This window comes from Cucumis sativus, chromosome 1, assembly GCF_000004075.3.
Source record: "Cucumis sativus cultivar 9930 chromosome 1, Cucumber_9930_V3, whole genome shotgun sequence".
Classification (NCBI taxonomy): Eukaryota; Viridiplantae; Streptophyta; class Magnoliopsida; order Cucurbitales; family Cucurbitaceae; genus Cucumis; species Cucumis sativus.
The window spans coordinates 14,916,445-14,988,533 of NC_026655.2; the positions used below are offsets into that span (position 1 = coordinate 14,916,445).

General features: G+C 31.2%; 4 protein-coding genes, 1 long non-coding RNA gene and 1 other non-coding gene across 7 annotated transcripts; 4 read left to right on the forward strand and 2 right to left on the reverse strand.

Moving 5' to 3' along the window:
* Positions 1-9,140: 9,140 nt before the first annotated feature.
* Positions 9,141-15,300, forward strand: LOC101203842 (uncharacterized vacuolar membrane protein YML018C). 2 transcript variants are annotated; one of them, XM_011657003.2, is made up of 10 exons: positions 9,141-10,073; positions 10,165-10,384; positions 10,778-11,164; positions 11,962-12,179; positions 12,325-12,395; positions 12,506-12,604; positions 13,095-13,212; positions 13,331-13,466; positions 14,521-14,635; positions 14,956-15,300. In XM_011657003.2, exons 2-9 carry the CDS (start codon positions 10,250-10,252, stop codon positions 14,632-14,634), a joined length of 1,278 nt encoding a protein of 425 aa, XP_011655305.1. In that variant the 5' UTR covers positions 9,141-10,073; positions 10,165-10,249; the 3' UTR covers position 14,635; positions 14,956-15,300. The 2 variants fall into 2 exon arrangements, with proteins under 2 accessions (XP_011655305.1, XP_004150512.1); XM_004150464.3 differs by having other exon boundaries at positions 9,141-10,384; positions 14,964-15,300.
* Positions 15,301-21,867: 6,567 nt separating this feature from the next.
* On the forward strand, positions 21,868-24,565 carry LOC101203598 (uncharacterized transporter C405.03c). Its single transcript, XM_011650168.2, has 9 exons — positions 21,868-21,948; positions 22,048-22,152; positions 22,396-22,488; positions 22,812-23,029; positions 23,124-23,194; positions 23,726-23,827; positions 23,935-24,052; positions 24,154-24,289; positions 24,401-24,565. The coding sequence occupies exons 1-9, from the start codon at positions 21,868-21,870 to the stop codon at positions 24,488-24,490; spliced, it is 1,014 nt and encodes a 337-aa protein (XP_011648470.2). The 3' UTR covers positions 24,491-24,565.
* A 6,522-nt stretch (positions 24,566-31,087) lies between these two features.
* Positions 31,088-34,181, forward strand: LOC116403184. The gene is made up of 4 exons (XR_004215793.1): positions 31,088-31,462; positions 32,209-32,278; positions 33,538-33,778; positions 33,903-34,181. It is a non-coding gene; the product is annotated as an uncharacterized LOC116403184 (long non-coding RNA).
* An 8,005-nt stretch (positions 34,182-42,186) lies between these two features.
* LOC116404135 (serine/threonine-protein phosphatase 7 long form homolog) lies at positions 42,187-43,197 on the forward strand. Its single transcript, XM_031886392.1, has 2 exons — positions 42,187-42,986; positions 43,080-43,197. Exons 1-2 carry the CDS (start codon positions 42,187-42,189, stop codon positions 43,195-43,197), a joined length of 918 nt encoding a protein of 305 aa, XP_031742252.1.
* Positions 43,198-52,527: 9,330 nt separating this feature from the next.
* Positions 52,528-52,601, reverse strand: TRNAR-UCG. Its single transcript has one exon. It is a non-coding gene; the product is annotated as a tRNA-Arg (tRNA).
* A 968-nt stretch (positions 52,602-53,569) lies between these two features.
* On the reverse strand, positions 53,570-56,450 carry LOC101222911. Its single transcript, XM_004150459.3, has 4 exons — positions 56,077-56,450; positions 55,424-55,467; positions 55,078-55,270; positions 53,570-54,385 (listed from the first exon to the last, which is right to left on the reverse strand). The coding sequence occupies exons 1-4, from the start codon at positions 56,135-56,137 to the stop codon at positions 54,069-54,071; spliced, it is 615 nt and encodes a 204-aa protein (XP_004150507.1). The 5' UTR covers positions 56,138-56,450; the 3' UTR covers positions 53,570-54,068.
* Between the last annotated feature and the right edge of the window lie 15,639 nt (positions 56,451-72,089).

Here is a 72,089-nt window from a genome sequence, read left to right on the forward strand (position 1 = left end):
TTATTTTCACAAACTAATAATAAAAAATCAAATATTTATTAATGGAGTCCAAAATTATTATAATTTCCCACTTTCTCATTTGGTAGTTGCAATTTGATTTCTTAAAAAATAAATTTAATCAATGCTTTTTCTTAGTTGCATTCAATAACTTTAGTTTAAAAAAAGTTAGTCCAATTGACCATTATATTGAAGATTAAGAATTTTGTGTGTGAAATTTACGTTTTATTGTACTAAAAGGATAAATTGTTTGTTTTTGAATTCAAACTAAATGATATTTGATTAATGATTAAACCTTTTATTTAATATTTTAAATCATCGCTTAATGGTCAATAAAAATTAATGGCTTTCATAAAATATTTGAGAAATATGTTTAAGATATATGTTAGCCACTTACTCCATATTCAAGTAAAAAATTAAGAAAAAGAAAACTATTTTGAATAAGTGTATTTTGTTAGTTATGTTAAGTTGAGATTATCACGGAGAAAGATGGATATTGTAAAAAGTTGTAAGAGGGAAAGAATTAGAAAGGTAAATTAGTTTATAAATGAAATAATTAGTGTTGAAAAGGATTTTTTGGAAGGCAACTCCAACGCCAACGCCAACCAATGTTTATTGTATTTTATTTTATTTTTCAATGAATTTGAAAATATATGATTAGAAACAAAAAGAAAATAGAAAGTCCAATTCCTCGGCTTCCTGAACTATTATTATAACTAAAATCATTCTTTTGCTACTTTTGTTTGTATGTAGAACCGAGAGCGCCACATCGTTCTCTCTCGAACAACCCCTGCTCCAGAATTCAAACTCCTTCCCCTCCCCCTCCCCCATGGATGATTCTTCCAAGAACGAAGATAGCCCACGAGTTGTTAGAGTTCTCGAAGCTCTCAAGCAAGCCTCTCATGAATTACAATCAAATCCAAATCCTCGTTCCCACGAGTTCAATTCTCCCGCCATTAAAGCTCTGCTTGAACTCGAGGTTGAATCCGACAAAAACCTTTCCACCGATCCAAATCTCTCCACTCTCTCTCACCATCTCGCCAACCTAAAATCCTTAGTGGACACGCTTCAGAAATCCAGAGGTTACAGTCCCAGGTCATTCTTAACCCGCCGTTTCGCCACGAATTCCGTATCGCAAGTCGCCGGTTCAATCGAATCGGAGATTCAAGCTTGGATTGACCGTAAAAGCTTGGACACTTTGGTTCGAGCTCTTAAAGAGCCTTCAATCGATGAGAACGAATTGATTAAGTTACTAACTCAGTTTGAGAATCGACTCGCTCAAGGTTTCAACCGTGAATTACAGGATCTCATGCTGAAATCGAAGGTGTTTTCGCTGCTTGAATCGATCGTTTGTAACCCTAATTTCTCGAAAACGATCCGAGAGCATTCCGCGTATGTGATTGGGGGAATGGTCCGTTTCAATAAAGATGTATTCGTCGGTCAAATATTAATGGGACCGACAATTCATGCCCTAGTTGAAATGGCTTCTTCTCACTCATTAAAAATCCTCTGCTCTTTAATCAGATTAATTAGGTCTCCGTTGGTGGAGGAAATCGAATCAAACGGCGATATACCAAAAATAATAAGCTTATTGAATTGTGCAGATCTGCAAATTAGGGTTTTAGCCATGGATTGCATTGTCGAAATTGGGTATTTTGGGCGTAAAGATACCGTAGATGCTATGCTGGAACAGGATTTGATAGACAGGCTTGTGGAGTTGCAGAGGTCGGAATTGGGCGGGGATTTGATCGGACTAGGAAAACACACGGCAGAGGAGAGTAGAGAGGTCACTGGGAGCGCCGGAGAGAAGAGGTTCTTGGAGAAGCATCCATTTGCGAGCTGTGTAGCGAAATTTGGAGTGCAATTGGAGGTTGGAGAAGGGTTGAGGAAGAGGGAAAAGAGGGCGATTAAGGGTGAAATTTTGAAGAGAGTTCGAAAAGCTTGTGTTTCGGATGCTGAAGCAGCCACCATAATTGCTGAGGTTTTGTGGGGTTCAAGTCCTTGATTGATAGGAAACTGTGAGGGGATTTTGGTTTGATTGTGTTCATGAATATGGTGGATCGAAGGAATCGATGAGGTGCGTAAGTTCCAAATTTTTGTTTCTGGGATGATGAACATTCATTCATCAATCCTTTGTCTCTGTTCATATGTTGGTGTCATAGTTATATGTTGGAATCAAAAATGTAAATCAAAGTAGTGTAATTAAAAAAAAGACAATATATTTTTTATAGTTGGAAAAAAAGTAGCTTAGATCCTTGATGATTCTGGGCAATACCTACAATGGGTTGAAATGAGCTTGTAAGAAAATAATAGTTTTTTTTTTCTTTTTTTTTAAAAAAATGAATGGTGTAAAATAATAATAATAAAAAGTTTCTGAATTTATTTTAAAATATTTTTTATTTATTTACCTCATGAAGTAAAATTTTGACATATGTACAGATGAGTTAGTTTCCTTTTACTATATTTGAAAACATAACTTTAATTAATTATTTAAAATTAAAATTTACACTCTTTAAGTATAATTAACCTATTATTAGAATTTATTATGAAGTATTAAATGTATTTTAAAAAATGATTTTAAACGTTTTAAAATCATTGGCATATACCTGGAATCCTTTGAGATGCTTTGAGAGAGTTTTCAAAATGAATGTAAATTATATTGCTCCAAGTTTGAAATGATCATGAAATCAATTATTATATTGTTGTTTTTCCTTTTTCTATTTTAATGTTAGAAGACGTGAAGAGAATTCAAAATTCAAAATCAATTAAACTAATACTTATTTTGCTTGTTAACTCAATTTCAATTTCAATTCAATTAATTGTTAAATACTTGATTGAATAGTACCTCTTTCCTTATTTTCATATATTTATAATTGATTTTTGGACTACTAGAAATAAGGTAATTGGGAAGAAAATAAACAAAAAAAAAAAAAAAAGGTTTCCACTTAATGGTAGAAATATGGTAACTATGGTGAAAATAAACAAAAGAAAGGTTTAAGTCGAAAGTACTTTTCCTTAATCTAATCGTAACCCAAGTAGCTGAAGACGCTGTATATCGAGTACATGACTTTTCTTTATAATATTTATTATTAAAATTAAAATGAAAACTTTCACTTTCACAATATTTATTATTAATATTATTGAAATTAAAATGAAAACTGCACTAATTTAATCATTATTCTAAAAAAATCTAGTTTAAAAATGTATAACTTACCATTTTAATCTTCAATTTTTATAAATAGTTCAAAATGCACTCATTAAATAAATTTTTATAAATTTTCAGTAAAATTCAATAAACAATACTAAATTTCTTAAAAATAAAATATATTATTATAAAGAAAATGAAGTTTATAAATTAGAAATGAAATTAAATAATTTCTTAAAAATAAAATATACTATCGTAAAAGAAAAAATGAAGTATATAAATTAGAAACGAAATTAAAAAAATTGTAAGTTGGTTCTTATACTACAATTTAATTTGCAATTTAAAAATGGAATTAAATGGAAATATTTTCTTTTTGAAAATGTAAATTTAAATTAGCTCAATGTATTTAAAAATATATAAAATAATAAAAACTGAAATAATTAATTTTGCTTCTTATTCGATATGATTAATACTAAAAAAATTAAGTTTGGTAAGAGAAAAAGTTCCAAAAATCAATCTCATACTAGTAAACTTAGAAAAATCTACCTTTTTCATTATTATTAGCGTAAAAAGTACGATAAATTGTCTTAGATAACGAGAAAGCAAATACGATAATTATATATAATTACATATGGTAAATTATTTTAGATATCGACATTGAAGTCATATACCGGATCCACAACTTTGTGCATGTCGAATAACATGGCAGTGTTGATGGCTACATTAGCAAGCCAGTCGCAGACGTGGCATTGAAGTCGTGTACCAATACGTGGCTTCCATGGTACACGACTTAATTTAATCGTGTACATGGTACATGACTTTGTCACCTATTTTTTACAATAATTATTTAAATAACATTATTTTAAAAAAAATCTTGATTCTATATCATTATGTTTGGTTTCACGAGTTAATTTAGAGTTATAATCTAATATTTACGATTGTATTTTCAATTTGAGAATACAATTATTTAACTAAATAATTTCGACAAAAATCTATTTCTGTTTATTTTATTGTTAAATTCTTATAATGCATGGTTGATATATGTTTATATATAGATATCGAAAGAAAGTCGAAAACAAATATAATTATAATAACTCAAACTATTATAATTTGCACTCGCAAACATAGACTATAACAACCCACAAACTATTATAACTCACCGACTATAATAACCACAAATTATAATAACTCACTCCACGCCTCAAACGCTCCATTTTGAAAGGTAGTGTCATCTTGTGTTACAATACTTTTTTAAAAAAATGATCTAATATTTTACACGAAAGTTGAATTATATACCAATTTTGGGATTGATTGACTGCAAATAACCGATTACTTAATTCATCTAAAATCAATTTGGAATGATTTTATCTTTTTCTAAAATCAATTTTCGTTCATACCAAACACTCTAATCTAAAGAAAAATGATTTTGATAAGAGAAAAAGAGATTTTGACTATCTCAAAATCACTCCCAACCACACTTAAATTTAAATTTTGCTGAGTAGAATTTTTACTTTTATTGCTTTAGTTAAGGAAATCTATTTCCATTTTTTTTCTTTGAGTAATTAGGGTCCCGTTTATTATGTCCTCTTTTTTGTTTTCTATTTCTCTAACGTTTAAATAGTTGCTACCAAAACTTTATCAAACGAGTCCTAACATTATCAACATTAAAATAGTCACTACCAAACATTGTAAACGTAGGTCTCCAATCCACTGTAGAGTGCTTCAACTTACTAAAAAATCACAAAATATTTGAGATGTGATACATGTATATCTTATAATTTTATTCTAGGGTGTAAAATGAGCTATAAAGGAAGAATTTTTATATTTTCATTTTTTTCTTGCTATACATAGTTTCCTAATTCACACTTTATTGTTCGTCACAACTGTTTAGGCGGAAGTGGTCACAATGGAAATAATACATTATTTTAGGTACGAGTGCGATGATCTAGATCATAAATAGTAAGCATTATGATCTTACGATAGAGACATCATTCAATAAACAATCGTGTCTTTTTTTTCGATACCAGTTATATATCCTTTTATGAATGAGTGTGATTAACTTATACCACAAATATGAAAAATAATAATCTAACAATTTGGAGATATGTTTATCGTGTTACAACTATTCAATTTTAAGTGGTATATATCTTATGCATGAATGATATTGATCATAGATATCTAACATCAAAATCTAACACCGAAGATATTTGGACATCATTTTCTTTCAAAATTTTCATATTTTTTCGAGTAATTAAAACTATACATGTAAAACACGAATCCTTTTTTACTTCTTTATGCAATAATAAAAACTATAAATCTCACATACATTAAGTTTTATTTAGTTTTTTTCATTCTATGTTTGATTTGAATCAATTAAACTATTTTGTTTATGAAATTTATATTGAATCACTTGCATACATGACATTTAAACAAAACAAAAAAGATAGAACATACAGCACAGAGATAAATAATTATATATATATAACAAAAATTAGTAAAAAGATTGAAAAACACAAGCAACCACTATTTTAGGCGTCTATTCTTGAGTTTCTCAAATTAAAAGCTACCATTGATAACAACTATAAGTTATAACTGCTGATAGTTGCTATCGTTTATTATTATTAATAGCTACTATCAATAATAACTTTTTATTTGCTATTACTGTGTGTGCTCAGGGTACAAGAATCAAAAGAGACCAAAATAGGCTTCAGGATGTTTCTTTTTCGTTTTCTCAAATTGAAAGTTATCATTAATAATAACTATCAATTGCTATCACTAATAGGTGTTATCGACGATAACTTTTAAATTGAAAAACGTGCTATTAGTTGTTATAATTGATAGCTAGTGACTACCAATGCTAACATCTATCAATAATATACACTAAATAACATACTAGTTGATGGGTCAATATTTACTATTTTTTAGATATACTTTTTAGTTTATTTTTTTTGTTATAATTTTCATTAATTGACATTTTGGCCCTCCATCAATTCTTCCATTAATAACCAACAAAAAGTTGTCCCACATTGATGTTCACTAAAATCATTTTGTTATTTGGAATTAATATTTTGTTATTTTTATAATTTTATATAGATAATAATTATGTGTATAACAACATTTACAAATAGACTTCTATTGATAATAGATTTGTAATAAACCACCACGATATTGTCTATCACTAACCGACCATGATGATCTATTAGAGATAGAAAGTTTATCATTGATAGACTATACTATATATTTATAATTTTTTTTTAAATATTGCTATTTATACTATATTTTAATTTTAATGGTTATATTTACAATTATTCCTATTCAATTTAAGATAATTTGAGTAGCAATTTTAGGAATAATTATTAATTATATGGTAATATTTTAAAAAAAAGTTGTAAATATAGCAAAGTCTATCGGTGATAGTTTTTTATCGCTGATAGACTCTTATAGTTTGTCATTGATAGATTAATATTTCCTATATTGTTTATCATTGAAAGATTAATATTTTCTACATTGTTTATCAATAATAGAAGTATATCACCAATAAAATTTGATATATATTGTTATATTTGTAATTTTTAAGATATTATTATATACTTCATTATTTTGAATCTAATTACTATATTTACTCCTATTCCTTCCAATTAAACACAATCTTCACTCATTTACTCGTGGATTATAGGCCGGATGCATATAAGTCAAATAGTTACCAACATCAACTTTCAAGATTTTCTATTTCTTTTCTCTCTTAATTTATATATTTTAAAAGAAAAACTTTATGTCTATGTTCATTTGGTTTATGATGTTTCAAAATGTAATCTTTTAATCCTTAATTCTTGATAAATGGGTTTTGTTAATACTTATGGGTCCTAAAAATTTTATTTTATTAGTTTTCGTGTAGAAAACTTTTCTTTTTGCTTTGGTTAGAGGTGTTTGAACGAGATTTTCGAATAAATTTGATTCGTGGAGGTAAACTTAAGTTGATGTTGTATTTTTTGTTGATTTGATGTGATGTAATTCGATCTCTAGAATTTGATCCTCTTATTTTCTCTTGGTTAAACGTCTACACTTGAATTTAAAAACCAGAGCACATGATGTTCTTGAAGTTGGAGTCTTGAAAAAAATCTTGTATCTTCAAATGAGCTTTAATCTTCGAGAGTCTTCTAACTCTTGGGAGAATTTTCTTGAGACATTTTGAAGTAAAAAACTTTTCACCTTTACAAATGAAGAGAATTTCTCTATTTATAAAGTTCTTGGTGGATTAATTTAGTTGATCTATAGACTCAACCACATGAATCTATGTCATATTTAGCCTTTGAGCTAAATTAAGCTTATTTTTAGGCTCAGTTGATCTTAGCTCAAGTAAATAATATTTAATTGGACTAAAATAATTAACTTGATCCAACCGTCATAATGAAAACAAGTGACATCATTAGAATTAGTTCAATCTTTTCAATTTTAATTTGGGACACTTGTCAATTTTTTTAATTAGTCCCAAATTTAATTATTTATATTTTTCATTACTAATTTAGTAAATGATTTGACAATTTGTGATTGGTCTTAGAATTTTCTATTCAACAATAGGGTGATTGTCTTAATGGCTTGTTGGTTATCTTTTCTTATTGGTTATGGTGCATTTATTTGGACGTGTATTTTTCTTTTGTGTTTCTACAAAGAAAAAGTTTTGACCTAGCACAGTTGTGTGGCTGCATAAATTTTGGTGTTCATGATCAAAGTTTTCGTATTTCGAAGATGGTTTGCTGTTATGTTCTATGAAGACTGGTTGTTGTTGACATGTTATTCAGTATTGATTAAGATGTCGAATGATGGTATCTAATTAAACATTTAATTTTTTTTTCTTTTTATATTTGTGAGTGTTCGGATCAGCTTACACACATCTCAATTAATGTCACGGGGACAACCCGCCTGACCCTATAACATTTGGGTGTGAAGAAAACTCGTAGAAAATTAGTTCTTAAGTAGGTGGTCAAACACTTAAATTCTTAATCATTAAAAGATTTATTTTTTCAATTTCATCGAAACTTGACTTTTATTTTAAAAAAAATACTTATAAAAAGTAGTAGACAAAAACAAAGAAGTCAAAGGCCAAAGTATTTACAAACATGATTGAGAGACAATAATTTGGTAAATAGTTTGAGGAAAATCTTAAAAAATAGAACATTTTACCAAATATTTACTCTTCACAAATGTCAAAATTTTCTATTTTTGAAAAAAAAAATCATGAATTTTAAGTAAATTTACTATTTAAAACAATTTTCCTAATCCAAAAATATATTTTCTAATTTTCAAATTTTACTTCCTAATTAAAAAGAGTGATAACATATCATAAAACTTATGAATTTGTGAGTGAAAATTTGTTAATCCGTTTAGTTCTAAAAAAAATCAAACTAATTTGAAACAAATTAAATGTTAAAATGTCACAAAACTATTCATAAATAATATTAAAAACAACTTTTTTTTGTTAATATATAAAATGTATAATAAAATTTTACTTTCTAAATATGACTATTCTATTATATCATTTATAAAAAATAAAATTGCTATATATATATATTAACAATTTTGTAATGAACACAATTTTCTTATTGAAAAGAATTTTTTTAAAGCAAAGGATGCAATATATTTAGTAGAATAATTAAAATGAAAGAAACTTACCACCACTTTAGTAAGAATGATCTAAAATAAAACATAATTTAAGCATTCAAAACATCCTTCCTATTTCCTCATTTTCTCTCCTTCACCCTTCTCTAATTTTGAATTTAAGTTTTTTTGCTCTCTCCTTCTTTATTTCATGCAAAGGTTTGAGAGCCCCACGTGTACACTCAAGTCATTTCTTTTACTATTATGCAATTAATAACACAACTAAAAGTTGAGTTATTTTTAAATTCTAAAGATGAACTACTATTTGCTTCTAAGTAAATATTTTTTAAAAATTTACAAATCCTCCCCTTACTTCTCAACTCATTTTCATTTCGCCCGCAATGATCAAACTAAGACGGAGGCCGGAATCGTTCCGGTTCAAGAATTGGAGCGGTGCCTGAAATGGCGGGAATAGAATGATTGAGAGAACTAAGCAATTTCACCAGTTTCACCAAATGTCTGAGTTGCAATCCAGGCATTCGTACCTGAATCTGGATGCATGCCCTGCCCTCCACTTCCAAGTTTCAACGACATCGTTGTAATTGTAGTCTTGTCTTCTCGTGTTCCTAGTCTCTCAATCTTTTTTTTTTTTTTTTTTGTCCCTTTTCCTTTTTAGATTCTTCTTTTTATTTTCAATAACTTTTCTATTCATGGCGCTTTTCCTAAGATATGTCATGATTGAGCTGGAATTCCCGTTTGAATTCCTGCATCGTGCACAAATGAATGAGGTCTTTGCTTTTGGGTTTGCTTTTCTTTATTAGACAGACACACTGATGAGATTTCCATTATGATCGTTTTTGATAGTGCTTATGCTTTACCAATTGTATTATCCACTTTAATGCTTCTTTTCCAATTATTAAAATTCTTTTTTCCGGTCCTACAAAAGGAACATGAACGCTTGGTTGGAGACTTGTCACTTTAATTTGTTGGCCTCTACTTTACTTTACGTTTCCTCTTTGAATGAGAACATGGCTCTCTTTTTCTGTTTAGTTTTACCTGTCGTGCAAGCTATTGAATGATGCCATGGTGCTATGTCCAGATTATATCTAATGCTTTTCCACCAATTTGGAAAGTACAAATTTATCTGTTAATGTTCCTCTCAGATGTTAGTTCTGGGTTTATGTCTACCTGCATAGTGTTCTCTGTTGATGTTTTTGGCATATGTGGGTTTAATAATATGCCAAAAGGTTGTTTGTTTTTGGTGAAACTAGCTGGTGCACTAGGTCAAAAGTGGAGAAAGAGTTTCTCCATTTAGAAGTGCACTAATGGTTTTTATGTAAGTATGAACCCCACAAATCATTTATTTAATCTGCCATCATCTTTCCAATTTGCTAATTCTGTGATGAATCGAGTGATGTTTACGATAGTTAGAAGTCCATGTTTTCCATAAATGGAGAGTGGCATGATTATGAGGCATTGAAGGAGGCCGCTCCGAGGATTGAAGGTATTTAGATGCAAAAAATAGCTCTGTCGGTAAAAGTTTTTCATCAATCAATTGTGATGAAAATGTGTTGGAGATACAAGCTTGGGTTGCTTCTCATTCTCAGTGTCGTGATCATGTGGGTTTCCTCTGCTGAAGTTACCCAGGTAAGTTTCTCTTCTTGCCTTCTCATGAACTGGCAATCGTTATCCTGGAGTTTATATTCTTGATAAATGTCCTGCATTGAGCAAAGCTTCTTCTATTTGATTAAAATTGAAAATTGGTAAGTAGTGAAGGTGGGTTCTACTATCAACTATGGATTTACATTGGTAGAGTTTTTTTAGATAATGAGATTCGTGTTCCTTCTTTATTCTGTTTGCCACAAGTTTACTATCATTCTTGACTTATGAGCCCTGCTATATAATTTATTGAGTTGATTGATGCATTTGGTATACGTTTTTTTTCCAACATGCAGTTCAATTTTTATCCACGGTGTGTTCAGTTTATTACTTCAATTCTCAATCCGACTCATGCAGCAACTGACTAGTACGTTTTGACAGAGTATTTTTGCAGATTATGAGCAACCATTTGCAATATCATATGTTACAACGTCACTTTGGATAGTTTATCTTCCAATAGCATTGCTTAAGGACTGGTTGCTGAGTTTTTTGCACCGCTACAATTCTAAACGTGGTGATCTGAGTGTGGTTGGCCAATCCTCTGTAGAATTGCAGAAAAATGAAGTGAATATTGCTTCCGAATTAGAACCTCAAGGAGAGTTGAGTTGTAAAAACTGTACCGTAGACGTATATAGTAAGGATGAGGGAACACCATTGGTGGCTGTACATATAGGTAAAGAAACCACATTGAAAAAGGATCGCAAATTCACTGCAAAGGAAGTTGCTGCTTTCGGCTTTTGTGTGGCTCCAATTTGGTTTTTAACAGAGGTGAGATACTGATTTCATGATTTCTAGTTTCTAAAACTAGTTCTCATGGGATAACACATTTCCTAAGGGGGTCAGATTTGACGTATATGGCTCCTTTTATTCATGATCTCTATAACATACAAGTTTCGGTGTTCCAAACTTTTTCTTATGAATTTATGGTTTCAAGCTTGATAATCTGAGATATAACTGCAGTATCCCCAAGTCATTGACTCATTGTTGTCATACCGTAAAACTAGAAATAAGATATTTATTTGCCCTACTTGTGTAAAACTTAGGCATTTGTTGATAAATAAACTCTAAGCAATGTGATGAGAATATATTGGAATATTAAGGTTATTTTTCTATATTAGAAGTAAATGCATTACCATGTGCCATTTTAGCTCATTGAGATTTTTGTTCTTATGTTTTATTTTCGTTAAAAATTATCTAGTGGGTTAGTGGAAGAGAAAAGAAAGAGAACATTGAGAGAGAATGGTTGATACAACTCAATGTCAATTATTAATAATTTTCAAATCACTGAAAGGGCCCTAACATGTTACAATTTACAATGAACCATTATTTATTGATAAATATTTTGATTATAGGAATACTAATAGAGCTTGATGAAGGACCAAGTAGACTAAAGTTGTATATATTTTTGGGTAGATCTCATTAGGATGTAAGACCAAGTAACATTGTTTTATATTATTGTCTTATTTTATTACTTCTTAAAAAGACGGTATAAGAAAGGAATCCCACATGGAAAACAAAGCTGAACCATGACTTAAGCCATTGAAAATATATTGTGATGTATGCAGTACTTAACAAATGCTGCACTTGCACGAACAAGCGTTGCGAGTACCACATTGCTATCCTCCACTTCAGGGTTGTTCACTCTTTTGATTGGTGCATTGCTGGGTGAAGACACAATAAATATAATTAAAGTTGTCTCTGTTGTTGTTAGCATGGCTGGTGTTGCGATGACAACATTTGGGAAGACTTCAGCTGCAGATGAATTACAGAAGAATGCAAATGGGTATGCCAGTTCTCTCCTCTACTCTGGTGAACTATTTGGACCATTCTCACAGGACACGTTCCAAAATAAATGGTGGCATTGTGAACTTTTTAAATCAAATTTTGGTTTTAATCTTGATAAAGTAAATGGCTACAACTGTCTTCAGAAATGAGAATCATGCACTTCTGGGGAATGTATTTTCAGTCCTCTCATCAGTCACTTATGGCCTTTTCACTGGTTAGATATCTGAACTTCTCTTGTGATGAGCAATTCACATCAACTGTTCTTATTCAAAGACATCTTTCCATATTTTGATTCATTTATTCATCCTTTCTTGGATGCTGCAGTGCTACTCAAAAAGTTTGCTGGAGGAGGACAAAATTTAGATCTGCAAAAACTGTTTGGCTGTATTGGACTTTTCACCTTCGTTGCTCTTTGGTGGCTAGGTAAGGGTAAAATCTTCTCTAGTTTTATGATCAAATGCTTAATTTATATATTTGTTATTATTATTTTGTTCAGTTTACATTTCTTTTTCTCAGTTTTACTTACTAATTTTTTTCGGAAAGAGAGGGACGGTGTGATATGGAAGGTTATTTCCAATCACAGTTTGGACAGCTGCTCCGTCCAAAAGGAAAAACGTTTTGCTTCAATATATACACATATATTATCAATTTATCATTAAAGAATATAAAAGGGGAGAGCTATATTCTCCGTAAGCTAAGGGTCTTTTACCCTGAAAAAAAAAATGTTGTTATTGGGTCCTATTGTTTAGCATGTTTCAGAATTAAGGTGCAATGTCAGGGAGGATATAATCCAAATATTTGACACTTATCTTGTATCTTTAGAAGGACCAAACTACACATTTGCTCATTCTATAGGAAGAAGAGAACTACTTAAATCGTATACTAAAATATACTTCCAAATTTTTCTCTTCAGTGTGGCCTCTGACTGCCATGGGCATTGAACCCAGATTCACGTTCCCCCACTCTGCGAATGTGGAAGAAGTTATACTTGTCAATGCTTTTGTTGGAAGTTTTTTGTCCGATTATTTCTGGTAATCACAGATAAAAGCCATTCATTTTCGATCCTCTGTTTTTTTTTTTTTCTTCAACGTTTAATTTAATTATTTCTATTTTTGTATCTCCTGAACTATGATTTTATGGTGCATGCAGGGCTTTGGCTGTTGTTTGGACTTCCCCTCTGGTAGCTGCTCTAGGTGTTTCCCTTACGATACCTATTGCAATGTTGGAGGATATGGTCATCCATGGCCGGCAATATTCTGTAATTTATATCATTGGATCAGCTCAAGTAAGTAATTTGATTCCTTCAAATAACTAAATTGGTGATTTTCTTATTTTTGTTCACATATTACTGGTTCTCCGAATATGATTTTAAGTTATGAACCATTGGATGGAATACATGTATACTTTTGTTGTCGATTATGACACTATAGTCCCGACTCCTGATATATTCTTTGCCCTGTTTCATATTGTATTCTCTGGATTCTTTGCGACCTCTACCTTAAATTTTAGTTCAAATTTGTTGCAATCAAATATCTTCAATCACTCATTAATTCAGAAGCTTGAGAACAAATTTAATCTTGAGAATACTAGACTGTAAGGAAAGAGCGGGAAGACAATAGTTAGAATATATAACTACACCCATGGAAGTTTAGAGAGAAGATTGAAGTGTAAAAAGCTCATTGTAAAAGAATTTAGTAGATCCCAATTCTTACCCACAACGTTTGGTAGCAAATATTCTTTAGAAAACAACAACAACAACAATAATTGAAGAGAGAGAAAGAGAAAGGGTTGGTAGAAAAATTAGATGATTGTGAGAGTAAAGACTCTATTTTCAAAAAGAGAAATGATAGAGTAAAGAACAGCGATTAAGTCCGAAACTTAAACAAGGTCGGGAGAATTTGTAAAAGTCCATTTGAATGGGATTAGAGAAATCCAATTATTACTATTACTCTTTTGATAAACTATTATTATGCTTATCGAGGAGAAATTATTTGAAAGTGTTGGGATAACTAGACTAATAGGGGGCTTAATTAGAAGGGAAGAAACATTTTTTTAAAAAAAATAAAACAACCCCTTTCTAATAAAACAACTGTCGGGTTGTCGGGCTGTCGGGTTGTGGGGATTGAACATCCTCCAACGTTTAAGATGGAACTCTACCATTGAGCTAAGTTCACTTCAACATAGTGAAGAAAACAATTGTTCATTACTTCATAGATCACGTAATATCGATTTTAATACATTAAGAAATAGAAAATTTTCTGTATTCTCGTTCATAAATTATATTATATGATATCAATTGTTTCTAACTAAACAATGAAGTTGGTTTCTTCTTGATATAGGTATTTTTGGGATTTGTAATAGCCAATCTTTCGGATTGGTTCTCTCAAAACTTAGCATCCAAAGTGTCAAGAACAACTTCCCAACTGCAATCACTCTCTTTTGGACCTCTATGATGTATGTTTCGTATGCTTCTTTGAAAAGTGAATTTTCCCTGGCTTTTGAGAATGCAATGTATCAATATATTTCATAATCCTAATCTGTAGAAAGAAATGGCAACAGACTCATTGTCGTTTCTGCCCACTTTGGTTGACAGTGTTACAAGATAATGTTTTGTTTATTAACTCCAGATCTTCTCATTTTAACTGGTCAAAAGCTTTGGGGGAGGAAAGTTAATTAATTTCTCTGTTGGATCAAAAGTTGAAGAATTTTGCAATGAATTGTGATCTTTTTTAACTTGTTTAGCTTCTGATGTTGCTTGCTGATTGGTGTGATAGTGAAACAGGTCTTGGACTGATACCATGAGACAAAATGCTTTTTGGCAACTTATAGTCAAGCTTAGAGAGCCATCTGACAAGACCTTATTCAATTCAAATAGGTTTCTTCTCTCCAAGTCTCCTCAGCAGACATTCACTCCTGAGAGAGAGAGAGAGAGAGGTATTCATGTAGTGATACAACTAAATTTATTGAATCTATTAGCTTAAACAGATTGAGGAGTTGAAATATAATATCAAAGGTAGGAGATCACATTCTCAAAATTATGCAATGTCAATTCATCTCCAATAAATATTGTTCCACTTTAACAATGGTATTAAAGTAGAAGGAGAGTTTATATGATTAAATTCACTATAATCCCCAACTCGAACTTCTTAGAAGAAAGAGAGAGGGAGTCTTTGATGTTGGAATGACAACCCAGAAACAAAAGTTCGAAAACGAGAATTAATAAAAACAAACTTATTTTTATTATTGAAAACGAGAATTAATGAAAACAAAATTATTTTTATTATTGAAAATGAGAATTAATGAAAACAAACTTATTTTTATTATATGTTTAGTAGTTAATTTAGAACTAAATTTCTATTTTAATCATTGTTTAAAATATGGTGTAATGGTAATTGATGCGACTTTTTCTTTTTGGAAGTTAAAGTTTTATCCCAAATAAACTAAATTTTAGGTTGAATATTCATTGTGTACTTTTTTTATTTAAAATAATTTATATAATTATTATTTGGAAATATCATATATATATAAATATATATATATAACTAATTAACTTGACAAAAAGTATATAAAACAAATATCATATATATATATATATATATATATAAATACATATATATAACTAATTACATAACACATATTTTAACTTGACAAAAAGTAATTGAGTTTATAACATACAATAATCTATATGGTTAATAGTTTTAATTTTTCTAATATAATTTTTTATTTTAAAATATAGAATTCAAAGTTTGGGTATATAAAACATTAATATATATATATATATATATATTATTTTTGAATGGTTAAAATCATAAAATGGAGAAATAATTTTTGAAAACCAAATTTAGATTGTTGACGAAATGTGTATTCACTCAACTCAATACCAATTATCTACTAAACAACCTCCATTTTCATTTTTCTTTGAATTAAACACAGTCATTCATCACAAATTTGCTAATCTTTTACATGTTTAATTTTAAAAAGAAGTTAGCTTGAAAAAAGTTGAAGCATTTGACACGTTCAAAATAAATTTTTGTAACACTTTTAAATTTAGTTTAAAATAATTCATTACTAAAAATATTTATAAAGGTAACAAAATGTCACTTATCAATGTTTACTCGTGATAGATGAAAATAGTTTATTAGTGTTTATCAATATCTATCTTTCATAAAATTATCTATTTGTAAAAAATTCGTTCATTTTAGTGTATATAACAAATTTATTTTACATTATTTGTGTTAGAAGAGTTTAAATAACCATTAGTTTTTTTGAAATATTTTTTTTGATCTCTAGCTAATCCAAACAAATCTATTTCCCGAAAACTTGAAAATCACACATTTTTGGCACGTTAGAACAAAACCCTATCAATGTAGGGATTAAAATTCATTCTCGAGTGGAGAACAAATGGGATGTCGGAACCACTTTTAGTTATGTCAATAAAAAATTATCCAATGAGGCTATCTCAATACAATTTTTTATAATTGTCTACCATTTGTAGATTTGAAATTTTGTATGTCTTCAATTAACTACTAAATTCAAATTCAAATGGTATTTCTACGGTTTCTCTCTCACGTCCAAGGGTGTAAAAATGACCATCAATAAAATCTCTCTTTTCCACTATTGGGGCACTTACAAAAATGGCAAAACAAATTATAATAAGTAAGTTCATAGCACACATACTTTATTATTTGTGAAAATGACAAAAACAAAACTCAGCACATGCATCAAAAGGTAAAATGTCACATATGTCATCGTTATTGATATACATTTGATATACCTCATACACGTCTGATACACCTAATACGCCTTGATACACTTCATACATTTGAAAGATACACTTGATAGACATAATACTCCTCATTACACTTGATTCTTCTTGATACGCTTGATACCCCTTACGCATTGATACACTGCTTCACTTATAAGTTTGATACACCACTAATAAACTTGTTATGCTTCATTAGTACACTCAAGAAATTTGATACATTTGATGTACATGATTTATTTGATACACCCGATGCACTGTGCAAATATACTTAATTAGTATTATTCACTTATACATTTGATTGATTAAATACACTTGATATACTTGAAGTCCTACTTATACACTTGATATACTATTGATATACACTTATAAACTTGATTCATATACTTGATAATGATTCACTTTACTGATATGTTTTAACAATATATTGTCGATATACCTAATAATGATACACTTAGTTATATCATTTATATACTTAATAATACTGTAATGAACTGCATAAAATTTGAAAAGAATGAAAACCACGTAGTAAGTATATCAACAACTGATATATATAATATAAGTATTTCACAACACTGATATACAAAATTGAGACAAAGTAAAACCAAAACAAAATCAATGTAAAAAATAAAACAAAATTATTTGAAATCAGATTCAAACTCAAAATACACATCGAATAATGTAAAAAAATCGCAAATAAAGTTAAATTACTATGATCAACAACAACATTATATTTTATATTACAATTATTGTATTATTGATATTCTAAAATCAAGATTAAAACAAAGAGAACAAATAATTTTTTTTCGTATAAGAATAAATAATTAAAACCTTAAAAAATGAGAATAAATAAATAATGAGTAGGACAATAAAAAGAGGAAGAGAAACAAGTCAAAGTCATTGAAAGTAGTTTATGAATAATAACAAATTTAAGATGATGAGTTTTTTTATAAGTAAAAATTTTGTCATATTTGCAAACTTTTTAAAACAATGTGTTATATTTGCTATATCATATTCTCAAAATGTTATCGATGCAATTTCTCAATTGAAAAAGTTAGGACACGTGGATGGAAAGGTTCTCCTCCTTGCAGCTTTTTTTGGTAATAAAAACGCCACCTTCTAATTCTCTAGCTTTTCACTTTGACCCAACTTGATCTCTTCATCTTTATTGCATCATTTTTTTCTTTCACTTGTTTTCCTTTCAGTAAAGATTAAAAACAAAACCTTTCGAACATCTAACTATATGTTCTTTTTAAACTATGTTAGAGGTGAAGGTTTGTATACGAAATATCTTTTGTTTTTTTTTTTCAATAACACATATAATCAACTAAACCCTTATTACTCCTGAGTTTTTATAAGTTAATAGATTTAAAACTTTTTATTACAATATTAGTTATGAAAACCGTATATTTGAAAGTTTTGTTTCATCGAATACACTGCCCTCTAAATGTATGTGATTTTGCATTGAATTGTGTTAACAATTTTTGTGTCTTTGTTTTTCTGTTTCCTCTTATTTGTCATTCATATTGTTTTTGTGACATCGTACTTGACATTGTGTTTTCTGTTATGTTATATTTACCTGTTGTTTTTTATTAAGCATTTTTTTTTATTAATCTGATGAGTGCATGTCTGAGTTAGGAGGATGTGTTAACTCGTAGGACGAAGCAAACAACATATATGATTTAATATCGAGATGGTGGAAAATTTACTTTTTAGGTAATGAATCTTTCATGTACGACACAACAAAACTTGGTTCAACGTTGTATACTTTTAATAATTTTATTTCTTTGCATGATACATGAGAAAATTTGAGGTGAAATATTAATTTTATAAACTTCTCCTAAAGACAGCTCGGTAGAGACAAACTCTATGATGTAGATGGCATATCATATCATCATATGGGTATCAGCTCTATTGCTCTTTCTTTGAGAAAGATGCTTTCATCTACAGTGTCTAAATTCTAAATGAAAATTAGGCAGAAAATTTTAATTTCACTTTTGTGGCCTCGATTATTAAGATATATATTAGATATAATTTGTTTAATAAGTATTAAATGTGTGTTAATTCTTAATTAAATAGATTATTTAAAACCATTTTTAAAGTCCAAATCATAACAAATCTTCAATAATTCTTCATATTAATTTGTCCCTTCTCTATCGTACTTTGAATACAAAAATATTCTTTTATTTATTAAATTCAAAGTTATTCAGTAATAAGAATTTTAATTATTATAATTTTTTGTCGGATAAAATCTCTACCATATCTCTATAACTAAATAAATGTATTTTAAATACATATTTATTCACTAAATTAAAACACATTTTAATTACTAGAGTTTAATTAGTGATTAATAAAATAAACTAAGTACTTCGTCTTTAATTGAACAATATTTGAAGCTAACAAACAGTATTAGAATAACAAGATTATGTAAAATTAAATTGTGATAATTAGCCGATTTACAAAATAATAAAATGAGACATATTTAAATAAATATATCGTAAAAAAAGTAGATTAAAATATATATACAAACAAAAAAAAAAAAGAAATGAAGTTTAATTTTATAATAGAGCATTTTCAAATATGGCAAAATAAGTCCAAATATATATAAAATATAATAAAAATTTTAGATTTTATTACTTATGGGCATTTACATATTTCTATATGTTGAAATAGCGTCTATTAATGTCTATCGATGTCTATTATTGATAGAATATATAATTTTGCTATATATTGTAAATATTTGGAGTATTTTTAAAAATAGCAAAATAAATTAAAATACTTATAAGTTATAGCAAAATTTTGGATTATATCACTGATAATCTTCTATCATTATAGCATATCAATGACTATTTTTTGTAAATTAAATGTGATTACAAATATACTTATAATTTATGTATATTTAATTGTTAACTCAATTCAATTAGTCCAAATATACTTATAAGTTATAGCAAAATTAAAATATATATGGTAAATATTTTGTTAAATCTACTATTTTTTAAAAAAAATTCATAACTATTTTGTTTTTAATTTTTAAAAATTAAGTAAATAAATACATCTTACACTTCTAAATCACTTATTTTGATATCTACTTTTTATTAATGTTTTTCTTAGAAAAACCAATTCAAAATTTTGAAATTTGACTCACTTTCTATGAACACAGTATTCTCATATTAGGGACTGTTTGGGGAAGGAAAAGAAAGGAAAGGACTATAGTCATTTCTTTGTTTGATCGGGAGGAAAAATATAATACAATTTTTTATTGGAAATATTTATGATACAAACTTAAAATATAAATTTCTTTTTGTATTCTATTTACGGTACAATTTGTAGAAACCTATTTTACATAAATGAAAAAAAAAATAATACAATTTTTTAGACAAATGCAAAAAAAAAAAAATAATACAATTTTTGTTTGTATTTGGTTTACGGAAAAGATTTCATAAACATTTCTTACACATTGAAAAAAATGTAATTCAATGTCTTTCTCGTATGAGATTGCGGTAGAAAAAAATAAATATTTGCCATAAATTTAAAAAAATATATTTTTAATGTATTGGATTTACGGATCAAATTGAACTACAAATTGAAGACAAATGAAAAATTAAATAATATAATTTATGTGTGAATTGAATTTACGATACAAATTTCATAAACATATTTTACCACAAAATTTTTTTTAATACATTTTACTTTGTGTACTTGATTTAATGTTAAAAAAGAAAGAAAAACTATGGTACAAATGAGAAAAAAAACTTTACTTTTCAAAGTATATTAGGTGTACGTTACAAGTAAAAAAATATTTATACAAAATCAATACAATTTTTTTTGTGAACGCTTGGATAATGGTACAATCTAACTAAAAAAATGAATTTGAATACAATTTTTTGTCGTAGAGGTTTTAAACAATTTACACAGTGCAAAAAATATTAGCACATTTTTCATTTTGTATTGGATTCGTGAAAAAAAAAAAACAATAATTTCATTTCCAAGTAAAAAATAATTATGTATTTTTTATCGTATTGGAGTTAACATACAAATAAAAAAAAATTACACAAATGAAAAAAAAAAATACAATTTTGTTGTCATAATCCTTCTCCCAAACAAAGGATTATAATAATCCCTTATAATCCTTTCACTTAATCCTTCCCCCAAACAAGGATTATAAGTAATCATTCCTATTCCTTTCACTTAATGCTTCCTCCAAACAAAGATTATAATAATCTTTTCCTCCACTTAATCCTCCATTTTTCTTATTCCTTTTCTTCCCCCAAACGGTCCGTTAAAGATCAAATCATGGTAAAGAAAATGGAAGAAAATAAGTTTATTTTTTTTAAAAAAAATGAAAATAATTACCATGCTCAAAAACAGAATGAAGTGAGATTACCTTTCAATATCAGGATGATAAAAGATATATGAATGAATGTGTTATATTATTATACTTTAGTGTTGAGGGTATAATTTAGTCAATAATTTGATGTAGAAAATTGATAGTAAATAGAAATATGTAGAAATAGAGAAAAAGAACATATTGGCTTCAACTACGACTATCCACAAATAAACACACAAACAAAGTAAAAATGAAGAAAACAAAAATTCCACTCTAATCACATTTATCCATTTTTTTTTTTTTTACAATAAACTCCATTTTAGACTTTTGGCAGCACCACACCTTCAATTCACCACAACATTACAAATTTAAAAAAATAATAATAAAGAAAGAAAGAAAGGAAAAAGCTACTTTTTTTTTTATAAACAAACAATAATTTCCACCTAACCAAAACATGCATGAAGTTGGTAATTATATAAAGAGAGTGATTTTAGAGGAAAGCTCTTAAACACAAAAGACCACTGAGTTTATTTCTCACCTCACTTAAATTGTATATTTTGGTTGTTTTCATTAAATTTCTTTTCTTCATTTCATTTCATGGCTTGGAAGTACAAAGTAGGTCTGATTCTTCTTGTTGCTGTTGTGGTTATATGGGTTACCTCTGCTGAAATCACACAGGTTTGTTCTTGTACTTCCACAGTTTTTAACTCAAAATTTTATGTCGATGAATTACATTCATGTTTGTAACGGTTGTGGTGTTTTTGGTGTTTGATATAGAGTATTTTTACGGACTACGAGCATCCGTTTGTGGTGACGTATGTTGGGACATCCATGTTGGTGGCTTATCTTGCAATTGCATTCATCAAAGAATGCATAATGAAGGTTTTTAGAAGCCATTTTCGAACAAAAGGAAATTGTAGAAAAGTTGCAGAGGTTCAGCCTCCATTGCCAGCATTAGAAGAAAAAACAAATGAATCTTCTAATAATAATAATATAACTTCAGATGAAGTGGAAAATAGAGATGTTCAATGTGTGGTGAACATTAATGATAATAATAATAATAGTAGTAGTAGTAATAATAATAATAATGGTGGATGTGAATTATATGAAGCTGATAATCTGGAGATGAGAATATTGAAAACAGAGAAAGCAAAATTTAGTACAAAGCAAATTGCTGTTTTGGCTCTCACAATCGGTCCCATTTGGTTTGTCTCTGAGGTTAGTAAATGCTTTTTCTTTTTGTCTCTCTTCTTTCCTTCCTTTTAAGGAAACTTTATTTTGTTTAGTTTAGATATTTTTTTCAACATGTTCATAGTTTAATTAATTTAGTCATGTATGATTGATAGAGAAGTTTATATCTTATAGGTTCTGTTTTTTTTAAAAAAAAACACGGTCATTTTAACTTCACATCTCATGAGAAAGTTTAATTAGATATATATATTAAGAATTCTTTCATGAGCTTTGAACACTTTACTTATCTAAAGGAAAATTTTGAAAGTGACCAAATTATGAACAAAACTTTATATGATTTCTTTTTGCAGTATTTTACAAATGCAGCATTGGCAAGAACAAGTGTAGCAACCACAACCATATTGTTCTCAACCTCAGGCTTATTCACACTCATACTCAACGCTTGCTTGGAACGACAATCTTTAACTATTGTCAATGTTGTTGCAGTCATCGTCAGCATGGCTGGGGTCGCCATGACTACTGTTGGCAAGACCTGGGCTCGAGACGAACCCCAATCCTCCTCTTCTGGGTATGTTCATAATTTAGATTTATAAGAGTAATACAAGACAAAGTAAAGACATCAACTCAAGAATAATATATATTTATATACGTCTTGCTTTTAGGCATGGAAAGCACTCGTTTGTTGGTGATGCTTTTGCTCTACTCTCTGCTCTAACCGATGGACTCTACTATGGTTAGTTTTTCGTCTTTTAAGTTTTCACTTCATTTTAAGTAACGGTTTATGCTATAAACTTTACGTGTAACAATTTATAAATCTTTGTGTATATTTAAATTTGTAATAATTTAGTAGTATAAAACTATTAACTCATTATTTATCATATAAAAAATTATATTAATTTATTTTAACAATGAAGTCTAAATTGATACTCTATACATCGTTACAAAGTTGCAAGTATATGACCTAAATTATTACAAATGAAGATATACGAACTAAAGTATATTGTTACTCGACGAATGTTTAAGAATTAAAAGTGTTTTTAACTCGTATTTTTAAATATTATTTTGCTACCTATACCATTTGCTATCCATTTAATTTGTATAAAGCAAACTCTTACAATAAAAACAAAAGGTATATTCATTATTTATCTAAATAATCTAAAATGTAAGTTGTAACAAAATGGGATTTAAATTAAACATGTCCTATCATTTGATGGTTTTATTATTAGATGGAAATCATAATATAAAAGATTATATATGGATGCAGTGCTCTTGAAGAGGTATGCAGGGGAAGAAGCTGAAAAGGTTGACATGCAGAAATTTTTGGGATATGTTGGATTATTCACTCTCACTACTCTTTGGTGGCTATGTAAGACCAATAATCATATCAATCAATCAATAAATAATCTCTTTTCTCATCTTTAAATTCTCAATTAATTTTGGGCTCTTTTTTTCTTCTTTTTATTCTTTTTGCAGTTTGGCCACTGAGAGCCATTGGAATAGAACCCAAATTTATGATACCTCAATCCACCAAAGTGGTTGAAGTCGTGCTTGCTAATTGCTTTGTGGCTAATTTTGTCTCAGATTACTTTTGGTAATTAACTATAAATTTGAGCTCAAAATTCATTTTTCTTAAAAAAAAAAAAAAGGGTTTTAGTTATTAATTAAGTTTAATTAATGATTAATTAATTTCAGGGCAATGGGTGTTGTTTGGACAAGTCCACTTGTAGCTGCTTTAGGTGCATCTCTAACTATACCACTTGCCATGGTAGGAGATATGGTCCTCCATGGTCGTCATTATTCTTTGGTTTACATTTTTGGATCCATTCAAGTGAGTAATAATATTTTTTTTTAGAGATCGATGTTTTCATTACTTATACACACTATCCTTATCAATTTAGTCAATTTATGAAGTGATAATATGTAATAATTGTGCTTTTAGGTATTTTTGGGATTTATAATTGCAAACCTTTCGGATTGGATATCTCCAAAGTTGAAGTTGAGGAAAAAGTTCTTGAATGAAGGGAAGTAAATACATGGTGAAGCTGATCTTATTATTAATTAATCATATATATGATATGATGGTATATATTATATATTTTGGTTGAGGATGTATCACTAACTTTAAGTTTATAAATCTTCACTAAGAAAAGAGATTGTACAATGACATACTTTTGAGTTTGAATAAAGGCCAAGTAAGTATACAACAAGTTCTTTCCTTTTGCTATTATATTATTACATGCAATAATATAATATTATTATTTTCTTCTATTTTCTCTCTTTCTTCCCTGATCTTTTTTTCTTTTTGATAATTTTTGTATCAAATATTAGATTTGGCTTGGAAAACTAGGTGAAAGTTTATAAAAGAAATGAGATGAACAATGATTGTTGGTAGTTCATTTTGTATATTATTGAAAAATATTCCATCCACTAACTTGAGATTTCATAATTAAGGAATTTGTATGTATGTTTGAGGATAAATATTTACAAAATAAAAGATAGAGTTCAAAGTTATCTAAGTACGTGTTTTGGTAGGTTTTATATAAAAGATTAATTACACATACTTTGACTAATTTAATGGGATTTATATACAAACAAAATTTGTAATATGATGTTAAGATAAGCACAGGTTATATGTGAAGAGTTGAGTAACAAGAGGAATATATGAAGAGATTTAAGAAATTATTGCAAGTGAGGACGAACATGCTTTTGGACATGTCTCGTGAGAGTCCTAGTTGCATGCTTGCTACTAGCCTCAGCTGCATGCTTACTACTCAATGCTTCCTTGTTCTTATTCAAAGGAAAATGTTGTTTAAAGTGTCTTTTATTACATATGGAACATTTTCTAGCTTCCCCTTTTAATTTAGTCTTGGAACTCTTCTCTTTTTCCTTTCTAGTTCTTTTTCCCACTTCTTCCTCTGGTCACGAGTGACTCTCCATCCTTACGTTCCTTCTTAATTTCAAGATTTCTAGCCTTCAAGGAATGCAACACTATATCCATGGTCAATGAATTTTGACCATATTTAATAATTGCCTTAACTTCTCGATATGTTTCAGATAATGCATGAATTTAAAAGAATCACTGTTGATTCTCATCCGACTGTTATTGAGATCAACTATAATCTTCTGAAATTCACTTAGATTCTCTTCTAAGCCTTTACATTAGTCCATCTTGTATCCAAATAATTTTTCTTTTAGATACAATTTATTTGGCAAAGACATTATCATTAAAGACTTTCTAGCTTTTGCCACAACTTGCATGTAGTAGTAGCCTCATCCATTAGCTTAAGCACTCCACCTGAGAGATACAGAAGGATCGTCGAATGGGCCAATTCATCCATATCCCTTTTCTCATCTTCTATAATAGTTTTCAAAAGGTTCTCTTCATTTAATATTTTTGCTACTTTCTTTTAACCAAAATAGCTCTAATCTTTTTCTTCCAAAGAGCAAAATTACTCTTCCCATCAAACTTAGCACCTCAAACTGTGTTAAAGTCATCTTTATAAAAGTGATTCAACTAAGAATATGCCAATTGCAAACTACTATACAAATCCAACTATTCTTTGGATCAAATGGAACTCTGATACCACTTGTTATAATTTGAACCAAGCTCTAATACCACATGTTAGGAAGTTTATCCAAGTTCTCTTACCACTTGTTAGAATTTACTCCAAGGTTTGAATCCACTTGATGTATAAATGGGCATGAATGGGCGTGAACGAACGAAGTCAAAGAGTGAATGTGGGGAGAAATCGAATTGAAGAGAGGAGCCCAATGAGGGTGTGGGGCGTGAAGGAATGAAAAAAAAAATCTGATAAAAATGAAAATGCCCATTTGGGGGGAAGCGTACGTGGCAAACCCTAAAAAAAAAGTAAATTTCTTCCCGCTTTTATTGTTTTCGTGTTTTTTCTTTCTTCTTTTGATAGGTATGTTACTAAAAATGTTAGGATTGGATGCTATTAAAAAGCATATTTGTTGTAGTGTATGTTTGATTCGTAAACATAATTTGATTGTTTTTTATCACGTTTACCTAAAGCTACAAATCTGTAACATTTGAATGTTATGGCTACCATTAGTCATGTTAATATTATCGTTACTATTACATAGATAGTTACTATAACAATATGAAAATTATGAATTTATAATATTTATTATTACGATAAAGGTGTAATTTGCCATAGAATTGTTACTATAAATAATGTTATGGTCTCATTCAATGTTTAGTTGTACGATTGAATACCTTTTATGCAAGATTTGATTACAAATTTCAAGGTGGTCATGTATTTTTATCATTACCCTTTCAGAAGGTAAGTGAACAACAACAAAACAAAAGTAATCAATTGTGGAGTCCACTTTTTTGCATTACCATTTATGGATTATTTTTCAATGTAATTATTGTTAATTTCTATAATATTATTGAATAATTGGATTCCATTATAATACACTAAATAGTAACAAAATAAATAGACTCCAACTAATAAAGGAAAGAAACATAAGAGGAAAAATGCAAATATAGAAAATCTTAAATAGGAATAAACTTAATAAACTAATTAATTTTATCACTCACACCCTCAAACTCAACTCAAGATGGTAGAAACAACTTGAGTTTATGAACGATGGATTGAAGCGACTTAATCACAAAAACAAAAGAAAACTCTGGAATCAAATCACGATTGATTTGAATTAGAAACTGAGGCCTCGAAGAACAAGAACATTGAGAACTTTTAGGTTAGAGAACTCACACAAATTTTGGGTTGGAAACAATGACTTACGTAAAGGTCCACCCACAAACTTCTGAGCTAAAACAAGGATCTTCATGAAAATATAATCAGGCTAGATAATTGAGAACATGCAAAGAACTAAAACATGGATAACTTCTAAGCGCGAGATTATAATTAATAACCACAAACTGTTGATTTGAAAACAAAACAGAGATACTGAATGCATAAATATTGAAAACATAACAAAGATTGACGAACTAAATTTAAAACTGATATGCATTAAAGAGGTGTATCTAGTCTGTTAATTTTGTAGACAATTGTAGACAAAAATGGTGACGAAGTCTAAATTTAAATAATACAAATTCGACATCATGATCAAACAAGTCCAACTAACCACAATAAGAATCAAAATTATAAGACTACTAATTACCTTTGGACAATTTAATTAAATGTTTTATAATAATGAAAATCAATATACTCATAATCATATCTTTATGTTTTATAATATTATATCATTCATTAGCATTACATAAATATGAGTATAATTGAGTTAAATTAAATTTGATATCTATTGAACTTACTAATTTGGCCACTTAGGTGACTAACAAATTATGCATAACATAGATATCATATTAAAATAATCACAAATAATTATTTTCTTAATTTGCAAAACAATATCAATCGAATATATATTTATAAGACTTACTACTTTGACCACTTAGATGATTAACAAATTACTCATAACATAGATATATTGCAACAAAACAATCGCATACCTTGATGATTGAACTAACGTAACTTTAATTTGATATTTATAAAACACTTAATAATTTGGTCACTTTGATGACTAACACATTATTTATACTATATATATCAAATAATCATAAATAAATACACGCTTTAAATTATGTGTGATTTAAACATAACACAAAATAACAATTAAACATAATTGATTGTATCAAACTTTATGGAATTTAAATATTAATAATTTAATATATTTTAAATTTAAGCAACTCATGAGAAAAATAGTAAATAGTTAAATATGGATAACTTTAAATCCAAGAAAAAAAATTGAATCTTGAAAAACCCTAACTTTTGATAGTGTGATTATATATCTATGGATAAATTATCTATTTTGATGATATCTTTAACTTCTCTTTCTTTATTTTATTTTTCTTTTTTATAATAATAAAATAAAATATTTTCTATGATAAGAAGATAAAAAAAAATCATTTTCATCAAAAGAAAATAAAAGATTTTTTTTCAATTTCTAAAACTTATTTGTTTTTCCGACCAATTTAAGTTTAATTTGATATCTATATAACATACTAATTTAGAAACTTTGGTGACTAACAAATTATTCTTAACATATGGATATCGAACAACATAATTTCCAAGTGATTTTAATCGCAAAATTTACAAAAATATTGATATTGCAAATAATTTTATCAAGACTCTTATTCAATCTAAACGACATAATTTAAAATCACTAGGATAAGTGAATACTTTAAATCATACTTTATATCATTATCATTATATATCCATAACACATAAAATACAATTGCTACGTAATTTATGTGATCATCCTATAAACAATTTCACATCATTTATATCACAATTTGCTTGCAATAATTTCATAAAATTTCATACAATCATATACTATTCTTCAAAATTTAATTATATAATTTAAATTTAAAAATAAACAGGTAACATATATTTATATATATAACACATAATCAATAAACTAAATATATACACAAAATATAGTAACTTTTTAAAAAAAGATCAAAATCTAAATTTTCATTCAATTTTAGAATGAATTAGATTTTCGACATCATCCTATCATATCCTTCATTAGATTTTAATTCTTTTAATTATGAATTAGAATATTGATTTAAATACGTTGACAGTCTTCTTAAAAAGAAAGATTGAAATTGAAAACTAAATAATGGAAGAAAAGAAAAACAATGGTTTCAATTAATAATTGAATGATGAAAGAAACTAAACATAATGGCCGACGGTGAGTTTTATGTGAGTGGCGGTGAGTTTTGTGGCCGGCGATGACATGCAAAATTTATTTCCTTTCTTGTGGCTTTCAATAAAATTCAAATATTGACCATCCATAGTTAAAGAATCTTTAATTCAGATCATAATTGATAATAAAAAAATCTAGTTTCCAACTTTAACCACCTAGCTTCCTCGACCTTTAGTCCAAACTTGACATCAACACATCTGATCCCTAGAAAAAAGAAAACTTAAAACGTAAGTCAAATACTTAGTGAGTGATAGCTTTGAAAACCTTTAGAAAACACAATACATAAATCATTTTCATTTTCGTATAACACACCCACAACACCTAATTTCATAAAACATAAACACACATTAGTCTTTCACTATTCCTTTCACCAAGAACATGAATCTCTCCCATGTATAGACTACTATGATGACAATATCATCATCAGCATCTTCTGAGATCTCATTGATTCACTTCTTATTGCTCATGCCACTAACACAACTGCATTGGTTAGTCTATCACCGCCATGCGGTCGACTCACACCATGATTTTTCTTGACTCATTATGTGCACATAATAGTTAGGTCATTGATAGGAATATGACTAATGATTTACTATCAAGCAAAGCATACAATACAATCAAACATATAGAATTCATCTTTAGAAACCATTCAAGCTTTTCTTAAGAAATCATTCTAATCATAGCCCTTAACATGTAAAACAACGCATTACAAACATCACGTATAAACTTTACTTTAACATAAAATATTTCTTTAGATCATGATCATCAATTCATAAACATTTACGTGTAAAATAGCATGACAAACCACATGAACTTTAGAAGGAAAATTTTAAAATAATTTAATTTTAGAAAATCACTCACTATACTCAGCTTCCTTTTTTTCTCAGAACACCTTGTAACCCTAATGCTTCTTCTCGACTATGATCCTTTAGTAGCACAAAATTCAAATATTTTCTCTGAATCCCCTTCTTTCTTGATCTCTTCTACTATTTTTATTAGTCTTAAAATATATTAGTAATTCATTGAGCTCTTAGTAACTCACCAGCTCCTGCTTCCTAAAATTCTAAGCATTTTCATGTCATGACACCTGGATTCTAACTCCACCGAACAGTTAAATTATAATGCTCTCAACCAGAATAGGCCGTCTGAGATTACCAATTAAACCCTTTTTTGTCTTCAATTTGGGATGACACAACCCCGAGATAGCATCGACATCCTTTAAACTTCCTTTTTTACCTTCAATCTCGATTGAACTAACTGAGTTCAAGATTGCACGAGAACTCTTTACATTTCTTTCTTTTCTTCAGACCTCGGCTAAACATAGTCCCGAGATCACTTTAGACTTGCTTCTCTACATCCAATCTTGGTCGAACAAGCATTAAGATTGCCCCAAGATTAACCTTTTGTCTTCAATCTTGGTCGAGATTCCATATGACTACCTGGAGATTCATCTTTTTCATGTCAAGTATAGTTAACATTTTTATTTTGTCAAGTATAAAAATATAAAAATACTTTTTATTTCCCTCTTTTAAATTTTTTTAGTTGGACTTCTACCAACGTTTATTTTAATTTATGGTCAAGTATCATGTGTGGATAAATATTTTAAACATTTGTCGACTTAATTTACGTGGCGAAAGATCCCACGCCTTTTAGACATATTTATGCCAACGTAATTTACGTGACGAAAGACCCTAAATTTTTTATATGCATTTATGACGACTCAAAATTTATACATATGACAACGAAAATAACATGAGCATATGTTTTTTTTAAAAAAAAATATATATAATTTCAGTTTTTTATGTTCTTTAAAAAAACATAATTTATTTTTTTCTTCTTCCTCATTTTTTACTTTTTCCCTCCAACATTTCCCTCCCACTTTTCTCTCTCCCATACAACATTTCCCCCCAATTTGCCGCCTCCTCTTCTCACAGAACGCAACCCAACCACTATCCTTCTAATTTCCCTCTTCCTCTTCTCACAACCTACCATCTGAACGCCGCCGCTACCCTTTCTCGATTTCCCTCTTCCTCTTATCGCAACCCACCATGCAAATGTCGCCGCTATCCTCCCCATTTCCCTCTTCCTCTTCTCGCAACCCACCATTCGAACGTCGCTGCTACTTGCTACCATCTGAATGTCGCCGAACGCCACTGCTATCTGCTAGCATCTGAACGTCGTTGGAGGCCGCCACTCCTTTGCTCACCAAACTCGTCGTAAGTGCTCCATTCGTTGCAGCTCACCCTAAGTAAGTTTAACTTTAGTTTATTTATCAAGATTTCAAAGCCTCCAACATTTTGCTTGATTGTATAAGATATTGATATAGATTAGTATATTGTTATTGTGTGTGAAACCAAGGTTAATGTATTCCTATAATTGAATTGTATTTTTTTTCAAGATTACTTTGCTATATGTTTTTTAAGATTACATTGTGTGCAAGAATATATCGATTTTGCAAAGCTATAGTTTTTCTAATTTTCTTTCTTCACTACTAATTGGAAACATTATTTGTATTCCCATACTTTGAAATTTTGAAGAACATAACTTGGTTATGATATTTGATGTCTAGCAAATTAGTGATTTGAAGCACAGAAGCCCTGAGTCGTGTCAGTTTGTTTTGTTTATTTGTTTTTCTTTTAAATTATATTCTTTATTCTTTTAGAAACCAAGCAACAATAAAGTCATAGTTTGCGACGAGAAATTGAAGAACATATTTGGAGGGAAAAATGAGGTTGGATTTTTGGAGATTGTAGGTTTGATAAGTACTCCACACTTTCTATAATTATTCAAAGTATGGAAGATAAACATAATATGGACCTTCTTTTTAGTCCATGAAGATTAACTTTTTGTTTTGTACAAGGGAAGAGTACTAACTATTGCTATCGGAAAATGTTTGCTTGATTCTAAAATCTTGGTTTGTTCCATTCAACGTGACTAACAATTTTTAATATGTAGGATGAATTTATTTTTCATGTATTTTGTTACATAACTTAGGTTCACTCGTGAGGGATTAATATCAAGCTAGTGGATGAATACTTATTGGATCTTGAAAGGAGATTTAAAGGTATAGATGTCTACATCTTTAACTAGCCCTTCTTTTTTTTCTTCTTTTTTTGTGCTTTTAACTACCCTTCTTAACAATGTTAATTGTTCCAAATTAAGCAATCGGTTATATTTCTCTCGTAAGTAAAAGACATTTAAAGTTGTTGTGTTAATTAGGGTCATGGCTTTTTAGATTTTCTTGGCAGATGATGCAAAAGCCTATAGAATACTAGAATTCACATCTTATATTTTATTGGTTGCTATTAGTTGGACTGGTCATTAATTGTTGCATAAGACAGATTTATCTTGTACAACCTTTCTAGATCTTGTACGAATTTTCTCAATTTGCTACACGAACTTTAGAATTTTTGTCGATTGGAGTTCTTTTGCTTGTTTGATTATTTGATCGACTAGTTATTTTGTTTTTCACATTTTGAATTGTTTTGTAGTGAAGGCAAAAAGGTGAATTAATAGTTTTGAGTAGATATGGTTTCCTTCAAAATGATTGACCGCAAGAGTGAGTTTAAATTTTCTCTTAAGGATATATTATTTTTTTATTTTGTTTAGTGGATCGGTTTCATATTTGAAATATTTAGTTATTGGTTTAGGGTTAAGCTACTTGGTTAGTACAATCTTATTGGTTTATTTTGTTTGTTTTTTGGTATTTAGAATGATTAGGACAGAGTGTTGTTCGTTTAAGGGGTTGAATATTGTGAATCGGGCTTTAGTCATTAATCGTTATGTAATTACGATGTTAATCTAGTATTTTTGCTTCTCATCTTTGCCTCGATACTTGGAGTTTCATTATGGTCATCAACTCATTCACTTAGTTTAGTGTGTAGTTATGTGAGCCCTAGGTTTCTTAGAGATTATGTGTTGCATATTTTGTTAGGATTTCTACGTCTACGCTTAGCAATGCTCATGCATAAAAGAGAGAAGGTACGTGATTTTTTCTAATCATTTTGTTTCTTATATGAATTGTTTTTGTAATGGCATTAATGATAAATTTGGCTTAAGACTACGAGGATTTGTGCTCATTTTTTGGTTTGTGCTCATTTTCAAATCCATAAAATAAGTGCATTAAGAATTTTTATAAATGGTTATATATATTATTTAACTAATTAAACTTGTTGATTTAGTGGTGATCCAATATTTGAGCCATGAAATTAATAGTGTTTAGACTAGATTTGTGTTCAAGTATGTGAATTATCATCACTTGTTGTGGCTGAGAGAAAAATGCAATGATCCTTTCTCTTGAATCTTGATTGTTGTATTGTGTAGGAAGAGAAGGCTATTGACCGTGGAATTCTTTCCTTGCTCCAACCTGCAACTTTGGTTCAAACTTTTGGACAAAGGAACCATGCTTGCTTGAACGAGGGTCCATCATTGTTCCTCCATACTGTCCTCCCTAGAAAATGAAAACCCACCTAATCTCCCTTGAAACTCATTGCTCTATCATCGTCTATTTTGGTGGATTGTTTTATGATGTTAACAATGACCCAGAAGGTGGTTATTACATAAGGTGCATGTTGGTTATGTCATTATTAGTTTTTTACATTCCTAGAATAGAACAGGGTTGAATACAACACTAATAGGGTATAGAAGTTCGACTTTGTTGTGTTTTGACAATTTAATTGAACCTACAGAGGTGCAAGAGCAGTTGTGTGGGAGAACTTGAAAAACAATCCTCTCTTTAATATCTTTACCGACCATCCAACGACGTATTATGAAGATATGCACAGGGAAATATTTTGTTTATGTCCTCTTGGACATCTCTATCGACCATCCAACGACATATTATGAAGATAGCTATTATTATTGATTTAGAACATGCCACATATAGTAAATTTTAGCTAACTATATTGGATTGAAATTGTGTAATTGTTGATGACATTGTTGAGATTAATGAAATTATTGTTGGTTTATTAATTATACTAAATTATTCATCATTTTTTTGTTGTAAATCTACTAGTTGAATAATTTATTTTGTTGATGGATCTGTTTTATTGAAATGAATGTACCTAATGCAAGAAATGAAAAATTGTGTATTAAATATATTAATAAATGATATACTTAACATTAAATACATGTCAAATATACTATTTCACTTGAATTAAATATAAAAATTTACTTGATGGATAAATAGTGTCAAGTATACTATCTTACTTGATGGGTAAATAGTGTCAAGTATATTATCTTATTTGACATGTAAATAGTGTCAAGTATATTATCTTATTTGACATGTAAATAGTGTCAAGTATATAATCTTACTTGACGTACAAAAACCGTCAATTATAGGACTTTATTTGACACGTAAAATGCGTCATTTATATGACCTTACTTGACACGTAATAAGCGTCAAATGCGATAGATTACTTGACGTTAATACAATGTCAAGTAAATGTATACTTAACATTTTTTTAGTGTCAAGTAATGCGACTATACTTGACAGTCGATTACTTGACGCTTTTAAAAACGTCAAGTATACGTTTACTTGACAATGTATTCACGTCAAGTAAACCAATTTTTGTAGTAGTGGTTTTTCATCTTGGTCTGCTACAGCCCCGAGATCAATCTTCTTTCTTCAAAATGCTTCTTCACAATCCCCTAAAAACTTTTAACTCAAATTTCTTTTTACCAAAATGATCCTTCTATTAGGCAATCTCACATAAACATTTAAAATCCACTTGTGTGAAAAGAAAAATATACTTTTATGTTTAATGAACTGGTCCTAATTTGCATAATTCTTAAAATTTACAAACTTTCAATTCATCTACGTTACTTCCATATGTTGTTGTGTGGTTGTTAGCAATGATAACCTAGTTGGGTGAAACTCTCCTACAACATTTTCTAACAATCTCTCTACTAACAATAACTTCAGCCACAACCACCTTATATGATCAACCAATGATTATTTTAAGTTGTTAGTAGTTACTTACACAAATATAACATTAATAAAAAAATATTTGTAGGATATAATTAAACAAATTTATATATAAAAATATTTTGAGATATAGTTGACAAATATATTAGTGTTTTTATTTGAAGTATTTGTTTTCAATTGTATTTTATCACCGTAATTAGGGTCATTTAGCAATAATCTATCATCGTAATTAGGGTCATTTAGCAATAATCTAAGAATACATTATTGTAATTAGAATATATTGATCCTTTCCTTACAGGTTGTCCAATTTAGTGTATATGTACCATTGTATTCATTATTTTATACAACAAATCAATAAGATCTAGAATATTCATCATGGTATCAGAGACAAAACCCTAGATCTACTGTACTCGCCGCCGTCGCCGCCGCCGGAAAAACTCTGCCGTGAAGCTCACACACCGCAACCCAGCCGCGAACACCAAATCTCCCCTCGGTCAATCTCCCTGCTGCAACCTCCTGCCGTGAAGACGCTTTCGCGAACGCCATAAAACCCCTCGGTCAATCTCCCTGCTGCAACCTCCTGCCGTGAAGACGCTTCCGCGAACGCCAGATCTCCCCTCGGTCAATCTCCCTGTCGCAACCTCCTGCCGTGAAGACGCTTCCGCGAACGCTAGATCTCCCCTCGGTCAATCTCCCTGCCGCAACCTCCTGCCGTGAAGACGCTTCACGACTCCTTGCCGCAGCCTCCTGCCGTGAAGACATTACCTTGTCGTGAAGTCGCTCACCTGCTGGCGACCCCCTGCCGTGAAGAAACAACCGCGCCGCGAACTCCAGCAAACTCCTTGCCGTGAAGACGCTTCACGACTCCTTGCCACAACCTTCTGCCATGAAGACCTCCTGCCGTGAAGACATCCTACCGTGAAGACGCTCACCTATTGGCGACCCCCTGTTGTGAAGTAACAAAATTCCAGTGAAACCCTAGTCGTGAAGACGACTCCCAGCCGAAATATCTGACGAATCCCAGCCGTGACTCCCAGCCGAAATATTTGACGAATCCCAGCCGCGAACTCCAGCCTCGAACCCCAGATCTAAAGAAACAACGATGAACCAGCAGCAAATCTTCGTCAACAACCAATATTCTGTGAACCAGCAGCAGCTAATTATCCTTAGATGGAGAAACATGAAGTTGCTCGTCCCATTAGCACCATTCTCGATGGAACTAATTATATTACTTGGGCCCACCAAATGAGAAGTTTTTTGATAGGTCGAAAGTTATGGCGTATCGTTACTGGAGATATCACTAAACCAGTCAAACCTACTCCTCCGATGGACACCACTGAAAATATTGATACAGACCCATCTGATGTCACTGTTCAAGAGACGACTGCAGAAACCGACAAATACATTGAACGTCTTGAGGATTGGGATAGCAAAAACCATCAGATCATCACTTGGTTGGGTAACACCTCTATTCCAGCAATTCACACACAATTTGATGCATTTGATACGGCAAAAGAACTCTGGGATTTTCTGTCCACACGTTTTCAGTCTATTGGACTTGCTCACTATTACCAATTGCACTCTCGACTTGTTAGTCTAAATCAGGAGGGAGGACAATCTGTGAACGAGTATCTTGCAACTCTTCAACCAATATGGACTCAGTTAGATCAGGCAAAAATCAAACCGGATCATATTCGCCTCATCAAAGTTCTTATGGGTCTTCGCCGAGAGTATGAATCAGTCTGTGCTGCATCGTTACATCATAACCCTCTGCCGACTCTTGATGCTGCCATTCAAGAAATCTTATTTGAGGAAAAACGCCTTGGCATTGTTTCCTCTCTGCCCTCTGATGTCGCTCTTGCAACCACCCATTCACGATCGGCTAATGAGTCTATTTTCTGCAAAAATTGCAAACTTCATGGTCATAAGTTCGCTAATTGTCCTACTATTGAGTGCAGGTATTGCCACAAACGAGGTCATATCTTGGACAACTGTCCCACTCGCCCACCCCGCCCTCCTGGTGCTCCATATAAACCCAAGTCCTCCACTAAATACAGTTCTCCACCTATTGTTGCTGCTGCTACCTCATCTGATATCACCACACCTCAGAATTTTCAGTTAAATGATCTTCATGACTTACTGAAACAGGTGATCTCTTCCAACTCTACTGCTCTTGCCGTCACTCCAGGTACATCTTGGCTCCTTGATTCAGCTTGTTGCAATCATATGACTGCTGACATTTCATTATTATCCTCACCTATTCATGTTCAATCTCTTCCCTCAATTCACTCTGTTGATGGTAATCATATGTCTATCTCTCACGTTGGTACTGTTAACACACCCACCATAAAACTGTCAAACACCTATCATGTTCCAAAACTCACATTCAACCTAGCTTCTGTTGGCCAACTTTGTGATCTCGGACTAACTGTTATCTTTTCTTCTCATGGGTGCCAGGTTCAGGATTCTCAAACGGGGCAAGTGATTGGTACGGGACGGAAGGTGGGATGATTATTTGAGCTTACATATCTTCAGCAATCTCCTGTGTTTCCACCTATCTCTGCACCAGTCACTGATACCACTATATATCAGTGGCACCTTCGTCTAGGTCATGCATCCTCTGATAAACTTCGTAATTTAGTTTCTACTGGTAATTTGAATAATGTCTCAAAATTCAGTCATTTTGATTGCTTAAATTGCAAACTTGCAAAACAACCTGCTTTATCATTTCCTAATTCCACCTCTCTATGTAATAAGCCTTTTGACCTTATTCATTCTGACATTTGGGGTCCTGCTCCTTGTACTACCGTTAATGGTTATCGATACTTTGTCTTATTTATTGATGACTATTCTCGTTTTACTTGGATTTACTTTCTTAAAATCGCTCTTCCTTATATCAAATATATGTTGATTTTGCAAATATGATTCACACACAATTCTCCAGCAAAATTAAAATCTTTCGAACTGATAATGCGATGGAATATAAGGACTCTCGCCTTCTTTCCTTTCTTGCCCAGCAAGGCACTCTGATTCAACGCTCCTGTCCTCACACCTCAGCAAAATGGAAGAGCTGAACGCAAACATCGTCACATTCTTGACTCTGTTCGCGCTCAACTTCTATCTGCTGCTTATCTAGAAAAAATCTGGGGCGAGGCTGCCCTCACCTCTGTCTATGTTATCAATCGTCTTCCTTCAAAAGTCACTAAAAATGTTTCTCCCTTTGAAAGACTATACGCTACTTCCCCTTCTTACTCCAATCTAAAAATTTTTGGTTGTGCATGTTTCGTATTATTACATCCTCATGAACATACCAAACTTGAACCACGTGCACGTCTATGTTGCTTCTTGGGTTATGGTACTGAACATAAAGGATTTCGTTGTTGGGACCCCATCTCTCAACGATTACGTATATCTCGTCATGTCACCTTTTGAGAACATCGTATGTTTTCTAGTCTTTCTTCATTCCATGAATCTCTTTCAAGTTCTCACCCATTTGTCACCGATCCTTCTATTGACCTTTTTCCCTCACTTGACTCTACACCTTGCCTGTTACCTATACCTGAGCCCACTCAATCGGACCATATTTCTGCACTCCCGGATCTTCCATCTGCCCCTCTTGAGGAACCTGAATCTGCACTGATCCGACGATCTACACGGGTAAGAGAAATTCCCTCTCATCTTAAAGATTACCATTGTTTCTCCACTATCATGTCTTTAGTTGAACCTTCCTCGTATAAGGAAGCCAGCACTAACCCATTATGGCAGCAAGCAATGAATGAAGAACTTCAAGCCTTAGAAAAGACTCATACTTGGGAGTATGTGGACTTACCTCCTGGAAAGAAACCTATTGGCTGTAAATGGATCTTTAAAATCAAAACGCACTCTGATGGCTCTATAGAACGATACAAAGCACGACTTGTAGCCAAAGGTTACTCTCAAGAATATGGCATTGATTATGAAGAAACGTTTGCTCCAGTAGCTCGAATGACGTCTGTTCGTAGTCTTTTAGCCATTGCAGCTGCAAAACAGTGGCCCCTCTTACAAATGGATGTTAAAAATGCATTTCTCAATGGAACTCTATCTGAAGAAGTCTATATGAAACCACCACCTGGTACTACTCCGCCACATCAGAAAGTATGTCTTCTTCGACGAGCTCTCTATGGTCTCAAACAGGCTCCTCGAGCCTGGTTTGCAACTTTTAGCTCCACTATTACTCAACTTGGGTTCACTTCCAGCCCTCATGATTCAGCCTTGTTCACCCGCCAGACACCTAATGGTATTGTACTCCTTCTTTTATATGTTGATGACATGATTATTACAGGTGATGACCCTCAAGCTATATCTGAATTGTAATGCTACCTGGGAAAGCACTTTGAGATGAAGGATTTAGGACCTCTCAGTTATTTCCTTGGCCTTGAGATCACCTCCGTGTATGATGGTTATTACTTATCTCAAGCTAAATATGCTTCTAACCTACTCAGTCGATCTGGTATTACTGATTCTACAACATCCTCAACACCTCTGGATCCAAATGTTCGACTTACTCCTTATGATGGTGTCCCCCTTGACGATCCTACTTTGTACCGGCAACTTGTTGGTAGCTTGATTTAATTAACTGTAACTCGCCCTGATATTGCGTTCGCAGTTCATATAGTTAGTCAATTCATGGTCGCTCCTCGTACTATTCATTTCACTGATGTCCTTCGGATTCTTCGCTACATTAGAGGCACTTTGGGTCATGGTCTCCACTTCTCCTCACAGTCTTCTCTGGTTCTCTCTGGATTCTCTGATGCTGATTGGGCAGGAGATCCTACTGATAGAAGATCCACCACTGGCTATTGTTTTTATTTAGGTGATGCTCTTATCTCCTAGCGCAGCAAGAAACAATATGTTGTTTCCAGGTCTAGCACTGAGTCTGAATATCGTGCTCTAGCTGATGCCACTTCAGAATTATTATGGCTTCGTTGGCTACTTACTGATATGGGAGCCCCACAGACATCATCTACTACTCTCCATTGTGTTAACCGCAGTGTCATTCAGATTGCACACAATGATGTATTTCATGAACGAACAAATCACATAGAGAACGATTGTCATTTTGTACGTCATCATCTTCAAAGCAACACTCTCCATCTTCAATCTATCTCTACCATCGATCAACCTGCAGATATCTTCATCAAAGCTCTCCATTCTCCTCGTTTCACTCTGTTACTTCACAAACTCAAGGTGGTTTCTACTCTACCAACTTGAGTTTGAGGGAGGGTATCACCGTAATTAGGGTCATTTAGCAATAATCTATCATCATAATTAGGGTCATTTAGCAATAATCTAAGAATACATTATTGTAATTAGAATATATTGATCATTTCCTTATAGGTTGTCCAATTTAGTGTATATGTACCATTGTATTCATTATTTTATACAACAAATCAATAAAATCTAGAATATTCCTCATAATATTCATCATATTTAAATAAAAAAGAATTTTTAAAGTAAGCCGAATTCTAACTGCACAAAGAATACTTATAATCACATCAGATGTGACATATACATCTAGGGATGAGACTCATGAGAGATATTCCACAATTAAGTTTCATAAACATTATTTAAATTAAAATTTTAATGTGGTAGGTTATAATTAATAATATTTTTACTAGTGAGAAGGTTATTGGATGATTGAAATTATGGGATTTTTTTAAAAAATATGTGTTTTATGAAAATATTTTGAAAAATAGGGTAGTTGGGAAAGTATTTTAAAAAATAGGTGACTGCAGTCGTGTACGCGGTACACGACTTCCACAAATCGAAATGGTGTCGTGGACCGGGCTTACGATATCCGAGTGGAGTCGTGGACCCGGCCCACGTTTTCTGACTGGAGTCGTGTACCGGGTACACGACTCCCGTACAGCTGGCACATTTTGTCGCGTATGGTGGAAGTCGTGTACCCCGTACACGACTTCCGTACAATGAGTCAACAGTGAGTCAACGGTAGGGTTCACGGGTGGACGTAGGGTTCAGATGGTGTGGACACGTGTCGCGCATGCAGGAAGTCGTGTAAAAAACCCTAGAATCCCTTCATTCTGCCTTCATTCCAAATCTTTTTTCCTTCCTCTCTTAATTTTTCCTCTTCCTCTTTTTCGTTCTTCCTTCCTCTTTCCTTTCATCTTCCTTCATCTTTCCTTTCCTCTTCCTTCATATTTCCTCTTCCTTCATCTAGTTTTTTCTCTCTTCATCTTTCTCTCTAACCCATTCTTCCTCCCAACTTCATCTTTCCTTTCCCCCTCTTCATCTTTTCTCTTCCTATTTCATTCTCCCTTCCAACTTCAAATTTTCTCTTCCCCTCTTCTCTTTTCCTCTCATCCATTTTTCCTTTCAAATTTTATCTTCCTCTCTTCACTTTTCCTCTTCTATTTCGTCATAAAGGTATGTTTTTCTAAAAATCGTGGACGGGTACACGATTTTGTTGTTCAAATTATTTTATTAATTATTTTATTTTATTATTATGTTGATAAAATAATTTATTTTTTGTTGTAGGCTTCTCCTATCCTCCATTGTCTCATTCATCTTCATAAGGTATGTTTATTCTAACCCTAATTTTAGTTAGATTTGTTATTTTATTTTCTTATTTTGTGGAAAAAAAATTGTTTGAATTTAGTTATGTTTTTTTAATTTAGTTATGTTTTTTGAATTTAGTTATATTTTTTTAATTTAGTTATATTTTTGAATTTAGTTATATTTTTTAATTTAGATATATTTTTGAATTTTGTTATATCTTTTTAATTTTGTTATATTCCTTGAATTTTGTTATATTTTTTTTTACTTTTGTTATTTTTTAACCTTATTAATAATAATAATAATAAAATTATTATTATTATTATTAAAAATAATAATAATAATAAAATTATTATTATTATTATTAAAAATAATAATTATTAATAAAAATCAAAACCTAACCTAATTAATGTTAAATGTACTTTTTTTTCTTTAATGGAATTTGGGTCAATTGATCCTCATAGTATTTCGATATTTTTTAGGTTATTTGCATAATGGAACCTGGACCGAGTGATCCTACACAGCTATATCTACAATCATCCCATCGTTCACAGTCTATATGGGAGGCTTCCTCCACAGTTGTTTTGAGTTGTCGACGAAGAGAGGCAGCATCTCAGCGTACGATCCCATTTGATCAGCGTATTGTACCATATTTAGAGGCTGCTGGATTTCTAGGGGCTTCCCAAATAGGATTTATGCAGTTGGACTGGCATTTGATTACTGCTCTGGTCGAGCGTTGGAGACCAGAGACCCACACATTTCATATGCCTTGTGGGGAATGCACGATCACTCTACAGGATGTTGCAGTTCAGTTAGGGTTACCTGTGGATGGTGAGTCTGTGGTAGGGTCGTTATTATATGACTGGAAGGTACTCTGTGAGGATTACTTGGGAGTTCGTCCACCTGAAATGAAAGGTCAACGATTGAGCCTTCCTTGGTTGGCAGAACAGTTCACAGAATTGCCACCGGATGCTGATGTAGTGAGCGTTCAAAGATACGCTCGTGCATACATTATGCAGTTAATTGGAGGCTTTCTATTTGCAGACAAATCAAACACTCTAGTCCACTGTATGTTCCTCCCGCTTTTAATTAATTTTGACCAGGCTGGTACGTATGCTTGGGGCGCTGCATGCCTCGAATGGTTGTATAGGGAATTGTGTCGAGCGAGTAATGCACGATCTTTAGAGATTGTTGGCCCATTAATATTGTTGCAAGTATGGGCGTATGACAAATTTCCTATTCTGGCACCACAAGTACCAGTTGAGGTGTTAGTTGGTCGACCTTTGAGTTTCAGGTATTTTATATATATATATATATATATATATATAATTTTCTAGTAAAATTTGCAGGGTTTATAACTTATTAATGATTTCATTTCTCACGTTAGATGGAGCGGCATTATACCATTGTCAGAACTGTCCGCAAATATGTTGATCACCTACCGAATGTTTTTTGATCAGCTGATCAACTCTCAGGTAGTAAAATATTATACCAATGTTGCGTAGGCATGTTTTTTGTTGTTTTCTTATGTTCGTTTTTTTAACAGATTAATTGGACACCATACACGTCCCACATTATGGCATTGCTTCCACATCAATGTCATAACGGTCAAGCGATGTGGACATATGTGGGTCCTATGATTTGCTTTCATCTCGTTGAGAAGCATCAAGCAGATCGTGTATTGCAACAGTTCCATATGCTACAAATGCCACCAGAGTTTTGCTCCACAGATCAGGGCCTACACCAAATTGATTTAATTGGCAAGCACGATCAAGATTGGAGTAGGATTCATGCATAGCATATAGCAATGTGGCATTCACGAAATAATTTTTTTGTCGAAGCAAAAGCAACACAGAAACCGACAGTATCAGATAACTACTTTTCCTGGTACACGTCGATTACCCGACGCTTCATGACACCTGATGGCGCTTACTGTTATCGCATGGTAATAGTTTTAATATGATTTATAAATTTAATACAAGCATGAACATTTTTTAATTATATTATTTACAATCGTTCAGAATAATTTTGTTGAAGACGTACGTCGAGTCTCCATGGAAAACAATTTTGAAATTTTTAGTCCAATGTGTGACGAAGTCATGGGAGATATAAACAGCCTTGTTCAGCGGACTCGACGTTTAAATGTTGCCGACAGAGATCGTAGACGCATTCGACGGCGACGACGGCGACAAGGCGATGATGTCGTAGAGGGAGATGGGGAAGCTTCTTAAGTTGTATAATTTAAGTATTTTTAAATTTTGCTAGAACTTATTATAGTTGTATAAATAAAAAGTTGAACTTTTTTAAATTAATTATAAATTAGAAGTTGCTAATACATTATTTAGATGTAGGAGTATTCTTAATAATATCAATATATAATATATATTTTTTAAAAGTAGAGAACCAAGTATTAAAAAAAACGTTCAAAATTCTTATAAGATATCACTAATGATATGTTTACCTTTGGTTTATTTTTTTAATTTGTTCATAATAAACATAAATTACAAAAAATTTGGCCATTTAAACAAAAACTAAAATTTTCACATATTTAAAGCTGAACATTTAAACAAAAACATAAATTTCCAATTACCCTAATTTTGAAAATACTTTTTAAAAACACATTATTTTTTAAAAAAATCCGTCTTTCACAAATGTTTTTACCCTAAAAATAGTTAATCTTTTAAAATATAATAATTTTAAAAACAATTATTTAGGAAGTCGTGTACCCCGTACACGACTTCCGTCCACGACTTCCGTCCACGTGGGTCAAACTCGTGCATACGTGGAGCGAAGTGGTCAAATGTGCTGACATGTGTATTTAGGAAGTCGTGTACGGGGTACACGACTTCGTTCAATTTCATTTGGAAGTCGTGTACCCCGTACACGACTTCCTTCAATTTAAAAAAAAACACCTATTTTTTAAAATAGTTTGGGAAACAACCTTATTCTTATAATTTCTTTCCCAACAACCCTATTTTTCAAAATATTTTCACAAAACATATTATTTTTAAAAAAAATCCGAAATTACGTCTAAAGAAATAAAAATAATAAGCGAAGAGATTGGTCAAATAGTTGATATAAAAAGCGATTATTGTTGTGAATCACTCTATCACAATGAAAATTTTTTGGAAAATTAATCTTATATTAATTGAACTGTTTGGAAAGTAGTAATTTAACTTGTTTCCAAATCCAATCTTCACTTAATACTTTAAAATCTTGAGTTGAGGGTTTAGGAAATAAGTTAGGGTTATATATGAGTTTTTTTTTCTCTTTTTAAAAAATTATCTTTCTTTTAGAAAATTAAATTATCTTTCTTTTGAAAAATCGTTGAAATTTAGGAAGAAATTTGATACCTTCCTTTTAGGAAATCATTAAAATTTAAGAAAAAATTTGATATTTAGGAAAAGAAAATTATTGATATTTGAAAAAAGAAATATATTGATGTTTTGAATAAAATCTATTTTGTAATAATTTAGGAAGAAATTTGATATTTGAGAAAAAAAATATTGATATTTGAAAGAAAAACTATTTCGAAAAAATAATTTTAGTACCTGAAATTAGAACTCACATCCAGAGGTTGTGCCTAGTAGAATTTAGATAAAATGAAGCTAAATTTAGTACATATTATAATCTAACACATCAAAATTAATATTAGGGAGTCACGTATCCATCCTTCATAAATCCGTCCTTCACCATATTGATTTGATTTGATTTATAAAATCCAAAAGATTTAATTGATTAGGTTAGGAGGGGTCATAAAGAAAAGTTACTAAGTTTGGTCGGGACTAGAAGGAAAAAAACGTTATTTTTTTTTTAATTATATGCCATTAAAAGAAAATATGGAGGTCATGTTATTGTCAAAATAAATAATTTTTTTAAAAAAAGTCACGTGATAAATGGACCTATAGGGCTCGGTGACATTCATAATTTCCAAACTTTGGTCCTACAATTTTTTTTTATAATATACTCTTTTCTAAACGTGTTAAAAATTAATGATGCTAATACGTAGGTCTTCCATTTTGTGATGAATAGTATATTCCTAATCAAATTTTATTGATAGATGAGCTACCATCATAAATATAATTACATTAATAGATTGTTTTAAATTATGTTTATTTAAAATTATGAATTTTGTTAGATTTTTTTTTGTTATTGATATAGTTATCTTTACCTCCATAGATTAAATTATAATAGTTTGGCAACGGTAGATGTGTCAAATTTTATAGTTTCTTCTCTGAAAAAGTAACCATTGATTCGTTTGTCAATTGCATTTTGTTTACAGATTTGGACGTGGATCTCATGTGTCAGTATAAATATAAAATAAGAGTAAACAACACCAAATGTAATCACATGAAATCCACCTTTTAAATTATCATTGATTCATTCACATAAAGCTAGAGCTAACGTAAACATGGCCTTAATCCAAGTAATAATTTTCAAAATATATGATTGTTTTTTAGATGTTAGCAATTTATGAAGATAAATAACAACCATTAATTACTTTTAAAAAAATAAAAAAGATGTTGAGATATTTTAAGTGTTTATTTACTTTTATAATATTTTTTCTTACATTTTCAAATATACAATATACGGTAAGTGTCAAATATACAGTAAGATAAAAAATATTTATAAAATATAGCAAAATTTAAACAATATAAATAATATATACTTAATCTGAATTTTTTATATTTATAAATATTTTTGGAAAAGTCTTTTAAGTACAACGTGGAAATTGAAACATTTAAATTCAAGATATTTTATCCTCGTAAACATACTTAACCAGTTGAGTTAAGTTGATGTTAGCCATAAATATTTTTAGTAGTTTTGTTATTTATCATAACTAATTAATGCATTACAACTACGCTACACTTTATTTTAGGAACTAAATTAACTTTCTATTGCCTTCTTTCCAAACACCCTTAAAAGTCTAAATAATTGGTCCTCTATATATTTCTTTGACCCCATTTATAATTAGACAATTATCATGCATACTTTTAATCGTATAATGTACCTTAGAAAGTGTATAATGTTTTATTGGTATAGGCCTTTATTTTCACATTTTATTTTTGTGAGTTCTGTGATACTAACATATTCTTCTTAGCATTTAGATTCTTACATGTTAACACAAGAGTGTCAGCTCAAATTTAACTAGATAATTAAAGGCATAAATTTAACAAAGAAAATAAACATAAAGTGATGGATCACAGTACCAACACAACGTATTAAACTAGTTCATCATCCTAGGGCATCAACAATAGTGTTTCAATATCCTTATGTCAATATATCTACACTCCCTAAGGTACACTCTTCATTCAATATAATCCAGTTTTTCTGAGGGGAATCTTGATTTCGACTCTCTCTCACCAACTGAAGTTGTCATAAATGTCCTAAGTATTTCAGAGTAAACTTTCGTTCATGAAATCTAAATCGTTTCTTGGTTATTTAATTAGAGTATGAAGTCCATTAAAAAATTGGAGTCCTCCAATAAAAGATGGATTATGGCACTATATATAGGCTTTAATATTAAAGATTAGGGTACTGTATACCGACTATAATTATTAAGGAGTGGAATAGATCTCAAAATTTGGCTCAATATTGGTACAATTTAACTCAATCTAGGACACGATGCGATTGATGGGAGCAAAGTTCAAGATCCTAAAAAGCATGGAAATGGGTTTATCTTAATTACTAAAAATGACACTTTTATCACAAAATATATATATATATTAACACCCATTATCTCAAAGTAACACAGCAGTCCCCACTTTTACTGACTTATTATCACATTGAGCATATAGTTTTCTCAATTAACACCTGAATCATACGAGAAATGATATTAAATACAAGGAAAAGATACATCATACCAAAAAATAGATCAACGGTCAAATTTGTTTTCATGTAAGAAATTTGTTTGAGTGACTGCAAGACAAAAGAGAGTAAGCACGAGTGTGGTATCTAACCACACACTCCGATGCCCAAGTCAATCCAGTGTTTCTAAGTAGCTAGACAGTAGAGAAAATAGTAAATAATCAAGCGTATTTGGACGTACTTTCGACCAGTGGCCTTGGTTATTTATATAAGATGGTGATGTGCATCCGATGCTTATATTATAATTGTGCCTCTTGAACTTCTACAATCGTTGAGATGATAATCAATGGATGATTTCGCTACCATTATGACAAACCAATGAATGCTCCTAACAACTCCTTTGTGACATTTTTGTTCGTTTGAAATCCAAATTATTTCACATTCAATGGCTCAGAGGTCTTCCTTCATGGGTCATTTGAACTCTCCTTAGCTAGTAGTCTAGGAGTACTTCCCTTGTGTGGGCCCTCTTCCTGATCTTAAGCGAAGTTAGGTTATCCCTAGTAGGGTTTCTCTTTTGTGAGCCTTCTGTTAGAGGCTAGACTGATCTCTCTGGTGGGTCCTCCTCCTGTAAGCTCCTCTTAAGGAGCTAGACTCTCCTTCGTGGGTCCTCCTCCTATGACTCTTCTAATGAGGAGGCTAGCTAGGTTCTCCTACTGAGTCCTCCTTTTATAAGCTCAAACTAGACTTGCTCGGGCTTATCTAATGGGTCCACCGAGCTCTTACTTAGGCTCGCTAAGAATCACTTTATGGGTCCACTAAGCTCTTACTAGGCTCTATTATTCTCGCCTCATGGGTCCACCAAACTCTCACAAGGCTCACTTAGGTTTACTTCATGAGTCCACCAAACTCTTATTAGGCTCACTCAGGCTCACCTTTCATAAGACCACCAAACTACTACTAACCTTGCTTTAGGTTTACTTCATGAGTTCACCGAACTCAAACTAGGCTCTCTTAGGCTCACTCCATTGGTTCTCACCTCATGGGTCCACCGCAAGCTCTCACTATACTCACTTAAACTCTCCCATGTACTCTCTTTCAATAGGCTAAAAATTCACCCACTACATAATTAAATTCCCACAATAATTTTTAAACTTAAAAAAATGCAAACATATGTCTACCAATTTTTTATGGGTCTAGAGTCTAAATTTTAGTATTTAGAGTATTGAATATAGAGTTCAAAACTTAAGGTTTAGGGTTTAATGCAATTAAATGCACTAACATTCATTTGAATATGAAGTACACAAAATTGTCAATTGTTGAAAAAGAACTTTCACCACAGCAAAAATTTTGACTTAAAAATAATATATTTTTTTCCATTGTTATTTTTTAAAACATTAAATTGTTAACTAATTATAAACAAAATTCACACCAATAGCATTTGAATATGAATTACTTGTTAAATTTAAAAGGAAAAAAAACCTTGTATATACCAATAACTTTAAGGATTGGAATTTGATTACCCACTCGACATATATATATTATAGTGAAAAAAGTAAATTAGAGATGGAGACAACACATATTTTAAGGATATATATATATAATTAATAGAAATTTAGATTTCAATATCATTGCAAAGATACTTGAATGTTGATCAAGTATATCCACACAATGATGTATGAATAATTTTGCTATTGTACCTTAGTCATGAGGAGATAACTTTAACCAATAATTTGACGTAGAAATTTGATAATAAATAGAGGTAGAGAAAAAGAACATACTGGGTTCAAAGTAAATATGAAAGGGGAAAAATCCAATGAAGAATCACTCACATAATGACATTTATTTCAGCAACTCTATATATTTTAGAAATTTGGAAGCTCCACCTTCCCCAAAACATTACAAAACTTCTGTTTGAACCTTCCCCACAACATTGCAAATCTTCCCTTTGAACCCAAAATAATATAATACTTTTAAAAATATTTTTCACCAAACTAGCATCGAAGAAAATGGTTATATAAAGGGTGATGTGAGAGGAAATCTTTTAAGCAAAAAACCATTGAATTCATTTCTCATAATACCATTATAGATCAGCTCATGATCCTTTCACCTCCAACCACATATTTTGTATATTTGGCGTTGGCTTCATAAAACAAAAGAGAGTTTTTTTTCCCTTTTCTTGAATCCTTTTTTATAACCCTTTTAATTACTTTATTTGTGTATAACACTATCTTGATTTCATGGCTTGAAAGTATAGAGTAGGACTAATTCTTCTGGTTGAAATCACACAAGTCCGTTTTTATACTTACACTGGTTAACATAAAAGTTTTAATCGAAAAGTTTAATTCATGTTCTTTTTTATAGGGTATTTTTACAAACTACGAGAATCCATTTGTGATGATGTACGTCGGGACGTCAATGTTGGTGGCTTAACTTGCAATTGCCTTCATCAAGGGATTCATAGGGAAGATGATCAGAAGCCATTTTTCAAATGGAAACTCTAGAGAAGTTACAGATCTTTTCCCCCCATTGTTGCAAGCTATAGAAGAAAGAACAAGCCAACCTTCTATAGATCATAATAATAATAATAACAATATAATTTGAGAGGTGGAAAATAATGATGTTCAATGTATGGTGAACATTATTCAATATGAAGATATGTGAGAAATAATAATAACAACGACAACAACAATGATGGGTGTGAAGGCGAAGCAAAAAATTTGGAGATGAGAGTATTGACAACAGAGGAGGCAAAATTTAGTACAAAGCAAATTGCTGTTTTGGCTCTCACAATTGGTCCCATTTGGTTTGTTTCTGAGGTTAGTAAATTAATTTTTGTTTATTTTGTTCCATTTTCTTTTTAAGGAAAGTTTGATTTTGTTTTCTTGGAAAGGCTTTCTAAATTTGTTTTTTTTTTTTTTTAAAATAGGTATATAGCTCTATTAATTTAGGTATACGTCATTTGGTTCAAACATGAAAAATCAACTTTTAAATTCAATTATTTCTTTCAACCCCACACCTCATCAAAACTTTAAACGACTAAGTACACAAAAGGTGGTTAATTTCAATTTCTTAATTTAGTGGCCTTTGGACGTATATTATTATTTTGATTTTGAATAAAATAAAAACAAGTGAATGATTCAAATATGTTAATATTATAAGACATAACCATATTTGGATATCGGTAAAGTTGATATGAATTTTATCACCAACTTGTCACAAGTTGGACTTGACGTGTGAAATAATAATATTAAAAAAAAGAAAACTTTGTTAGGACCCAATTGAGAATGACAAAAGATTTATGGATGAAATTAGGAATTAATTCAAACGTACGTTAAAGAATAACTTTTGTAAAATTATAGCACAAATTTTACCAACAAAAGCTATATTTTTGTACGATATTTTTAATACAAGCATGATTCTACTGCTAATAACATTTTACTTACCTCATTTACAAATTTCTTAATTTTTGCAGTATTTTACAAATGCAGCATTGGCAAGAACAAGGGTAGCAACCACCGCCATATTATTCTCAACATCAGGCCTATTCACACTCATACTCGACGCTTGCTTGGAACGACAATCTTTATCTATTGTCAATGTTGTTGCAGTCATCGTTAGCATGGTCGGCGTCGTCATGACTACCATCGGCAAGACTGGGGCTCAAGATGAAGCTCAATCCTCCTCTTCTATGTATGTTTTGTTTAGATTTATAAGTAGGAAAGAACGTCTTCATTGATACATTGCAAAGTAAAGACACCAACTCTCAAGAATAATTATATATCCTCCGTATTTAGGCACAGAAGTCACTCGTTTATTGGAGATGGATTTGCTCTACTCTCTTCTCTAACGGACGAACTCTACTATGGTTAGTTTTGCATCCTAACTTTTCACTTCACTCCAATAGAACTTATAAAGGATTTAAGACGTAAACTTTGACTTGTGACTATTTAGTCCATGTAAAATAAATTTAGTGCAAGCATATTTTAGAATTTTAACAATTTGATTCTTATTGAAATAACTCGTCAAAACTAAATTGGTTAATTAATTTTGATCATGTAACAACTTGGGTTCATAATTTATAAACAAATTTGATTCTTAATCTGTTTATTAATCTATTTATGTGTATGAAATTTCATTAAACCTTATTAATATCTTTTATAGCAAGGACTAATAAAATTGTTGCTGGATCATCCCAATCACACGTCCTAATTTGAAGGTTTTATCAGTTGGAATTAAGAATATAAAAGATTAATTTATGGATGCAGTGCTTTTGAAGAAGTATGCTGGGGAAGATTGCGAAAAAGTTGACATGCAGAAATTTTTGGGATATGTTGGGTTATTCACTCTCACTACTCTTTGGTGGCTAAGTAAGAATACCATTTTTCATTATTAATAATAATCATATCAATAATGATAATTAATAATAAAATCCCTTTTCCTATATATATACCTTTAAATTCTCCATTATTAAATTTAGGGTTTTTCTTTTCTTCAGTATGGCCATTGAGAGCCATTGGAATAGAGCCCAAATTTATGATATCTCAATCCAACAAAGTTGCTGAAGTTGTGCTTACCAATTGCTTTGTGGCTAATTTTGTCTCAAATTTCTTTTTTCTTTTAAATAATATGTTTTAATTATTAATTAAGCTCAGTTAACAATTAATTATTAATATCAGGACAATGGGTGTCGCTGTTTTAGATGCATCTCTAACTATACCACTTGCCATGATAGGAGACATGGTCCTTCACGGTCATCATTATTCTTTGGTTTATATTTTTGGATACATTCAAGTGAGTAATAAAAATAAATAGAGAACATTTTTGTCTTTATTTCTTTACTACTTCCTTTATCAATTTATTAATTATTGTTGTGATGTTACATTTATATTTAGGAGAGATTAACATTTTTCAGTTAAGACTTCATGCATGAAATCTTCACCAAGGATATATATATATAATAATATTTGTTATTTACCTTTATAACAATAAGACCATGGGTAAAGCCATCAACAAAAATGAAATGAAATCGACCACAGTGGGAGTCGAACCCACGACCTTTTGATCCGAAGTCAAACGCGCTAATCCACTGCGCTATGCGGTCATTTGTTGTTAAAAGTAAATATATTAAGTAGTGTCTTTATGTATTGTTTGTTTGGAAATAAAATCACTTTTTCATTTGTAGAGATTTAACATTCCTTAGGTCACTATCTAACCATAAATAATTTCAAATGCTTTTTATTTTCATTTGTAATTAATAACTAAAATTTCAACTTCTACCTATCTCAAAAAAAAGAAAAAGAAAAAGGATAACTATTTCTTAGTCTCCTAAAAGTTATTAAGGATTTGTTTGGAATGACTTAGTTAGAAAAAAAAAAAGTTTTTCAAATATGCATTTTATTTTTTAAACATTTTTTACCAAAAAAATTGAAATAAAGACATAGGTACGTTTGACTACTCATTCTCGATAATGTTTTCATTAAGTCATTATATATTAAAAATGTTATTTTTAAATTACTATAAAAGAATTTACCGACAGATATGATGATCGAAGTTGGCAAACGGTCTTTCGAGATGGTGGTCGAGGGTGAACCCACAGTGATTGTTGAAGATGGTGGCTATAGGTTGGCTCAATAGTGGTAAGCGGAAAATAATGACTATAGCAGAAGATGGTGACCGTCGAAGTTTTTCATACAAATTTTCGAAGTTTTTCATACAAATTAGAAAAGATTGACTATTAAACACTCAAGATTCATCGATCTAAAAGTATTTATTATAAACCAATTTATTTTATAAACTCTTCGTCTTTTCTTTTCAAAATCCGTTTTAGGCCATGTCATACATACCATTTTTTTCCAAAACAGCTTGGTTTTTTAATTTAATTCAAGGTCTTTCAAACACTCTTCGTTAGTAAGATTAAAATTAAAATTAACTCCAACGGAATACAAATACTAAAAAAAACAAAAGTATATCCATGGTAAACTTATGAAGCTCGTGTTGATTATACATTTCTTGAATCTCTCCTAATTTTCAATCACTGCTTCACCTACAGACTTTTATGTCAGTGCCAAATCAAACAAACACAACCTTTGAAATAGATTACTCATTACCATCATTTTTTCTACAAGGAAAACACAAAAATCTACTTCCATTATAACTTTGCTAACATCGATACTTTCTAAAATATACTATTTTAGACATTGATATAAAAAGTACAAAATACCATGAAGATGTCTCGACTAAAATCCTCTGCTGCTATGCAAGATAACAATGTTTCCATAAGGTACCAAAGGACTTCCATATGTCAATCTAGCTCTACACAAAAAGAAATCTAAGGAGGGCAAATCCTTGTTACCTTTCGACCCATTATCGCTATTTTCTGAATGGTTGTGATTCAAAGTTACTATTTTCTGTTTCTAAATCACAGCCATCCAGAGAAAACAGTGATTGATTAGTTTGGAAAATCAATCGAGGATGCAAAAACTCCACTTTTTGATATGCCCATTCAAGTCAGAACCAAGTTCTCTATTTCCTATGTTGGTGCTATGTGATAACATATGTACAACTCCACTCATTCTTGTTCTCCTCTTTTTGAATCATCGACTTCAGGAGGCGGTTTTGTGCACAATGGACAAGGTGGGTCGCTTCTATCTTCCACACTTGACCTGTTCTCCAGACATTCTGCATGATAGACATGGCCACAAACTAAAACCGCAGCAACGGGAAGTTCACTAGAAGAAAGTGTGTTCCCTAGAAAGCAAAGCTTTCGTCTCATCAGCTTCTGGCAAATACCACATATCATTCTCATTACATGAGATGAAAAAGCATCCTTCCCCAAGGAATTGTACCTTATCCTTTCTGGCTCCCTAAAGGTGCTCTCAATGCTCTCTAAAATTGAAGCAAAAATTTAGTTAATACAGAAGAACAACATTATCAATGTAGAAGAAGCAACTATCTTCACCCACTGGAGCGAGAGCTTCAAATGGTGTGGGATGACAGGCTAATATATTGTTATATACTTCATCTTCATTAATCATTTTGTAGATGATCATTAGGATTTAATTTGGCTCAGGTCTCTAATACCTAAGATGTGTTTATTTAGGACGTCTTCCTTCATAAAATAAGTGTTTCGTGCCAAACAATTGACTGTTCTTTATTCAAAATTCAAGAACCAAAATCACCAAAACTACAAATAAATGAGAGAAAAAAACAGGCAACTGATATCTAATATATTTACATAAAAAAGAATGTGAATTGCCCATGTGGAATGATTTTCTAAATGCTTAAAAGCACATTTTTTATAAGTCACAAGTCACTCCAAACACAGTCAAAACATATTTGAAAGCAAGGTGTCTGATCATCCAACTAGAAGAAACGTTGAAATTTAATTAACTTGAGATGTGGTGTACATTTACATAACACCTATGTCTAGCATTATTTAGGTTTTCAGGTCTTCTCATCTGATTAGAGAGAGGCACATAATAATATATAGGGTATGAATTTTCAAATATCTTTATAACATTTAAAGAACAAGTACTTAGCATGCCATCGTGAGAAGTACTCTCATTCAAAAAGGGTACCTATACGGTCTGGAAACTCTGAGTTGTAATGAGCAGCAAATTTAAAAGCGGGTCGTTCCTCAAGGACAGTTCTGACTCGGTTTTCACGGGACGCAGATGCATTTGCTTGACTGGTTGAACCTCGCCAACAATATTGATGGCTATGGTGATGACGTGAACGTTTCATGAATATTGGACGGGCAAGACTCGTATCCTGTTGATTCAATGCAGTGTAAGTTTAATAGAATGTGGTCCACTAGCAGGAAAAAGAAAGAAAAAAAAAAAACTGACTTCAATGCTCTCTACTAAGGGAAAACATTAAAATATTCTTTTGTCTACTCACTTAAGCAAACAAAAGAGTACAGACCTCTTCCGACCGCACATCCGTCTGATTAGAAAAAGGAACCATACCTACAACATACATACAAATCATGTTACATTTCATTATTCAAAATAAAGGATAATTGGAATTCCATCAACCCCACCTTGTGAAACCCCAACTACAAAACATACATAGAGTTCACTTAATTATCAGTTGTAAAGCGTAAAATTAACTCAACCCCACCTTGATATCTAGAACAACACATCTTGATCTTGATATAATCAAATGAAACACAACCCAAATGCATCCAGCCAAAGCTCATACCAAAAGGTAATGAAGTAGCCAAATGACTTAGATTAGTCATCAAACTACATCTCTAAATCAGAATGCATCCTTAAAGAGGCCCAAACCAACCCCAATATTACTTAAAAAGGGAAAGAAAAACTACCCTTCATTCTTTATTTCCCCCAGCCATCCAAAATTTTCATTCTTCAAAAGAAATCCAAAAATGCCAATTACTTAGAAAACCCATACACCCCATTGATTCTCAAAGCTCAAGAAAAATAAGATTCGCCGTATCGAGAGACACCCCACACAAGAAAAACCGTGTACGTATACAAATGAATCGTCCCTTTGAGACATTTTATCAAATAGAAAGCGGGCATGATTATATGATCGGAGAAAGAAAGAGCATATACCGGAGAGATGAAGAGGAGGATCGTGGTGGGTCTGATCAGAGCCTCGCTTGCGCTTCCCCATAGTAATTAAGATTGTAAATGAAGCGAAGAGAGTGATGATTGATATAATTTGGAGGTTAAATTTAGGCGATGATGCTTTGAAATGGATTGAAAGAATGGTTTCTTTGTTTTGTTTGGGGCCTTTTGGGAGCAGAAACAGAAAGGTGGATTTGATATAATTGTAATTGCTGGGGATTTACGGTTCAAGAAAATGAGTAAAGAAGAGATGAACAATTGATTTGTTGTATGTATGATTTATTCGACTTCTTCTAACCCTCTTCCTCTTCCTTTCATATTATTCCCTTTTCCTTTTTGACCGATGCCCTTCCTAAATCGAAATCCCAATTACTTTTGTTCTTTCTTTTTCTTTCTTTTTTCTCTTTTTTATTTTTTTTATTTTTTTATTTTAAAAAAAATATATAATTCTCTCTCAACAACACTAGTTGGTTCAGTCAAACACTCCGTCAGTAGTGATTATGAGCGACACGATACATGTAGATGCACGGCTTAATAGCCAAAATTAACAGACACCATAGTCTGAAACATGTAACAATCATTGTAAAGGTCCATAAGCATGTAATCATGTAATTTATAAAACATGTATAACGTTACATAACATTAGCTAACAACTATGTACTTTACCCACCACAAATGTTCAATAAATACATGCTGACTCTTAAATTTAGTGTCAAAGTTTCAATAGTAGAATCTCTCATCGGAGAGATTAGCTAAAAATCATTCCTTAGGTGATAGTAAAAATTTTACTATTGAAGAGTTCCTAAACTTTATTTAATAAAATTACAAAATGGCTATCATCCAAAAATTTTTCCAAATTAATTTACTAAACACTTAGATTGAAACCAACAACATTAATAGAAAAATTCAACAAACTAAATCCTCCAAAATTAGTTAAGAACATTCAAGAAAAAACTCAACCACAATTTAAATTATTTTCTAGCCCAAAATTATATATATATATATATAACACATACAAAATTGACCAAAAGTGGCTTAAAGAATAATAAAATCAATTTGGCTTGAGAGGAAAAAGACACGCTGAGCTATACACTCACGACTCGGATGGAAGGGGACACGGCTCACGGCTTGACAAATAGGAGCGTGGCTCACAGCTCAACAGATGGGAGCGTTGTGAAACCCTAATTTTCTTTAACTTTTGGAATTCGCTAAGACTAATCAAGGATAAAAAGAAAATGAAATTTATGGGGAAAAAAAAGGTAAAAGTGCTTGAATTTTGGATAAAACTTGAGGAAAAGAGAAAAGTTGAAAATTTTTTGGTTAAGTGTCAAAAGGTTGATTTTTGGATATTTGGAGGTTATATGGGCAGCCAAAAGGGCTTTATAACCTCTAATTATTGCTTGTTGGGTGGCCAAGGGAAGGGAAAGAACCTCTAGTGAGGTTTTCTTGCTTGGCGTTTGAGGATTGGCATTGGGTGGCCAAGGACCATGCGAGAAAGGCTTTGAGAGGTTAGTTGGGCGAGAGACATGGTCACGCAAGAAAGGCTTGTAGGCAGGAAGGTTGATGGCACGCGAGGGAAGCTTGCGGCAAGAATGCTTAAGAGGTTAGAAATCATGCTAGGTGAAGAAGTTTTCATGTGAGGAAGCTAGGTGGCTAAAGCTTGACAAGGTGAACATAAAGGTTAGCTAGGCGAGGAGAGGCTTTACAGCCATGGCTTGATGCGAGGAAGGCGAAGGAGGCATAAGAGTAGGACCAGTATGTGGCATGATGAGAGCTTTCGGTAAAAAGTAAGTCCATGTGTCTAATCCATGTCATCATGCATTTTAGTGACCAAGAAGGACGTGGAGGAGTTGTTAAGGTGTTAACAAGAGCTTAGGAGGTGAGTCTAATCAAGATTAAGTGTCACCTTAATCGCACGCAAAGGATTCTATAAATAGATCATCTTCAACAATCAATTTCTCACAACTTACTCATGAAAAACCACTTAAATTAGTCTTGAAAGTTCATAAATAAAGTCTATTTTATGTGAGATGGCTGCCAATCAATTTGGAATAAGGAAGGTTTGCCATTGGAACAAGATTAGGCGAGGAGGTAATTTTCTAGGAGATTCTGAGCAAGGTATACTTCTAGAGAGCTACAGGACTCAATACTTGAAATTTTGCTTTGAAAGTTTGAGATAAAATAGTTAAGACAATATAGAACAAATTTTCATAAGGAAGTTGTATCAAAATAGTTATTAATTTTAAGTTATAAGTTTTCTACGATGAGTCATGATTCGGGAAGTTAAATAGTTTCTGGGTAGTGGTCGTGAGTCATGCATTTGTGGGCGAGATGGATGTGCTTTTCCTTCATAGAGGTTATTTTGGGTTAGGTTGCGGCACATGATTAGGTCATGGCATAGCCGAACGGCAAGGCTTTATTGAACTTGAACTTCGAAGATAAAATTATGTTTTTTTTCGAGAAATTGGTAAATATAATCATGTAGAACAAACTAAAATACAAAATTACAAATTTCAAGGCTTTATTTAACTTGACTTCACAATTGACAATATATTGTATATCGTTTTCTTACTCTCTTACATTCAAAAATCAATATAGTTGTAATCATTTAGTACAAATAAATATTAAAAAAAAAAAGTAAGAGTATTATCAGACTTAATTTCACAAAAATTGACATTGCATCATTTTTTTTGTTCCACTACATGCATATCTTTGAGTCTTTCCTAACATTACAAAGTATTAACAATACTTGTAACTTAAAAATTAAGTAAGGTTAGAATGATGTTAAATTCAAACAATCATAGAAACTAGAAGGCTAAGAGTTAGTAATAAGAAGAAAATTTAAAAAAAAAAAAAAAAAGCCTAAGTAGAAGTGAATATTCAAATGTTTGCAAGAAAAATCGCTACAAGAATTTGGAGCAATCCCAACGTAGAAAAGAGCATCAACGAAAAAAACACTGAAAAAACGAGACTCCTCTGACAATATAAATTATGTGTCGGCCTCGATCACTAGTCTCAACGTCATGATTTAAAGCATCGGAAAAAGGGAAATTAGTATTTAAATTTTCTATTTTCCTCAATGCAATACACACAAATGTCGAGATGTGGTCCCCATTCCCAACGTCACCATGTCCACGTTGAGGAAAAAAGAAATTAATCTTTAATTGTTTTCATTTTTTGTGACGCAAGAAGGTACACAAACGTCGGACTGGGGACCACATTCTCGACGTCCACGTTGACCACATCGACGAAAACTAAACAATTAAATAAATATTATGTTTTGCCTGATGCCATGCATGTGACGTCGAGGGAGGTAATAACTATCCCCGATGTTTCACTTATGATGTCAGAAATAGGTTTCACCTCTCCCGACGTTAACATTTGCTACGTCAAGATATGAGGTGTCTCCCGACGTTTCTGGAGTACGTCGGGATTTCCCTATAAAAAAGGGTTTTGTGTTCTGTAATTCACACAAACAAAAGAGAGAAGGCCAAGAGAGTTGAGATAGAGATCGAGAAGGAGAGTTGATCCACGTTAAATTAAAGAATTGTTCTATAAAATATTCCACTGCCATAGGGCTTTTAGCCCTTCGCGCTTACATTTTCTTTAGTCATACTCGTCAGAAAATACTCGCAACTATGAACTTCAAGAAACACTTGAGGTTGATACATCGTCAGACAAACAACTCTCTCAACTTATTCAAAAGACATCTATGAGCATTTCCAGATTGGTTTAAAGATCAGGTATATAGAGTATATAAATCCATTTCGAATTGATATAGGCTTATTTCAAACTTATATTCATTAGCAAAACAATTTCAGGTCATCAAAATGTGTGCAAGGGACAACCTATCTGATGATTTCTTCTCACTTACGATGGTACCTTCCTTCACTTGATGTTCGATTGTACAGTGGATGCATCATGGCTGTGGTACGATTTCACACGATAGATCCTGATTTTTGATAGACATAATAAAATAGTAGAGTCATGGTAGTCAATGAAAATCGTGTTAGTGAAAGCGCCAAGAACAATTTTTACGTTGTATTAGATGAAGCTCTTTCTGTTCAATATTCAATGTGACGTCGTGTTTGGTTATTCAAGTGTAGATGGTTTAACACAGACAAAAACAAAAACCATGTATAAATCAATCAACACATCTCATTTTTAGTTTACTAAGGAACCAGTCATTCTGCCAATTCAGACACATCAAGTCTTTTACATCGACAACCCAAAAAATAGTGCCAATTGGAAGGTTTTTCAGATAGTCCAAAATAAACATATATGGCACGTGCCCGAATTGGATGATGTTAAAGATCAACAACTGAATGTTCTCGAAATAATTGTCGAACATTGTGTGGATGATCATATTGATGATGACAAATTGTGCAAACTCGACATTGATCCTACAATCGTGGAAAGACCAATTGTGTGTCATGTTGTTGATGACTTCATAAACGATGATAACTAACAATTATCTATTCAAAGAGGATCAATCGATGATGAATAATAATAATGACAAATCATGTATTCACAAATATCTTGTTTTTTATATATTCAGTTTCAAGTACTCTCATATGTTTAATTAATTTTGGTTTATTGTCCTCGAGTACTACTATGTCCAATTTCCCTTTTAGTTTGGATGAGAGTGATGCTTTTAGATTTTAACGAGGAGTTTAATAACGTAGGAGGCACGTTATCGGTGGGCGACATGTCAAGCTAGTCATCGTTACATAAAATTAATTGCATATGCCTGGATTTTTGTTTCTGAAATTATAACGTTTCCATAGATGGCTCTCAAATAGCTCGAACTCCTAGAAAACATGAGCACTCGAGGAACCTGAAGTTGGAATGATATGTTGCACAAAATTGGAAAATCCTCATTTTGATCGCTCCAGAACAAGTCAATCTCACCAAACATTGTTTGCTTCAACTGTACCATTGACATGATAATGTGGGATACTTTTCCAGTTCACTTTCTTAGGTGGACCGACGTTACACTTAGTACATCAACCTCGTGAATGGCTTTTACAGGTAAGTTTTAAAATCACATGTACATATATGTTAGTTACTTACGTATATATATAGAATCCTAATTTGTGTGTCTTTTTCTTTTGTAGCAATTTTTCGTGTTGGATTTCACAAATACAACACTTACTCAATTCGTTGAGCATCAAATGCTCACCAGCTATTGAAGGAGTTTCGAGGGCAGAACCACCGCCATTTTAATAAGAAGTTCAATGATTCTGAACAGGCACGTGTCAACCCACCCCAGATTGAGGAATCGTATCGAAGATTGACACTTTCTATGCGACAACTACCTTACTCGACAAAATTTCAGGTGATTTAGAACTTCTAATGTTCTTAAACGGTAGTTCATTTTTTTTTTTTTTTTTTTTGTTTTGTATATAACATGTTGATTGTTTGCATGTAGGAGCAATCAACGATGAACAGGACTGCTAGAGCGAGCAGCCCTACAACCATAGTAGCGGCGTCAAGTCATTTCCACAATGAGCCCACGAGCTCACTAAAAAACAAGATCATCCAACCACGACTGCATGGAGTTGTTTAAAGAAATACACGCTCAAGATGGTCAGCCAGTTCATTTTGCCAACGGCTGCAGATGCTCATGTAAGTTTCTATTATGTTTTTGTCTTATTTTGTACGTACATTTTATATTTACACATTTTACTTAATTAATAAAAAATTTATTGCAGAACCAAATGTTGGAACTTCAGTTCTAGCCTACCTTAGAGGGTTCTGAACCACTCTTTGGAGACGAGATATGTTAGACAGTTTTGGGTAGACGATCAGGCTACTCAAAAGATCTTAATTGGGGCTCCAAGCCAAAGTCCTCACACGGTGCTAACAGTTCTTCATCTACATCCAACAAGCGAGAGATGCACGCCAGGGAAATTACCGAGCTAAAAACTCATCTTCAGCTAGTAGAAGAAAAAAGTCAACGGAGGCACGAATAAAATGTTTGGCAGATGGCAGAAAATGCTCGACAGATGGAGGAAATGAAGAGGATGATAGAAGACCACACTCGAACAACGAGAGGACCTTGATTTCTTCATTTAATGTATGTAATTTTCAACTTTTACGTACATTCATTCATTTATTAGTGAGGTGATATATATTTAAATTTAATTTCCTTCCATTGTAGGTTCGAAGGAATATGGGGACTGCATCTACACCTCTTACATTGTTTTTAGTTTTTCTTTTTTGTTTTTAGTTTAGGTTATTCATGTAACTTTTTGAACTACAAACGTGTACTTTTTTTATATTTGAATTAATTTTAATATATTTTTTTATTTGATAGTTTATTAATTTTATGTTATATGTTTTTCTATTTTAGAATTTCAATCAATTTAAATCGAATTTGATCCCAATCGAAACAAAATAAACAAATAATAAAAAAACTGTAAAAAGGTTTTTTCGACGCACAAAAGGCATCAAGAATGGTGGCCTCTAACGGTGTAGCGTCGTTGCACATTATGTCGACGCGGCGTTGACATTTCGTTTAAGCCGACGTACTAAACGATAAAGCCAGTACAGTATTGTCGACGGGTTGACCAAAAAATAACATGACTATTAAAGTACATGAATAGACATAATGTAGTAATTACAAACTCCAAAGGTAAAAATTGGAATATGATTAGTTTTGAGCGATTAAAATTGGTTTTTCAAAGATTATTTGAGCTAATAATGGTGAAGAGTAAGAAATGTCCACTACCTACATCCCTTAAGCTTCATTTATTGTTAGAGGCTCGAAGTTCATACAATTATATTGCAAAATCAAAGGTCAAATTTTATCAGTGTCCACTCGTATGCTAAAGAATATAACTTATTATATCCTTATTTATAATAGTTATAGGCCAAAGAAGGAATTAAGGAATGTAACATTGTTGTTGTTGTAATTTCAAAGTATATATAAAAGTTTGTAAACTGTATAAATAATGGTACACCTTTAAAAGTATACAACAAAATACACTGTATAGAATACATTCATTCCCTACCCTACTTTGTACTAATTGTCATAATCCTCAATATATATATATTCTTTGAAATATTTAAAATTCAAAGTTGAATGATGGAGGGTATTTTAATGCCTTATGTTTGTGATACATATGGTTTGATAGGTCAATATACCTTACCTTGTTTAGGAAAACCCTATCACTACTATAACAAGAATAAGTAACAAAATGACCGAAAATAAATAAAATAACAAAATGAAAAAATTAACATCCAAAAACTTCAAACCCAAGAAAAAACCACAAACTATAAAATTTCACCTTCCAAAATCTACCTTTTTCGTCACATGTCATAAACCTTGGCTTGAATTTATGGTTTAACTTCTACCTTTTGAATTCACCAAACCAACAAAACTTCCATCTCACTCTTTGCATAGCAGCCAATCCAATGTTTGTGTACAAACTCGGTGGAATCACTAAAACCATATCCTCTATCAAAATAAAGCAAACATACTATGAGGATGAATAGCAGTGTCTTTCTTCGTAAAAATGAATCACAATCATGTTGGGATAGAGACGACATTAGCATCCAACTCAAAGCTTTTTGGACGAACATGCTCTATTTGAATAATAATTCATTTTCATGTATTTAGATTATACACATTCTCGACGTCCCTTTCTCTACATGAGCTCTTTCTTCTTATTCCAATTGTTATCCACCAGTACTAAAATCATATCATTTGATGTACGTCTTTCAGTCTCAATCTTCGTTCCTTTGACAACTTTTACTAGTGTCCCTAGCAAAATCTTAAAGTTTTCTTCTCGTACATAAAGACTAACTTCGTGTGTGATTATAAGGAGGAAGTGACAAAAGTAGGAGTACCTTATCTTCATAATTGATCTTCACCCTGATAATCTCCAACTTAAATTTTCATTCCTAATTCCACTATGTGAAACTACTCCTTCAAGTATAGTTGACTTGGGATGTTATTTGCCTGATGCATTGTTTTAAGCTTCTCCAAAAGATCTTTCACCATTAAATTTCTATGCACCATTCACAAGACTATTACTAGTCAAATGTAACATGATTACACACAAACCTCAAATTCATATCCTCATCACTCATGTTGGACTTTTGAGAACCTTTACTGGAATTGTAGTTGGACTCCCATAAACCAGCTGGATCATTGTTTTAACTCCCCAAAGTACCAATCCTTATTCTTCCCTTCATGCTCTTGTTTGTATCAACATATATCCTTGACTTGAACTTGCCACAGGTCAAAGTTAATTCTTCCACCATGTTTCCCTGCATGAAATTTTATGGAACTCATAAGACTTTACATATTTGCTTTATTCCTACCAAATCTGCAAATAGTGAACAACACATACCATACACACTACCTAAAGTTGAAAATCATGTATGACCAAGACTTTTGGTTTATTTTTAATTATATTTTAGTTTATTTAGTAAATCATACAAAAATTATTTTCAATAACAAGTCTGTTAAAAACATTTACAACGTATAGCAAAATTTTATCAATTATAGACTTCTATTGATAATGTAGAAGTATATAAGTGTCTATCGATATCTATGCATGATCGATAGAATTTGAAATATCGATATACTTTTATTAATAGTTTGATTCGTGGAGTCTTATCTTACTGAAATGAAATGATAGATCAAAATTGGGCTTTAAGAATTGGTTTTTTTCTAATTACAAAAATGTCTAAGAGAGATACCATTTTTTTCAGCATATTCCTGCTACCCTAAGTTCTGTCTTATGAAATAAACCTTTGGAATTTGGTTTAATTGATAAAGATGTGATATTCTTTATATCCTCGTAGAAATAAGAATCCAATAAATCTATTGGGCCGGACCTACAATTTGGGACTAAATTAATATGAGGCCCATTCTTTTGCCTTAAATTAAAATTAAAATTATCTTTTAGGTTTAGGTTTAAAGAACAAATCTCTTTTTCTACATACCCTAAAAATATTTTTTTTAAGTATTAGAGTTTAGTGTAAAAATAGGATTATTTTGGAAAACATTTGCAACAAAAGAACAAAAAAAAAAGCAAGTGGTTAAAAAGCTATTTGCAAAAATAGTGTGAATTTTTTGTTTTATTAGACTGAAATAAAATTATTTTTTTCTTTTTTTCTTTTATACTTTTATTATTTTATTACAACTCAATAAAATTATATATACATTAAAAAAAATCCTTTTATTTTCATTTCATTTCTTTTAATTATTTTTTAAACTTTATTTTCATTTTTATAAGTGCACTATTTAGAATCAAATAACTTTTTCTATTTTATATGTGATATTCAAACTATATTTTATCATTATAGTATATCAATCACCATGAATAATAGAATTTATTATAGGTGGTAAATATTTTATAAAATTTATTGTTTTTGAAAATTCCTAATTTAAATCATATCATTAAAATGTCGTTCATACAATTAATCATAACATCATCTTTGGAAAACACATTTACTTCAGGTTTATGTTTTATAATTAATATTATAAATTTATATTTAAGTGAGTGATTCAAATACCTTTTAAATTTCTAAAATTGTTCAATCCTAAATTTTGTAAAGTAATAAATATTTTTAATATTTAACATAAAGTTTAAAAAATTAATCTAACATTTTATTGTTAATTTCAATGTTAAAGATAGTTTCTATGTTCTACATATGAAATAGAAAATATTATTTAATTCTTAAAAATGGACTTATAAAAATGAAATTAAGGTTCAAAATAAATATAAACAAAGAAAAGAGAACAAATGAAAATAAAAGGAAAAATATTCAATGTATATATTAGATTTTATTGAGTTGCAATAAACATAATAAAAATATAACATAAAAATCAATGTTTTAGTCTTTTTTAAAGACTAAACTTAAAATATATATTTCTATTTCAGTCTTTTCTAAAGGTTGAACTTAATCAAACAAAACAACAAAAACCATACTATTTTTGCAAATAGTTTTCATACAACTTGTTTTTTTGCAATTTTTTTTCAAAATCTCGCCTATTTTAACACTCTAACTTACAAAATTATTGGGTTGTATTAATCTAACCATCTTAATCATTGAGTCGTTCTTAATCGAATCTTATTTTCAAATATAATAAATTATTAAAAATATTGTAAAATTTATTTTCTATAAATAATAATCTACAATGTCAGATAGTGATCTATAAGTTTATATCACTAAAATCATAAAAGTTTAATGAGGTTTATCAACAACAACTAACTTTGTGGTTGAAAACATAAATATGTTTCATTAATCACTAAACTTCAGATTATGATAAACTCTAAAAAAATATAAAATAAAAATTGAGATTAAGATCATAGGTGGAGACGTTTGTTCAGTCTGCGGCTTTGACCTAGTCAACCAAATTAGAATACAAATATCTGTGGTGTATTTGTTCATTTCTTATCTCTTTCATTTTTAATTTTCAATTATTCTAATCTTACACGCAACATATATTAATTTCTGAAATGTGATTTGTTCATCTCAAGATATTTTGTATATTTTTATGTAAAATACTAATTGGGTCTTTTGTTTCATTTAATAAATTGCTAAAATTAGTTACTTTCTTTTTTTTCTTAAACCATATAGTTTTAAATTTCAAAACTTTAAAAATCGTAAAAATGCATTCACATTATATATAGTCCTATACGAAAGGATAGCATGTATACACATTATTAATTAAGTGTACATAGATTAAAATTATGCATTAAATTATAAAACCAACTTTAAAAAGAGTGTAAAACCAAAATATGGTATTGATGTTTGTTGTAGTTTATTTGAAAAAGGAAATTTGGTGGGGGTTGTTGTATTCCACTTTATTGTTTGATTTGATTAAATGAAAAGGATTTAGGGTATGTGAATTATTTTGTTAATACATCGTTTTCTAGGTGTGAATTATTGAATGTCACGTGTTAACCTCTTCCCTCCCTCAAATCTCACATTATTATTTTATTCCAACTTCATTAATTATAATAAATAATCACATCTATTACTGCTCAAAACTCAAACTTAATTATGTTTTAAAATAACACTACCATTATATTTTATTTACTTAAAACATCCCCATTACGCGACCCTATACTTAGGAGTGATTATAATCACTTTATTTATTTTCACATGCATTTAATCATTTAAAAAATTAATTTGGTGATAAAAAGCAAATTACATTTTGAAGTTAATAGTTATAGGTTTAACTATTTTTAAATCACGAGACAGACTAATTTTAAATTATCAAATTCACTTTTGATTTAACCATTTCTTTTTTAATGAATACTTGGAGTAAATTTTACTTTTTTTTTTTTTTTTAATTGGATAAACCCCACGTTAATTTCTCTTATTTCACCTCTAAAAGTCTAAAGAAAAGGGGTATCATTACAATAATAATGACGTGATATTGAAGGGAATATAAATTTAAGCAATAATGCATTAATTAGCATATGCTGATTAGTTAATTACAGAATATAAATAAATTCGGAAAATTAGTTTCTTTTGCTCAAATTCATTCACACGTTTTCTTACTTTATTCTAGTAAATAATTTATTTAGAGGTATTTAAATTTAAATACATTACTTTCTCTATCCGAAAGAAAAGGTTTGTTTAGTTTAATTTTACGAATATGAATCACTCTTGAGATTAAAGTCCGTAACTTGTTCCGTAGGGTGGTTTAAATATTGGAGGACCTTTTTGAATTATAATTCGTAACATTTTGAACGAAGGAAATAAGAAATATGAATTTTTTGTTTTCAAAGTGTAGTTTAAAAAGTAAATCGTTTTTATGACATATTCAAGATCAAATATCTTGAAAGCAAAATTTGATGCTATTTTGGTGCTTGCAATGGTTGCTCTCCAAGATTTGTACAACCTTTTGAGACTCTCAAACATGTATCCGTTGAAAAAGGAAATGGATTCAAGAATAAATTTCACTTCTAAACTATTAAAAAATGACACAGAAAAGATGAAAGTCATAAAAGTCGATGTTTAAATTGTGAGAGGACGCATGTGAAAGAAGAAACTACTTAATCAAATCCAAAATTAATAAAATGTTTTGACAGAGTAATAAAAATTTAAAGGAAAAGATAAGTAAAAGAAATACTTTTGTTTCAAACTGACTTATCCAAATCAATGATAAGTGTTTCATGCATCTGTGGAGAAAGCACATTTACTTCCACCACAACAACAATTTGAAAGCTCTTTGTATCATGTAAAATCGTTTGGCATACCAAAATTTTTCAATAATGTTGAACAACTTACTAATTATCCCTCAAAATGCAATATATTTTTTTTGCTACGGCCAAAAGCCCAAGCCATTCTCTATATTATGGGAGAACTTTTAGTTAAATGGTAGAAGCGGCATAACTAATGCACCAAGAAAATGATAATAAGATGGACTATAGTGCAAACACAAGCAACTAGCTTGACAAAATAAGATGCACTAAAAGAAAATGGATAATTTGGTTTTAAGCTAAAATAGCTCGATTGACCTTAATCTTGACTAAGGATGAGACTAATGTTGACCCTTTTTGTTTGGTGCATAGAGTGTTATACGACCTGTTTGAGCCTTGAGAATATGATAGTTTGGGTAAAAAACTCAAACCACCTTCTCAGCCAAGGATGAATTTAATGAATTGGACATGTCAAATGCACGTCATGACCCATTTGGTTTAAGAGATAACCTAATTTGACTCAAAAACTCTAATAAGAGTAGTTTGGGTATGTATCTCAATATAAATATATCACTATGACCTTAGAGGATGACAGTACTCTTTCCTTACTACACACATGCACTTTCTAACTCAACTATCAAAGTTTGTACAACAAACATCACACCAACGTATAAATCTTTTGATCTTGCATATCACGTTTTTTTTTTCTGAACTACAAAATTATTGTTGTTGAAATAGTAAATTAAGTTAGGTATGTTTTTCTCTGTCAAAATCCAATATGATAAAATTATTTTCTATATTTTTTTCTAATCAAAATATCATTCTAGTCTCTATATTTTTCAAAGTATGTTCCATTTTAGTGGACTTATTTTTAAAAAAATAATCTTAAATTTGGTCTCCACTATTGTTTTCTATTAGAAAAATGTCACTAACAATTTTCAAACCTATCTCTACATGTCCTATTTACTTACAATAAAATTACTTTTATTATTTAATTAACTAATTTTAATAATTAAAAAAAAAAACTTAAGTGATTAAATTTAAAATCATTAAAATATCAAGACTAAAATTCAATATGTTAATTTCGTTTCACAAAATTTGTAATTGATGATCATTTTAGGAATAGCAACATTTTAAAAAAATTGCAATTATATCAAAACTATCGATGATATACTTATATCGCTAATAGACTCGTATGGTATATCAGTGATTAGACCAATATTTGCAACATAGTCTATCAATGATAGACTTATATGATGGATAGAATTTGACAAATTTTGCTATGTTTGCAATTTTTAAAAAATATTTTTATACACTTAATTATTTTGAATTTAATTACTAAATTTGCAACTTTTTTTTTTTTTATTTGAAAATTATTGAAATTGCTTTTTGCCGGTTAATACTTTGGTATGTGACTAAAATTAAACTTTAAACTATAGAGAATATAGATCATTTAAATCATGTTTACTCTCTACAGTGTAATTGTAATGGATAGCCATTTGAGGAATAATAATTAAGGATAGTTAAAAAAAATTGCAAATATAGCAAAACTATCATTGATAGACTTGTATGGTTGATAGACTCGTTATGGTCTATCAGTGATAAATCAATATTTACAACATGGTCTATCGGTGATAGATTTCTATCAATAATAGAATTTGACAAATTTTGCTATATTTACAAATTTTTTAAAATGTTTCTATATACTTAATTATTTTGAATCTAATTGTTAAATTTGTAACTTATGTTAATAATAAATAATGGCCATTTAATAGAATTTTTTCTAATAATTATATAATAGATTTAAATTTTATTGGAGAAATATCGTTTACTTCAAGCACTTTTTTTTTTTATTTACATCAATCTATTGGATGGTTTTCATTTAGAAAATTAAATTTTCAATCCAACGAACTATAAATCATGTTTAATGAGAGTCAACTTAAGTATTGTTCAAACTTGTGTGAAATATTCTTGATTTGAGGGATAGATTATGCTCAAATTCTATACATATATGTACCATATTTGATGAATTTAAAAAACATGTTTAATGAAATTAAGAATGCTATGAACAATACAAGTAGTTAACTCAAAATGTAAGATTACAAAACTTTACATTGCCTTTTTGAAATATAGTAAATATACGACCAATTGATTTAATAAATTTAATTAACACATTTTTTAAAAAATAAAGTAAGAATGAACCATATTACTTTCCAATACAATCGTAAATATAATAAAAATAAATCCTAAATCTAGAGTTTAAATTAAAGGTATTATCACCGTAATTAAAGTCATTTAGCAATAATCTATCATCATAATTAAGGTCATTTAGCAATAATCTAGGAATACATTATTGTAATTAGAATATTTTGATCCTTTCCTTATAGGTTGTCCAATTAAGTGCATATGTATCATTGTATTCTTTATTTTACACAAGAAATCAATAAGATCTAGAATATTCCCCATAATGTTCATCATGGTATCAGAGCCAAAACCCTAGATTTACTGTACTCGCCGCCGTCGCCGTCGCTGGAAAAACTTTGCCGTGAAGTTCTGCCGTGAAGACGCTTCCGCGAACGCCAGATCTCCCCTCGGTCAATCTCCCTACCGAAACCTTCTTCCACGAACGCCAGACGCCAGATCTTCCCTCCGTCCTTGCCGTGAAGTCTTGCCGTGAAGACGCTTCCGCGAACGCCAGATCTCCCCTCGGTCAATCTCCCTGCCGCAACCTTATGCCGTGAAGACGCTTCCACGAATGCCAGACGCCAGATCTCCCCTCGGTCCTTGTCGCAGCCTCCTGCCGTGAAGACACTTCATGACACCTTGTCACAACCTCCTGCCGTGAAGACATTACCTCACCGTGAAGTCGCTCACCTGCTGGCGACCTCCTGCCGTGAAGAAACAACTGCGCCGCGAACTCCAGCAACCTCCTGCCAATATTCAGTGAACTGTGTACTCGTCGCCGCCGCCAGCAACCTTCTGCCTTGAAGACCTCATGCCGTGAAGACATCCTGCCGTGAAGACACTCACCTGTTGGTAACCCCCTGCCGTGAAGTAACATAATTCTAGTGAAATCCCAGCCGCGAACTCCATCCTCGAATCCTAGATCTAAAGAAACAACGACGAACCAGCAGCAAATCTTCGTCAACAGCCAATACTCTGTGAACCAGCAGCAACTAATTATCTTTAAATGGAGAAACATGAAGTTGCTCGTCCCATTAGCACCATTCTCGATGGAACTAATTATATTACTTGGGCCCACCAAATGAGGAGCTTTTTGATAGGTCGAAAGTTATGGCGTATCGTTACTGAAGATATCACTAAACCAGTCAAACCTACTCCTGCGATGGACACCACTGAAAATATTGATACAGACCCATCTGATGTCACTGTTCAAGAAACGACTGCAGAAACCGACAAATACATTGAACGTCTTGAGGATTGGGATAGCAAAAACCATCAGATCATCACTTGGTTGGGTAACACCTCTATTCCAGCAATTCACACACAATTTGATGCATTTGATACGGCAAAAGAACTCTGGGATTTTCTGTCCACACGTTTTCAGTCTATTGGACTTGCTCACTATTACCAATTGCACTCTCGACTTGTTAGTCTAAATCAGGAGGGAGGACAATCTGTGAACGAGTATCTTGCAACTCTTCAACCAATCTGGACTCAGTTAGATCAGGCAAAAATCAAACCGGAGCATATTCGCCTCATCAAAGTTCTTATGGGTCTTCGCCCAGAGTATGAATCAGTCCGTGCTGCATTGTTACATCGTAACCCTCTGCCGACTCTTGATGCTGCCATACAAGAAATCTT

Coding starts and splice junctions, on each gene's coding strand:
- LOC101203842 (XM_004150464.3), top strand. CDS start 10,250: ATGCAAAAAATAGCTCTGTCGGTAAAAGTTTTTCATCAATCAATTGTG. Junction 11,165..11,961: donor CAATTTGGTTTTTAACAGAG/GTGAGATACTGA, acceptor TGATGTATGCAG/TACTTAACAAATGCTGCACT. Junction 13,213..13,330: donor TTTTTGTCCGATTATTTCTG/GTAATCACAGAT, acceptor TGGTGCATGCAG/GGCTTTGGCTGTTGTTTGGA.
- LOC101222911 (XM_004150459.3), bottom strand. CDS start 56,137: ATGGGGAAGCGCAAGCGAGGCTCTGATCAGACCCACCACGATCCTCCT. Junction 55,468..56,076: donor TCCTCCTCTTCATCTCTCCG/GTATATGCTCTT, acceptor TGTATGTTGTAG/GTATGGTTCCTTTTTCTAAT. Junction 54,386..55,077: donor AGAGTTTCCAGACCGTATAG/GTACCCTTTTTG, acceptor CTTCAATTTTAG/AGAGCATTGAGAGCACCTTT.
- LOC116404135 (XM_031886392.1), top strand. CDS start 42,187: ATGGAACCTGGACCGAGTGATCCTACACAGCTATATCTACAATCATCC. Junction 42,987..43,079: donor GGTCGACCTTTGAGTTTCAG/GTATTTTATATA, acceptor TTCTCACGTTAG/ATGGAGCGGCATTATACCAT.
- LOC101203598 (XM_011650168.2), top strand. CDS start 21,868: ATGGCTTGGAAGTACAAAGTAGGTCTGATTCTTCTTGTTGCTGTTGTG. Junction 23,030..23,123: donor CCCCAATCCTCCTCTTCTGG/GTATGTTCATAA, acceptor TCTTGCTTTTAG/GCATGGAAAGCACTCGTTTG. Junction 24,053..24,153: donor TTTGTCTCAGATTACTTTTG/GTAATTAACTAT, acceptor AATTAATTTCAG/GGCAATGGGTGTTGTTTGGA.